Here is a 71,174-nt window from a genome sequence, read left to right on the forward strand (position 1 = left end):
ATTTATTCTGTTCTTACCCCAGGCCTTTCCTTGCAATAACGCTAAAACTGCAAAAGTAATGGAAACAGCATTTGTTAGCTTCTGGAAAGACCTTTACTTAAGTTTAAGAAGCAGTTTGTTTGAACAGGCTATGTCTAACCACTCACCTCATTTGACACCTGACTGGGCTTGGAATGTGAGAGCAAAAACAGAGAACAGCTTGTGCCCACCAACTACACTTGGCTGCTTCGGAGCATCCTGCCACTGCAGAGGTCAAACCCGCGTGCTTGGACCTTTGGGGACCAGTGGAGACAGCAGAGGTCTAGAGGACCTCTGGAAGAGGCACCATGATTGGCATCCCTGGCCAGGATAATTCCTGTTGGAGGAATGAAGAGCAAACACTCTTTACCTTTAATTTCACTGGCAAAGGAAAGTGACAGGCACCTTGTAGAAGCTGCTCCTTCACCTGAGGCACCCGAAAATTGCCTCCCAGGCTGGCAGCCATGGCTGGGTTGGAGGAGGGACCTCCACATCCCTGGTGTCCCTCCTGGCAAAGACAGTGCGGGCTGTTTGCTGCAAGGAGCTGAGGACAGCAAAGCATCCCATCATCTTGTCCCCACCCCAGCTCACCCGAGGTGGCCGTGCCATCGGAACCCAGCCTGCTGTCTGGAAAACCCCTGGCTGTGCCATGGGACTAAGTGATATATTGTTTCCCAGCTTAATGGACAGATTTGTTATGTATACAATGAATTACCAGCTCTTTCACTGCAATAACTGTTCATATGTTGTTTCTCTGCCTCTTTCACTGTTTTTTATGATTCATGATGTTTGGTTACCCAGTTGACATTTCCAAAATGAAGTTTTTAAGCCCCAGCCTTTCCCCCGTCCCTCTCCCCTTTTTGTTTGTCTGGTTTATAGGCTTGAGAGAAGTGTTTCCAATAATGATAATATCTTCATGCTTTGTTGACAAAAGGTCAACCTAGGAATAAGCCAGACTGGTTTTAGGAAAAATATTTGCTTATTTAGTAAGGGGATGTGTGCTGGAGATCAAATTTATGAGGGTGAAATTGAGTCTGGTTATTTAAAGGATTCTGAAATAAGAGCTTCCCACCCACTCACAAGGGGAAGACCAAGAGCTATAAATTGCTTTAGGCTGAAGGGAATGCAGAAATAAACTAAGTTTCTGTGCAAAAGGTAATAGGATCCAAAGCAAGAACCAAAACCAGAGTTTAAGAGACAACAGCCTGTTCACTCCCTCATGCACAGTGCTCATTTCACATTATCATTCCTTACAGAAGAAAGGTCAGAATTTTCCCCAGTATCTGACCCTGCAGTTCCACAACAACCATCCTCATCTGTTGGCCAAACACTTACTCAGACTGACAAAATAAAGATCCAGCAGCTTAGCTGGTCACAGAAATCTGTTTAGTAGTATGCTTTCCTTGTTTGACTTTAAATTATAGTTGTAAGTCAGATTTTGCAAACCCATTCATGAGAATGGCCCATGCCAGGAACCCTACTCAATTCAGGAGGAACAATCTCTTCATTGAAATTTGCATGAGCAACGCCACCGAACAAGCATGTCTGGAGGGTCATGTCCAAAGGGTCTTGTCTTTTTTCACTGAAAAGACTAGCCAACAGTGCAACAGATGAAGTCACCCTTTTCCATACAGAATATGGGGTGGACCACGTACATACTTATACTTAAGAATGTATATGTGCATGTGCATGTATGCATATCCAACCTAGGTCAGATTGTTCAGGCCCTTGTCTGGTTGAATGCTGAGCCCCTTCATATATGAAGAATTTTTTCTAATATTGTAATTGGATTCTTTTCTTCCTGCAGCTTGTGACTGTTGCCTCTGTCCTACTACTGTGCAATTCTGAGGACAGTCTTACACATACACGTGTGTATATATACATACACACAAATATATGCATATAAGCATAGACAGATACATGGTTTCTTATCCTTCTTCCTCTATTCATCCAAGAGATAACAAACCAGTTGGAGTCTTGGTCTGGACCAGTGCAGCTATTCCTGTTTCTAGTAAATTCTGAGCAGCTATGGAGAGGATCTGGCATTTTCTTTCCTCTCCTGCTGTTGCACAGCTCCAGCGCTTTTGTATTATTTAGACACATGCATCCCTCATGGCTTGGGGCATGACATTTCTTTCCTCTTTAAACAGGATTATTACAAAATACAAATTGGAGCAAGAACTGTAGTTAAAAAAACCCCTCTTCTAATGAAGTTCCATTGACACTGGATGCTTGTTAAAAAACAGAACAGAACACTAAGCAAGTCTTTGCAGCTACAAGAGACAAAGACAAGTCATTATTGAAGGAATTTAACTGGCTTGGGTTAACCCTACAGACGCGTTTCAGTGAATCCCAGATAGAGGGGAGGCACAATACAACAATGAAATCTGATTTGCTGTAGAATTTATATAATTTTTAAACAAGATAACAACCCTGTTTGTAGATCTTCTGCATCTCTCTCTGCATATGGCCACCACTGATCAGCCCTACAGGACTGGAAAAGAGCTATCATAAAACACTGCTGGATACAGGATTTTCTTGAGTACAGATGCATATATCTTGGGCTCACAGCCATAAGGATGAAGGTCAATTATCTCTCAGCATAGATGCAAAAATGAGGACGCTACTTGATCGTGAAGCAACCCTTTTGCTGGGGAAGCCGCTCCAGATTTCATAGTTGTTTTGTCCTCGAACAGACCATAGCTGGTGTGATCTAGCCTGTGAAAGGATGATTAGAGAGAAATATACGGCCAGGGTTCACAGGCATGGAATCTATTTCTGACAGAGTATAAAGAGATTAAACTGTCTGTACCTGTGGACCACCCAGCCAATTCTCTCCCTAATGGATGTTAGAGATTTCTTTTATTCATGCTTTTCTCATTTTCTAAGATGAAAGCAATCACACAGTCAGAGCTGTAACCTCTAACCATTACTCTGTACTGGAACAAGTACATTTGTCTTTGGGGAACAGCCAGGGTCTAATGTGAGACAGGATTTTAATTACCCAGGTGCCAAAACAGCTAACCAGGGTAATTTTTTTTTTTTTTTAATAATAAAATTGTATTTCCTGCCCATTTGCTACCTCTCAGCCGCCCTTCTAAGTATCCAGAAAGATTTTCTGTAGTAATTTCAAGGATAACTTGAATTCTGCTTTTTCCTACACAAGCGAGATGCTGTCATCCTCCCCCCTCTCCCTCCCACCCCCAACACCACCTCCATCTTCTGGAAGAGGAGACATTTGATGCCACCTTTCAAGCCTGGCTAACAAAGCTCTTCACAAATGTCCTAGCCCTACTGCCACCGTCTTTCAGAGAGATAAAGGTTTCACTTGAATACAGCTACATTTCAGTGAAACTGGACACATTTTACTGCTGGGTGCACAGGGCAGCAAGATGTAAATGCCATAGGAAAGTCAGAGGTTGGGACTGAATCAGTATGCAGTCTCAGTAGTTGGTTCTGCTTGGGCTTGAGCCTAAACTGTTTGATACTTGTCTATGTGTTTTGAGCAGCAGAAGAGAACCTGCAGAGCATCAGTGCTTCACAGCATGTCTCCGTGTCTGACTGCTTTGCAGATGACAGTTCTCAGCAGCAGATGACAGTTCTCAGGCAAATCTGCTAATTTGGAGAGAGAAAATGGTTTCATCTGTTTTGCAGTGAGACACCTGAGAAGCCAAGAGAGCTGTTTCAGGAGGAAGCACAGAGAAGATCTGTGTACTTACAGCTGGGCTTTCAACACCAGAAAATAAATCATCTTTCCACCACAGACCCCATTATAATTAGCATGTAAGAGCAATTAGGATGTTACTGCCTTGCTGTTAGAGAGCAGTCTGGATTGCTGTTTCTTGAAGAGGTGTAATGGGTGGTTATTTACAGTTGGGTAATAAGGAGATGAATGAGTAAGTGACAAGATTTCGCATCAATATTCCTCTGGCTTTTTGCAGAGAAACATGAGCTGGCTGCTTGGCCATTTCCCCCCATATAAATTTATAAGAGCAAATCTCAGACTTTCGCTGACTCCGCTCTGCTTAGGGAAGACAAGAAGGGAGAGATTCGGCGACCTGGCTGCCCAGTGTTGTGCTGCTCCATGCTGCCGGCCCAGAGCCCAGCATCCTGCTCAGCCCCGCTCAACAGGCAAGCGCAGGCCTGCCCAGGACAGCTGTGGGTCTGGGAGCCAGTCCTGCTGCTCCTGGCATGGCTGAGCACACAGCCCACAGAGCCAGGCAGGGGTCAGACTTAAACCAGGCAACACTGGGTTTAGCTAGAGACTCTGCCCACTTTGCTCTGCACTGGATGAACCCCCAAAAAATGCTCCCAAAGAAAAGGGGCAGTGGGGAGACAAGCACCCAACAAAAAAAATATTTGATTCAGGTTCCACTCAAAACTTCGAAATACAGATTCAGATTCAGCTTTTGCTTAGAGGAGGGAGCAAATAATGGTTCAGGCTGATTTCTTGTTAAGTTCAACTCTCAGAAAAAATCTTGTGCAACTCAGGAGTGGGCCAAAAGCATGAAGAGGAGGTTTTGGGGTGTGGGTGAGGTGGAGGTGGGCTTGAGGATGAGGATGAACAAAGGCAGAGGTTCGGCACATTGTGGTTCAGCCCCGCGGGGAACAATGAACCTTGGACTGGACTCAACGTAGAGCAGAAGCAACAGCAGAACAGACCCAACCAAGTCTGGTGGGAGAAAAGATACAAGATCAAACTAAATCAGGAAAAGCTACTGTGAAGGGATGGCTTCAAAAGGTGTCTGTTAGTCCCTGGCTTCAGCATGAGAAGAAAATAATCGATTGCCAAACAGAAGAAAGTGTAAGAAGACGGATAAATCTTTGCCTTTTTGAACTGCAATTTGGAGCAGACTCCACTCCACTGGTATTACATATGCCAGCTCTTAAAATTCTCTTACATATGAAGACTTCTGCAGCTCACATAAACATCAATTTTTGTCACAGCCCACGTGTTGCATTTAAACCAAAGTACCACACACATTGCATACTGACCATCTGGTCAAGAATTCAGCAAACGCATCTTTATATACAGGGGCATAAACATGATCCCTACAAAAAAGGGAGGCTTGAAGCCTTTGCCTGGAGTCTGGAGGGACCAGATGAATCTTCTGTGGGGCATTCAAGTGTTCTCATTGCTTGGGCCAGCACAGGTGGGTTTTGATCTGCTGTTCCACAAGCCTAATCTCAATTAGACTCCCCTTGAGTAACCACCTGCAGGTGGATTCATATCCTGTGCTATTCTTAGCCTGCATATCTCATTTCTAGGTGTTACAAGAAACTGGATTTGGAACAGGTACTCAGCATAAACAGCCAAGTCACTGGAAATGCCCTAAGACTGCAGTTTCAGCAGACTGCGTCCAGCAAAAGCATAAACTTGAGTTTCAAGTGGTTTCACAGGTCAAAGCAGAGAAACACAGCAATATATTCATGGTTGAAAGTGAGCATACACCTGCATATACATCCACACAGCTGCACAATCAACAAAACACTTCCACAATTTAAAAGCATAATTACGCAAATCAGGCTGACATATAGACCTTTAACGTTTTTCAGATCTTACTTCACATTCACTTCGAAAATGAAACGGAGAGCTCCTAAGACAGCACTTCATTTCCAGAATGTAAAAATTAAAACCCCCATATCGTGCCTACATCTATGCTGAGTGTTTATGTATAATTCCATGCCTCAGAACAGCAGAATGTGTTACTATACAGGTATCAAAATATCTATTGCTTTACACATAAAACTGCAGACTGAAAGATCTTGTAGCCAGCTGCTCAAATATTAGGTGCTCATGGGCCTTAGGGCATTGATGCCCCATAAATTTAGGGGTATTTATTAGATGAATATAGAACTGGAAGTTCTGTAGCAGTGGAAAGTATGTATGATAATGAGGTAAACACATGTTGCAAAGAAAATAGCAACTAATCATGCGCTCTGTGCAGGAAATGGCAGCTTTAAACAATAACATCCTGCACACTGAAGCAAGGCCTGTGAGCTGGCTATAGGATGGCCTACTTATTAATGACCTCTCTCTGCATCCTGTAGCTCTTTACAGTGCTGTAAACCCAATTTGACAAGTAGGCAACTGAACAGGTGTTGTGCTCCTTTGAATGCTTTGAAGGACCTTATGAATGCTCCTTTCCATTCCAGAAAGTGGAGTGTTACAGGCAGCTTCAGTTTTCTTTTGATAAGCAAGAGGAAGCTTTCTTCAGGGGACCATCCCCACAGATACAGCTGGGATGCCTTGTGGTCGGCGGAGACCTAAGGTAGGTACGGCGATGTCTGTGCATCATGAGCTCCATCTGGAGGTTGTTTGGTCTAATCTGTGGTTTTGAAAGAAGTGGAGAGAAAAATGCAACTCTGCGGGGTCAAAAATCACCAATCTCCAGAGGCATCTGGAAAAAAAATGACCTTGTGGACCAGAAGAGTTGGTTGATGCACAGGTGTCACACAGAGAATGGCGGGTGGTGGGTTGACTTCCATTTGCCCATAGTGGTGGGGGACGATACAGTTATGCCTGAGACGTAGCCTGTGCTGCATGTTTTCTTCTCCACTGGTCAATGCAGAAAAGAAGAGGCAGAAAACCCAGCACATGGTATTTTCCTGTTAGACTGGTTATGGCGCAGGCAGCTGCCCTCCCAAATGCCCAGGGTGTGTATTTGAAAGTCTGTCTTTACCCCCAACCTCAAATGTAAGGGCGGTGGTAGAAGGGACATCAGCCCAACCTGTGGCTTCCACAGAGCGCACACAGCAGTGGGAATGGCTCATCCAGAGGTTCAAGGCTAGGCAGTAAGCACAGGTTTGTTAATTCTGATGAGGTATTGCTGCATGAAGCTCGCAAAGCGCTTGTTTGGAGTGTAGAACAAGTTTCTGATGACTTACGCCAGATGTTTGATCCTGGTGATCTTGCTCAGCTCTGTGTCAAAGCTGTCTGCATGCACAGCTTCCACTAGAGTCTTCCACTGTTAATGTAAACACTGTGAATTAAAAAAAAAAAAAAAAGTTGCAGACTGTGTCAGTACTTGTATGAAGTCTGAGAGAGCTGAGATGTGATCAGACTTTCTGCCTGGCTACTCTTACAGTAAAAGCTGTTGGGAGTGGGGTATACAGGACCCTGCAGCCTATCCCTGTGCTAACATTACAGACAAAAAGTGGTGCTGTATGAATGAGCTAAATCCACCAGTGATGGTTTTCTCTGTTTTGCTGGAGGTCTCACAGTACTTACCACAGTGAGGGGCCTGACTGATGCAGAACTCTTGAGAAGAATGAGAAGTCCATGAAAAAACAGAGTGCTCTGGGCACAGGAAGGTTGTGCTGAGCCAGATCCCCTTGTTGAAGGCCCTGCTGTGTGTTAATGTACTGAGCGTCCTCCTACATGAGTAGAAAAAAAATGCTGTGGGATTCATCAGCCAAGTAACTGTTTTAGATATCCTCAGACCCCTTTACTTCTCCGACACAGGGAACATCATTATGGTGTTTGGGAGGTCATGAAAGGTATTTGGGGTGAGAAACCTTTGTAAACTTTGCCATACACACTACAATCACACCTATAGCTGTAAATATTATTTCTGGCTCTGCTTCCTCTGTGCCTGTGCACTTAACACCACCATGAGAAGAAGGTGTTCCAGCTGCAGATTGCTGCATGGGTTTGGGGAACCCAGATTGTTTGGCTCTGATTTTATGTGAAAAAGTGTGAGATCTATGTGGGAAAGCATCTCAAAGGTGGAGGCTGTAAGCGTGGTCTGTGCCATGACCAGACCTGTGACGCAAGCCAGCAGCAGAACAGGGCAGGGCTCTCTTCTCCACGATGGGATTCATGCAGAAAACTAGGCACTCAGCCCAAATTACATTTTTGCCATGGAGTTAGTGCCAGATGCCCAGTGGATGAAGGAGTGGAATGGAAAACTGAAGGAGAATGGGAGCTTAAAGGGGACATGTGGACTTTACTCAGCTGCTTAATGACACAAAGTTTGAGTGCTACACTTCCCTAACACCAAAGGCTATGATGGCTGCTCAGTTGTCAGCCAGCTTCTGAAAGAAAAAAATGGGTGTGTAATTAATCACCCAGGGTGCTAAGCTGACATGTAACTAGAGTTTCTATTTTCACAGACTCTGTTAAGTTTTTTACCCATGAAACTAAGCAGTCTACCCTGAGCATTCGATATCAAGGTCTGCAAAAGCTATTCCCTCATTTTTCAGTGCTGCTGCAAATCAAAGCTGTGTACACCCTCTTCCACAATGGGATTATTACAGGGTGCACAGCATGGTGCCTGAGGAAAAAAAAAAAAAACAAACAAGCAGTTCTTGGACACAGACCATCAGGAAATCTTTGATTTGCAATAAGAACTGCAAGATGTAAAAATTTTGAGGTAGGTCTGCAGATCATATAGAAGAAAGATGATGGCAACGGCCTGTCACACAGGGTATGAGAAAGTGATGAAAATGTTTATTGCTGTGTAGAACCCTTTCTGTATAATATTGTGGCCTCTACTTGCATGTGCACATACTGGTTTATGGCTACCACTGGAGGAAAAAGAGATATTTGACCAATGATGTCTATACTTGGCCAAAAAGGAAAATACTCAAACCTGTCATGTGTTACATAGACATCACTATCAAGTGGGAACTTACTTCTGGGATGGCTAAATGATCACTGATGGGATGCCAACAGCTCTCAAATGTAATGGGTGATTTTTCCATGGTTTTATTGAATGCTACCCTGAAAAGGACTGGAACTATCCCATGAGGACTACCTTTGGGTGTTCATATTACACAATGCAACAAAAGACAGATCACCAAAAGAGAGCAGATTTTAATATCAGATCTATATGGGAGCACAAGTGACCTGCTATGAAAAGAAACACATGGGAGCTCATGGTCTTAGGCACGACCCAACTGCCCAGGCCCTGATCCCCAGAGATGTGCTTTTGGCAGCAGGAGACATACCATTTGTCTCTACTACAAAGCAGCCTCCAACAAAAAGATACATCGCTATGATTTTGCTAGTCTCTATCCTTTCATCAGCAAAGCTAAAAAATCCAAAGAGTCTTTTTTTGTTTGTTTGTGGTTTTTTTTTTTGTTTTGTTTTTTGATAGTTTTGACACACTGACCACCTACTTTGGGATGCTCAAAGTAAACGTGTGTGCGCCTCATGGGCTCTTTTCCCCTGTGCTTCCCACAAGCATAAAAGGCAAACGATTGTTTCCCTTGTGCTACCCTTTGTAAAAAGGTGCCAGGCCCTCTGCATCCACCACAAAGAACAGAAGTCCCTTGTAGACACCTGGTACACTCTGGAACTTTATAAGTTAAAGAGCTGGCATGCCTCAAACTGCATTAAGATGGCGTTTTGCTCTTACAGGCTTCATTACAACCTTTTCCAGGATATCCTTCCGTCATTTCTTCCATTACCCACTGATTCAAGATAAGCTGTGCCAGCTTCTTCAGTTCTTTGGTATTTCTGCACCTTTATAACAGTACACACTCACCATTTCCAATCCCCTCAATACAAAGTATTCCAGCAACTGCACGAGGGAGAAGTAAAAACGGTTTTCCTTTGAAAACAGAAGTTTTTCTTCCATAGGGAAGAAAAAAGCAACAAACACTCAAGTTTCAGGTTGTGTTTACCATGACAGTATTTTCAAACAGCAGCCACAGAAGCAAACCAATAATCTTTCTCATTTTAATTGCATAAAACCAAAATGAATACATTTTAACAAGCCTGTAAGTATACAGAGGTGTATTTTTTAAAAACTTCTTTTTTCTGTATATTCTTATTTACTAAAGGAAAAATGAGCCTACAGTTTTAAGCCAAATAAAAAGGACAAGGTTAAAAGTGGAAGAAGAAACAGAAGAATGTGTCGGCTTTTACTTTTAAAAAAAGTATCTGGAAGACAAACAGAGAACACACAGGGAGAGCCGACAGCCAGAGTGGCTACTGATGCCCTTGAATTTGGAACAGCGTCCAAAAAAACAACTCTTTCATTCCTCACTTAACATGTGGTCAAAGAGTCCAAAACAGAGCAGTCCTTCAACCTCAGGTGTACCCTGAGGCACTTGAAACTTAGTAGCCATATTTTTCATTGAGATGAGTCTTGCCATCACCGCTTTGACCTAAGGGACAAAGAGGAAGAGTTGCATTATTTTTTCCCCTCTCATACAAGATGAATTTGTATTCAAGTATGAAATAATCTCTAGGTAGAACCAGTCAGACAAGCACAAAGAGGATGAGTCAGACTGGATACAACAATTCAATTAGGCTTTTGATTTATAGTTTTTAATTCCTCTTAATCTTACTAATAGTGTTAAGATTACATCATATATTCCCCCCCCCCCCTTTTTTTTTTCCTGGTGTCCTCATTATGCAAGCTTAGACAGAAGAGGAGTCTGATTATTAAGGGGCAGGAACAGAAAAATGAGCTCCCTCTTATGGGCACAGCTCACTTGGCTATCCCAGATCAGACCCCTGAGTTACTGAATCAGGAACTTTGTTCCAGTGGATTCATATGCCAGAGAAGTGCAGTCTTTTCACTGCAGGATGATTCACAAGATCGTAGTTTTCTTCAGCAAAATTTATTATAATTTTTCTTATTCCATTTGGAGGGTATCCAAATTATAAGCCTGCAACAACCTCATAAAAAGTATAGTAATGAATCTACCAAATGAAAGCTAAGCTTTGAACTTATAATGAAAACCTCAATGCATGAAAATGAATTTTCCATTTTAGACGAACTGAAAATTCATTACTCTGTTTAAGAATAACCTCACTTAGCTAAGAACACTCTGGAACTGAAGTAAAAAAATTTGTTCAACGTTAACATATACTGCATGTGTGCATCAATTATTCAGTGACTTCACCAAAGTGTTGCCAACACTTCTCTCCAAAACACATGACCCAAAGTTTGTATTCCAATGATTTTTTCAAAAATCTGCAAAGATTTTCAGATTTCACAGGTTTCTATGAAAGAATACTAAGATCACTGGAGCATTTATCCCTAGTGAAGGTTTGAGCTTGTCTTTCAACTAGATCATCCTCTCACTATATATGGAGTTACAGCTTTCACATGATACAAAACTGAAAAACTTCAGGTGTACCTGTCCATCGAGATGAAGCTACTACAGATATAGTTTGTGTTTCACTGCAAGACTTGCATTGCAATACAACAAATATGGGGCATAACACACCATAAAACATCAGGTTTTGGGTAAAGTATTCCTGAAATACTTTTTTTCTCAAGAAGTTACAAGGACACCCTGACTACTTATTAGGTAGATTCTTGAGTTTTAAGACTAAAAACCAGTAAGGAAATGGTGATACCTTCAGGAGGAATCCATATGCAGTAGTCTGGGTCATCATCTGGGTACTGTGAGGAGAAAAAAGGTGGTCGGATCTGCAAAAGAAGAAAAGACTTTTAAGGTGCAACCCCCCTCCAACAATGTGTCACAGCCATTAAATGTCTCATTAATTCAGAAACAAATACTAAAAGGTGAGGGTGTTTTCCACAAGAATCAGAGATGAAAACAGTAATACAGAGGAAAGAAGAAATATCCAACCCTCCAATAGATGCACTTTATTGCCGGCAGAGTCACAGAACAATAGCAGTGCTGGTTAGATGGGACCTCTGGATGTCATCCAGTCCAACCTCCCCATCAAAACAGGACCATTACCAACTGTCTGCTACTGGACAGTTTAATCTTGTCATCCTAATGTTTGGTGGTGTCATCTGACAGAATTTATTTATGCAGAGAAAAGCTTTAGAGCAGGATTTGCAAGGGCTTTACCGATCTCAACACACAAATCCCACTGAAAACTTTGGGTTTAAAGTGACTTTCAAACTGGAATATATAACAGTTCAGGTAACTTAGCTTTCCAGAAGAAAAGAAAATGCAATTTTTTTCATGTCTCACTGGCATCGCTGAAATGTTTAAAACAAACTGAAACAGGTCACTTGCAATTCAGCTGTTGACACAGCAACGCCTTTTTGTTCCAAGGTTTTTAAGTTTTGCCACATCAGCATCATTTTCTCAAGAACTTTTGTTTCCAACAACTGCAGGTAGCTATCAAAAAGTTCATACAACTGTAGAGTGCAAGACTTAAGAGCTCAAAAATGTAGCCAAGTTACTCAGCACTGATTTCCACTACTCTGTAGTATCATGACACAGTCTTAAGTTATGCAGCTGAAGTAATTTTTCATTCCCTCAAAAAAAACTTTCCTTCCCCAAATTAACCTCTAAACCCATTCTTTTGGAAGCCTACTGTTTTCCAAAACAGGAGACTGCAGAGTTAAACAGTTTTTAAATATGGCTTGTGAACAGTACCTTTAAAATTATTTTTCCAGTTTCACATGATTCAAAGTTATTCCTCAAATATTGTAAGAGGAAAAAAACCAAACCAAAATAAAGCTGACTTCTGGTTGGTATTTTCCATGCAAGATCTGAGCCCACAGCATGTGGAAAAAGTGATTTGTGATGGGAGCAAGAATACAGCTAAGTCATCTGGCATTTGGAGAATGCTCAGTGTTAAGAGTGAACTCTGTGCTGATGAGAGGTGCTGACTTGACTGCCTCAGCATGAGAAGCTGCCTTGTTCTCCCATATTTGTGTGGTAAATGCTACAACTTGGGCTTTAACAGTATAAATTTACTCTTGCTTTCTTTATCAACATGCTTCATGGGCCAGCAACAAAGGACAATTCTAAAAGCTGTGCCTACTCAATCCTTGGGTCTTTTGCCAGGACTAACAAGGCAGTGGTTAGCACACACAGGCTGCAGGGTGTTAACTTTAAGTAAATGGTGCAGGGCTAAAACTGAATGGCCACCACCAAGACATTGTCATAATGGTCAGAACTCATGGCCCACAATGCTCAATAATCTTCTTTGATGGCCGTCAGCAGAAGGATGGGATTCAGCTCACCATAATCTTTAGGCTAAAAGCATGCTGTCACTGAAGTTCCTTCCCAGCTCCAGGATGGCAACAATTGCCTGTGTCCCAAAATGTGCAAGGCCCATATACTTTAATACAAATCTTATGCACAGGAAGAACATTGTCTGGTACCTGTACTAAAATTTAGTAAAAATTGGCTTGCAAAAGACAATAATCTCTGAGTGTTCTCTCCTTCCACACCTACAGAAAAGGATGAGGTTTGGTAATGGCAATACAGACTTGCTGTAATTTCAGCCCAGCCTGTTCTGTGTCAGCCAATACATCCTTCCCAAGCTACTCTCCAAGGAAAGCTCTGCAATGCCATTCCCAAAGCTCAGAGAGCATCTATGTTCTACAGCAGTCATGATACAGGAGAAGAAGCAATTAGCAGGGGCTAACTGCCAACTGAAAAAGTGAGAAAAATAAATTTGATTGAATTGAGAGCCTCTATCATGCTTGAAATGCTGTGCTCTACCTTCTCATTGGAGACTCAAAAAATCTGTGCAATTCTACCTTTGGGTCTTAGCAGAAAAGTACTACTATCACTAAGTGACAATGAAATTGCTGCTATTTCACTAACAAAAACCTACTAAATGATTCATTGAAAGGCTTACACTACAGGAGTTATGGTATCATAACTGACCTTGTTTGAGCTATTGATTTTCTTAACTTTCTCAGATGTCTCTTCAGGTTCCTTACGTGCTGCCTCAGATGCTGCCAAGAAAGAAGATTTGTATTATGACACATCATGAATGACCAATTCTATCAGAAATAAGCTTATAGAAAGTTCACATAAAAATGGATAAGTCTAAAAGGAAACTCAAGACAGCTCACTGCAACAAAATTCATACTGTTGAACATATTTTTGGCTTTCATAGATTAACTTATGTTTAATGCATTGTCAGGCAACTGCCTGAATGCAGTTTAATAAGATCCTATATTTGGGATTCTGTAACACGCTTTTAGTTAATGGCAGGTGTTTATATTCTAAAAAGATATTCTGTGTGATCACTGCAGCGAGCAATTTGGAATGAAACAGTAGGAAATGTATGGGACAAAGTAGTTTCACAGTAACACAGATGAGAGTAAGACAAAGACAGAAGTATGCCCGTTTTTTCTGCCACTTAATCTGTGAAATACTGAGAGTCTTGTAGATTAAGTCTACAGACAAGATTATGAGGATAGGACAACATATTCTTAAGAGTCTGAGTTATGAAAAAACAGAAAGTTTATACAGATAGTCAGTACATCAAACACAGTCTTCATTTTGAGGATCTGATTTTTTTTTGTGTACATGTAGAGGGGTCATCTGAGTCATTAACAGACTTATCTGATGCTATGTAGTATTTGTCACTTTATAAAGGAAAGTTCTGTCTTTCTGTAGTGTTAAGAGCTACTGCAAGAAAACAGGGGGCGGGGGGAAGCATTATGTTTATGCTCCTAAATTAAAATATGTTCTCTCCTTGTGCTATATTTTTTTTAAACAAAGGATTTCAAAGCACTTAATAATATGAAAAGCAAGGAGAACAGAAACACAGCTGAAGTGACCTGTCTCCACCATACACTTACCACTTCAAGTAAAACACAATCCTTCATTTGAATTCTAGATTCTTATTGTAGGCTCTAGATTAGGCTTAGTCTCCTACTGACTGAAGACATCAATAGCTCTTTAGACAGTATCTAAACCCACATGCCACTGTATAATAGAGTCTAAATTGTAATGCTCACCTTGAGATTTCTCTTGTGAGAGCCCCATCTGAGATTTATTCCTTAGTATTTTAGGCTCAGGCAGAAATTGAACACCTGAAAAAAAAAGAGCTAAGTTAGCGGTCCATAGTAACTATGATGAGTACAGCGCTAGAGCACCCCTGAAACGAAGTACAAAAGGGAACTTCCAGCTGCATTTGTCTCAGGAAGAACTCTTCTCTTAAAAGTCTTCCAAACTATTTCACCCACCAAGTCCACCCCAATACAATATTAAATAAAAAACTTGTGACCAGTTAAAACATACTTTTGAAGAGCAACCTGTCCAGCATGAAGACAAGAAGTTAGAATCAGGTTTCTGTCATCAAACACACTATTTACTGAGAAACATTATTACTGAGCTTTCAAATGCATCAAGTTGATACAGGAAAGGATAGACTGGAGATAAACCATACAGATACAAGGAAGACATGCCTCCATTAACACCTCTAAAATTATTTTTCCTCCTTACAAACTGATCTGAAGTTTTACAGAGACATTTATTTTCTTATAGGATCTTTCTTGAGCCCAGGACATTTCCACCAAAAGCATGAAAAACTGACAGCCAAGCAGAGTTTCAACCAGAACCATGTGAAACTCATCTCTTGGCACACAGACTCTGGACTCATGGCAAAAATCTACAAAAAAGAAATTTGCTGGAAAACCTGTGACTCAAACCCTTGGAGACTCACATAGCTCTGAAAAATTCATCAGTAACAGACTCTGCTTCATTACTGGAAAAATCAAAACGAGTGGTTTACCATCCTGAAGGGACTCTTGATTCTTGTTGTTGCAAGGAGAACCAGCAGCAGCATTAGTTTCTTCTCCTGTTTCTTCCTCTGTTGTCCTTTTCATTTCCAGGTTTAATGCTCTGCTGTTTGTTGTATCTACCTCTTGCTCCTCCTCCATTTCTTCCTCTTCTTCTTCTTCCTCCTCCTCTGGTCCATCATCCTTCGTTTTTAACAAGCTTTCGGGGATGTCTGGACGCTTAACAGGCAACTTCTGAGGGAGAAAGACTTGTGCATCAGTGCTAAGATAATATAGAGGAAACATTACACATATTACTGTCATAGAAACATCTGGTAAAAGAACACTCTCAGGATGAAGAATATTTTGGTTTTAAAGAAAAGTTATTAGTAGAAATGGAAGATGAAAAAATACATCCAGTTCATAGACAAGGAGTGCAGTCTTTTCATAAGAGAGATAGTGGAAACTGAATCAATCTTGCATATGATCTTAGATAAAAGATCAAGAAGAACAGAATAAAGTACAGGAGCAGCTGCTGAGGTATAGCAGTAGTTCATCCTGATGTTCCCAGGTTTTCTCCACTTGGTCCCCTGCCTTTGACCACAGCCATGCTCCAGGACACTGACTGTGCGAGGGCACAGAACAGCAACTCCTAGCAGCAAACAGTGTCCAACAGCCACTACTTGCTGCCCTGTGCTTGCATCTCCATGCTCTGTAGTTGCCACCTACAGTCTCCACAGCCTGAGAAGGTGTCTGAGAAAAAGCCCCCGACTCATAATACTTACTGGTCCAACTTACCCCTAGGCTTCCAGTTTTCAGCTTGAATTTGCTCCCTCCTTTCATTGCACCAAAGAGAGGCAGGGTAATCTTTTTTGTCTTGCTCTCTGCTTCCAGATTGTAACTCCTAATAAAAAATAGATACACATGAAAACAGTGTATGAAGTATCAAACAAGTCTTATATCTACAAATGCAAAAAATCTGCAAATTGGAAGTAGGCATTTAAAAAATTCCTATTATTTCTCTCTCACTTGGAGCACCCAAGGAAGAAGCTGCAAGAGATGACTCCTCTGTCCTATCTACATGCTGGAGAATTCATACACATCCAATAAAGGAAGAAAAAAAAAAAAAAAAAGAGAAAAAAAAATCACTATCAGATAGACTCCCTCAAATTCAATTGCACACACATACTTAAATATGTATATATAAAAACACACCCAGAAGCCAAAACACAATTTAAGTAAATTAATTAAGTAATTAAACCTCTAAACGAGCTTCCACTAGCAAATTACAAACCCAGCACACTCCCACTTGAATTGCAGCAGCCTTGCTAGGCAGTAGATGAACAGCCACTATACTTGACTTCCAGGTACGTTTCACGGAGTGAAAGTGGTTCTCACGTTGCACATAATAACTAATTATTTATCAGTTCCTTTTGGATGCAGGTTGGGAAAAAAAATAAAATAACAAAGCCGACAACAAGCTTCCAATCCACCTCCCCTCATCCCCCCTGTGTGGGCTTATCTTGCTCCCTTGTTGTGGTGCACCTGCCTCAACTGCAGATGCAGCAAGGGCCAAAAGGCACAGCCGTTCTTTGAAGAGACGAGCCAGGTAGTTTGGAAAGCCGTCCTGCTTTTGGGTTTGGAAAGCTGACTACTTACTGGGTTTGCACAACAGCCCATGGGCAATAACAACAGTAAAAGTAATCATTGTACACTTCTGCCAAGACTTACGGGGGCTTCAGCTCAGGCAGTTCTGCAGGCTTGACAAGCTTTATTAATGCTTTCAGTCTCTGTTGCTCTTTCCTCAGTTCAAATGACCGCAAATGCAGCTTCTTGCGTGCCACGCTGTCTAAAGTGCATCCTGATTTTATTTCAGTCATGAATTCGTCCAAGGAATCTTGAGCTGCTGGCTGGGACTGGACTAGGCAAGTTAAAGGGAAGATACACATCGTTATGTGTGGGGAGAGGAGAGCTGTACTCATCGAATCCTACCTTTAGAGAAAAAGGCATATAGGAAAAACTACCCGCTCTGCAAATTTCTGTTAAATGGTGAAGTAATGGAGGTTGTTAGCCCTGGAAAGATAAAAATATTTCTTCTAACAAAAGCCCAACAGTAAACCTTAATCCACTTACATAACAAAACCTCTCCTAAAATTGAACCTGTCTTTATGAGTAAGTGTCTCTATTCAACACTGTTCATCTCACTTCAAGATCTGCTGTCCCTAAAAAAGCAGCTTATGGGTTTTTTTTGTAGGCACAGGCTAAAATAAACACAGCTACAAAGAATCCCACACCACTGCATGTGGAATCCCATTTTGGCTTTCCTGGAATATTTATGCAATAACATTTGCAAAGCTCAAAATGAATCAGCACATAATGCTGCCTCCTACCGCTTGGTGATTGAGTGCATACAAGAATAGTTTCATACATTAGGCCAATCACACAAAATTTACCCTTGTTTTGACCTGATTTTCTAACAAGAAAACACTGTTCTGTACTTGAAAAAGAGTAATGACAGTTTTTCTACTCCACCCAATTTCAAATATGAACAATTGTATGCATATTTGAATAATTAAAACAAAACGCAGGAGGAGAAACTAAAGTTCTAATGACTAAGAAAAATAAATACAGATTTCTAACATATGGCTTTAAATAAATAAAAAATAAATTTAAAAGAATCCAGGAAAACTCATTTCTTGGGCTTGAACAATGCTTCAGAAGTTTTTATATTGTGTTCAAAACCAACTTGAAGGCAAACAAAGAAAAATCTTGTTGCTAGAATTTTAACAAGCCTTTTGACAGGCAGCCTTCTGCCTTTTAGTATTATATGAAAAGTGTCATAACTAGTATTTATTTGCTGCATTATAAGCATTTATGTATTATTATATATGCACAAGAATAATTGTGTGACCAATGAGTTATTTTCGGTTTAGCTTGAGTTAATTGAATAGCACTTGAAATTTTAAATGTGTACAAATAAAATAAGTTATTGTTAAGTGTACATATTCAAGCAGCTTTATATGACTTAAATATTTAGAGAAAGTCTAATAAGACTCGTGTTTACAAATGGACTCAACTGAAAAGGATATTTCTTATCTAGAACAAAACAATTTACAATTTGCAAATGTATGAAAGCCACAACAGTAAATGTTCAAAGATATACAGAATTAAAAGGCTCCAAAAGATAAGAAACAGTTGCAGCATCCACCTCTACACAAATATAAATGATGACAAAACATGTCATAAAAGAAATTCAGATAGAAATACTTTTCCTCTTAGCTACTCATATGAGCCGAGAGAAAAATCATCAACAAAAAGGTATTGTTAATAGTCTGAACCTCGTAGCAGGCAGGAGCTGAGCAGAGTGATGGTTAAATTTAAAGACCAAATTTCAAATATAAGGTTTAGTGTGTAAACAGATAATAAAGAACAATTAAAGGTACAGTTCTACAGCTCACTTCTTTAGCTGCAGAGCAGCATAAGAGTGCTTCAGTCAGTGAGGGATCTTCAGAGAGTCAGATTACCCTTCTTGCAAACAGAATTCCACCAACAGCACCTAAAATCAGGTAGCTCAGCTTACAGCATTACTGTTAGCATTCAATATTTGTTGCAGCTGTTTTCTACACTATTGAAGTAAAATTTGACATTACTAGGAGGTCAATCAATCATGGCTACTATACTTCATATTCCAGGGAAAAAAGCTACAGGGCTATTTACTGCACCATCAACTTATTGATAATTTTCTTCTGAAAAGGCAACCAAAGATGAGACTAAAGAGCTCTGTGTACTTGATTTTCATTGAGCTGCATCAGCGAATAAGAGATACAAAGTCAGTCTATCAGTAGTTAGTTCTGAAGAACTCCAGAGAACAATTTATGAACTTCCACAGCAATTGTTTAGACAACCACTTAGTTTCTCCAAGGGCTTGGTGAGAAGTGTAGCAATTAGCTTGCCACTCACTCATTGGTCTCTCCAGACTCTTGCCCTTAGGCTACAAATAGTCGTTTAGAGCAAGCAGAAGTGGGTTAAGGTTTCAGAACTGTATGTAATGCAGCAGCTTTGCCAGACAGCTCATGGAAGTGGTAAGAATCAACCATGATCAATACACATGCTCCTGGCTTGCACTTGTAATTAATATTTGTGATTAACCTGAAGCATCCAAAGAAATCTGAGAAAACACAAGTATCTAGAACAAAGACACGCAAAGTAACTGATGATGCAATATTCCCATCCAATACTGAATTACACTGTATTGCAATAAGTGCTGAGACTGCAATTTTTCCAAGGCTCTAAACTGGTTGTGTAACCAGCTACAATTTACCAATCCATAATAACACGTATCAGAATCATATGCTATTAGTAGAAGTCTATAAATGAACTGATTCTTCCTTCTCCCAGCCTCTACTATAATATTGTCTTGTTGAGAAACAGTATCAGCAGAAACAAACGCATCATAACATAGGAAAGCTTGGAATTGCATATCTCAGACAAGACAAAGCATTGGCTTCTCCTGCCAATCATTAAGTACTTATCAGTACAGTCATGCTGAAAACAATTCCTTCAAACACACTAAATGGACCCATCAGTTAGAATGCTCAGTGGAACAGTGAGTTTCACTGAACAGTGATCTGGTATAATCAATAACCAACAAAACTGTTGATACAAACAAATTTCTGTGTGGGGCTGAAGTACTAGAAATAAACAAACCTGTATAAAGCACAAAAGACAGCCCAGCTCTCAGATTGCTGCTGGGCTTCCTGGAGATGAATTCTTCTGACAAACTGACATTGCAACTTTTATTAACACAACTCCGTTTGTATGATGAATCAGCCTAAATACATTTCCTTCATGCCTTCCTTTTATTCCACAAGACATCAGTAGCAACAGAAAACTAAAAGCAGCTATTAGTATCTAAATCTATCTCCTTACCAGATACAAACCCCACTTTGGAAGACGAAGATATATTCCTAGAAACCAAGTGCAACCCTCATAAGCTAGCAAATTCACTGAACATACAGTCTAAGTGTCAACTGCTTTGATTCCACCTCTCTTTTTTCTCACCTTTCATTTTTAATGGTGCATTTGCAATGAGAGAAGTAAAATAAAAGATTTTCTCTCTTGTGTCAGTTATTTGTTCTTCTCTTACAAATAATTTTGGAGAGAGTGGAAAAAAAGCGTTCCTCAAATTAGGCCTATTTCTCTAAGATGGGCAGATGAAAGTAATAACGCTCAGCCCTCTTAAGCTTCAGGAACTTGTACACTCACTTCCTTACCTTAACTTAGATGTTGTTTGCTTTGGAAAAAGCTGCATTCAGTAGCAAGTGACTACAGACATTGAGTACAGAACTTATTGGATGAAAAGCGTAAATATCATCTCCAGATAACTCTGTAACTTGCAGACCTTCCCACCCCTTTGTGAAAAGTAGACGCTACCAAAAAAAAAAAAAAGCACTTAAGACAGATATCCATGATACATTTTCATCTCTCTAGTGTTCTTCATAGAAAGCACTACAATCAAATTAACTTCATGCCTTACCTTTCCCTGAAGACTTCAGCTTCTCTGTTATCTCAGAAAGCTCATTTTCAGCTTCATTTAGCTTTTTGACCTATGAAAGAACAACATGCTTAGAAGATCTTTTTATCTTCTTAAAACTTCCTTTTAAGAGTTACTCAAATATCCTACCAAATTAACTAAATTTTTCTACTTCTGATCTTTAACCAGGAGTTTCTAGGCTGAAAAAAATATTGTCTAGATTGTTCCTAAACAACTTGATAGTCCTTTTCTTTCTGAAACACAAAAATATGTATAATGCTTCTGCAGCAATGCCAAACCACCACTGTGATCCTCCAATCCTCCCTATCCCTGACCCCCCACACTCTTTTGTCTGTAGGACTTTCAACCGTCATACCCCTCTCAGTGCAGGCGGCTTACTTTTTGAAGAAGAACAAGATCCTTCTTTGGGATGTGCCCTGTACACTTGAGAGCTTGCAGTTATTTTCTGATGCTTTTAAAGTATTTTAAAAGTATCCTGTTCTGGTATTGAATTCATCCATTGCCATGATCCACCAAGTAGAAGCCAATGCCACATAGGTAAAAGCAAGGTAGTAAGTACACTTGCAGCATAATAAAGCAAGCAATATTTTCAGGTATTTATAGATGTTCACAAAGAAAAACCCCACACTATTCAGAGTTGTAAAGCTATCTTCCCTCCCCTATTTTATGACAAATTAGCTCTTGTACACAGTGACAGAACCTCAAGGACTGAAGTCTGCTCTCCAGAAAAGGGACAACACAAGGAGCTGCAGACTGCTTTTTTGCAGATTGATTGGTCTTAAGGCATGACACCTCCTGGTAACAGGGTGGCTCATTCTCTTTGGCCAGTCATCCTTGTTGCTTACGGGAACAGATGTGTGCCAGTTGCCAGGCACAATGAGGGTTTCCGTGATGTGGATACTAAGTACTAAACTGAAATAACACATTACTTTGTTGCTGTTGTTAAAAAGTCTAAATTTTCATCTATATCCCAGGTTATTTTTTTTCTTCCTATAAAACATTTGAAAGGTACAATCACCAAATTTAGTCTGATTTTATTCAAACTTGGCCAACTGGTAGCTAAAGGGCTGAAATGATAATAACTATCAGACTAGCAAAGAAAGATCAAGAAATACGTTTTACTTTCTTTCTTAGTAATACTACATACATGACAGAATAAACTTGGCATGTCATAATAATTCTTCTTACCAGGGAGTCATAGGTCTCTGGCTTTTCTTCTATTTTACCAGCTTTTTTCATTCTGTTCAGTCGTTTCTTTTCTACAGCACCAGTTCGATCAAGGAAGGTGTCATCATCACTGTCATAAAAATCCTCATCTTCCCAGTTCTTTGATTTCCTTTTTCGGGATACTGGGAAAGGTAAGAGAGAAGGCAAGAAACAAAATTATTCACATACCACTGAGCAATCAAACAAATTCAAGATAGCACTCTCAAATTCTTAATTTAGAGCTTTTAGAATGATCAGAGCATTTGAGTAGTTATTCACCTGCTTCTTGCCTCAGGACTCCCCGAGCGTCGAGCAGCCTGCAAGCTTCCAGTGCGCACTGTATCATTGCTTCCTTCTTCTTTCCTGAGTGGAGAACCTCTGCCACCAGCTGCTTCCCTGATGCATCATCCACAGGCAATCTGTTCAATTCGAAGGATCGGAAAACAGCTCAGATACAAACAGCTTTTCATGGATGTTCCTTAGATATTATATTTATCATGCTGCCATTGTTCTTACATTTCACTCTAGTCTTTTTTTGTGGGTCAAATATTTTCACTTTTCATACAGTACCAATGAAAACACAAGCATTGATTTCCTAAAATATGCAAGTAAATTTTATTTCCACACAAAAAATTCTTCCTATATTCATTCCACTGGGAATACAAGAAGCTAAAAGGTCAAATGTCAACCCCCCAAATCATTTTAAGCACCAGTATCTTGCATCCATGCAAAACCAGTAACAAATATTTTCCACCACATTGAAGCAAAGGTTTCTTAAGCAGTGCAATCATTGCAATATTTTAACTACACATTTGAGACCTACCCTGTTGCCTTAATTTTCACCTCACATTCTCCTGTCTTATAAAAGAACAATGTCAGTGGCCTCTTCATATTAACCCATCAAAAACTGTCTTATATCATAAAAGAACTCAATTTGGTACAGTGTAGAATATTTTTTTTTCTCTCTCCCATTAGGGATGGAAAGACACTGTTTCCTAGTTTTTTCTCCCGTATTTCAATTCTATGTATTTCTCAAAACAAAGGGAACTGAAAGAACCTAGACTTTCGCAATTGTTTTCTTTAAGGAAAACCAAATGCTGCCAGACCCGAAAGGAGTCCAGACACCGAACTAGGCACTGATCCTTGAACCTTCTGTCTCAGTATCAGGGCTTAGGTCTAATTCCAGTCGGCCTCCTTGCCAAGTGTGACAAGACAAGTAATTCCTTCAGATTTTATTCATGAATTCAATTATGCCAGCTTCTATGTACAAAAGGTGTATGGAGATATACATACTTGATCCTGCATAGCCAGCTATTGTGCCCACGATCATCGTACTCGTATTCTAACTCTTCTCCTAGAGAGGAAAAGAAAGAAAGGCGATGTAGTAACCAAAACTGAAATAAGCAGGAATAATATTTACAGCAGAGAAAAAAGCCATGGTTATACAAAAGAGGTAAAATGCCCTTGTTACATATCAAAGTGCTGAATTTGTTGCCTTTTTTTTTTTTTTTTTTTTTTTAAAGCCATGGGATCTTCAGTTGGTATTATGCTCATCTGGCTGTTTTTCAGAATCAAGTTTTTTTCAGATAAAAAACCAACAAAAACAAACCAACAAACTCTAAGTGGCCTGGTCAGCAATACATAGTTAGAAGAAAAAATAATCTTGCCGCTGTATGTATTAAAGTAAATGACACTGAAGTAATGACAGTTTGCAATCTGGATTCACAGATATTGTTTAACTTCAAGATTAATTTTCACTTTAGCAAATAAGTGAGTCATCTGTAACTTCACTGGCAACCATTGAAAGTTTAGACCAACTCATTGTTATTTTTTGTCGTTTTATACTTTCCAATTCTATCTCACAGTCACATTAATCTGATGGGTTTGGATTTTTCAGCATAGCTTCAAAACAGGAGTGTGGTTTGAGTATCACTCCAGAGGAATACAAGGTACTCTCTGCAACTCCCAGTGCAGAAATTAGTAACTGTTGGAGAAGAGGAGCTTCCTTAACAGTAACTAAGTCTCAGATATACAATGATGAGCTACATTTTAATTAAAAAAGAAACAAAAAACCAAACCACTACCAACCCGCACCAAAACCTGACCAAACAATAAACATTACCCATAATATCATAGAAAAGCTTAGCTCCCACACCTGAATTCCCAAAGGAAAACATGAGCACAAGCATCACATTTTGGAAAGAAAAAAATAAATGTAATTAAATAAGAGTACCTTCTCTTTCAAAAAAGCCCTGTAAGGCCTTCCTTGGATCTTTCATATAGAAGGCATCTTGTACATCCTGAAAATCAATAGCAATGGGGTTTTCTTCAACCTCATCCTCCTCAGCATCCTCTCCTAGAAGAAGACATGCAAAGTGCAAAAAACCAGTGAAATGTTAAAAAGAGAACATCAGTATATTTCAGCTTTCTTAGTTTGAAATAAATATCAGCTACATCACCCTAAAATTATTTCCCTTAGTTTGAATATTATTTCTGCATCCAATTATAACAAATCAAAACAAACTGCTTCTTTTTTGCTATTGGTTATTCCATTATAGGATACAGTTTTGCAGATGAATATCACTGCAGTTTCAGGACCTTAAGAGTTTATGTGTTTATACACTTCCATTCCAAAGAACAACTTATTTATACTGAAAAAGTCATTAATTGCAATTTAACTAGCTTTAAGATGCATACTTCCTGCTAAAATTTAAAGACAGCTGTACAGCAGAGAAGCCTCAAGGAATTAAATTTCACCTCTCATGCAAAAGCATGGACACACATGAACAGGAACAAAACGCACAGCATCAACCTAAACTCTCAGTTTAATGTCCTTTTATAGGCACAGGCAAACTACTTTATCCCAGATTTTAAAAGAAGCTCTAGCATAGTTCTCACCAGATATAAGCTTGTCTTGTCACAGTTCTCCTCTTTTTAAAAGGAAGAGGAACTTCCACTGGATTGGGACACTTGCCATCCAGATGGAATTTCAACTCAAGTGTTCACTGAAACTGGCGTAAAGACCTTCCAAGGTGGATAAGCTGATTTATGCATCATCACATACCCATTCCCCAGGAGCAGCTCATGTCACTGTTCTGACTCTTCTCACTTCTTCCCTCCTCCTTTTCCTCTTCCTCATCAGAGTCCTCTCCCAACATTGTCTTTTCTAATTTTGCTTGCTGCTGCTTACGCAGTGCCTTCAGTTGTGTCACAGTTAGCTCCGACTCCGACTCCTGGTCCTCTTCAGGTCCCTACATCACAAATGGTAACTTTACAGAAATGTTTTTTTAAAGGAAAAAAAAAAGAAGTATTTTCAACAGATGCAGATTATATACAATAACATAAATCATTATAGTGCTGTTCAAAATTTGCAATTATTAGACCATTTGCTATGGTTCGCATCCCCAAATATATTGGTTTTTACATCTTTTCTGAAGGGGGGGAAATAAGAAACAAACCTTATTGTGTACTTGTAGGGAGGCTAGTCTCAGATATAACTGTATTTTAGAGGCAGAATTCAAACCTTTTTTTAGCAGTGCCACGTGGGAAATTTGGTGAAACAAGCAACTAAAATCTCAAAAGTGTATGTAGGCCACTTCAAGTGCTTTCTAAGTTCCCACTATCATAGAATCATTTTGGTTGGAAGAGACCCTCCAGATCATTGAGTTCAACCATAATCGAACTCTAGCACTGAAAACCTCATCTAAACGTCTTTTAAATGCCTCCAGGGACGGTGACTCCACCACTTCCCTGGGCAGCCTGTTCCAACACCTGACAACCCTTTCTTTGAGGAATTTTTTACTAATATCCAACTGAACCTTCCCTGGTGCAACTTGAGGCCATTTCCTCTTGTCCTATCACTTGCTACTTGGGAGAACAGACCAAGACCCTCACTATCAAGAACTCCTCTTGATCACAAAGAAATATTAGCGCTTTCCTGATGCATCATACTCTTGGAGAAACACTCCTGATACACTGTACCCACGGAGAGAAATGCTTTTTGCGCTTACTGCAGGTTGGCAGAAGCTGCTGTGCCTGTTCTCAGGCTCAGCCCCCACCCCAGCAGAGCCACCCTGCATCCAGTACCCCCGATGAGGGAAGCGCCCAGCCCCAAACTTCACCGCAGAGCCCACCATGGACACCTCCAACTGACAGCTTCTCCCCAGCAAAACAACCACAACAGCACTTGGCAGCTTTCAAACCATGCAAACCCCCTCACAAGCCAGAAGCTTTCACACACACGCCCCCCCCAGACGCCAAGGAGATCTAGAAGAGCTTGATCCGGGGAAGCTTTCCCCACACCAGCCACACCCACACGCTGCGGGGAGCGCGGCGGGGGCCCCCGGGCCCCGACCCACCTGCAGGAGGAAGAGGCGGGAACTGCCACCGAAGCGCAGCCCGTGGCCCACCCGCACCCGGCAGTAGGTGCGGGGCGGCACCCGCGCCTTGTTGAGGAAGGTGCCGTGGGTGCTGCCCAGGTCGTACACGTAGAAGCCGGCGGCGTCGTCGGGGGCGCCGGTGTCCGGGCTGCGGGCAGCGCCGCGGTACTGCAGCACGGCGTGGTGCCGCGACACCGAGGGGTGCTCCAGGGACAGGGCGCAGCCGGGCAGCCGCCCCACCAGGAACCAGCTGCCGCCCTCCAGCCGCACCGAGCCCAGAGCCACGCCGCCCTTCAGCACCTCCAGCCCGTAGCCGGCGCCGGCCGGCGGGCGGCTGCCCCACGGCGGCTCTTCGTAGCACGGCGCCACCGGCGCGGCGGCCGGGCGGGTGAAGGGCGGCGGGCTGGGCCCCGGCTCTCCGCCCTCCGCGGAGCGGGTCGCGGTAGGCAGTGGGTGGCTCGGCCGCTTGAAACCGGTGGTCTCGGCGCCCGCCTCCGTCTCCATGGCGTCCGCCATCTTCCCGGGTCCGTCCCTAAATAGAGTCCTCCGGGGACGAGCGCCGTCGCAGCTGCAGTACCGGGAGCAGGGCGCAGCCCCAGCTGTCGCGTATCTTCGGGGAAGAGCGTCACTGCCTCAGCCGCCGCCAGGGATAGCGTGAGGGGCGAAGTAGGGAGGAAGGTGACGGCGGTGTAGGCGGCAGAGGCGGTGGTCGCTTCCGCCCCTGCCAGCGCTAAGGCGCGCTGGTGGCGGGGGAGCCTCTTCTGCAGGCGGACCTGGGCCGACTTCCGGTTCGGCGGCGCGGAGCGGCGGGGGTCGTGCGGGGTACGGCGGGGGTTGGGGTTGGGGTTGGGGGCACTGCGCCGGGCTGGCGGGTTGGGCGCCGTCGTGGCCGGCCGGGGTCAGGGGCGGCCGGGGGCCCGGAGCTGGGCCTGGGGAGGGCGGGCGGCGGGGTTTGAGGGAGCGGCAGGCGAACTGACTGCGGTCCCCGGGGTTGCTCCACGCAAGTCGGGGAGTGCCGTGGGTGCCGCGCGTGCCGCGCAGCGAGGGGACGGTGGGGCCCAGGTACAACCACACGAGTCCCAGTTACAAACATAAATAATTTCCCCCTGACGGGTGCGTTTCTTTCTTCTTCTTCCCCCTCAGGAGAAGCAGCAATGTAACCTGTGAAGGGCCGGCGCTGTGTCCTCATGCTGCCGTGGGAGCCGCGCTGCTGGGTGAGGCGCTGAGCTGGAGCTCCCTCCACATTCATAGTTCGCTTCATTCGGAGCATCCCAGCTCCAGTTCCTGCCGCTGCCCAAGGCCCAGCGCTTTTCCCTGTGACAGATACTACAGTATTTCGTGGCCCCCTTCTGGACAATACGTGACCTGTGTAAAAATGCTGCGATATTGGGGTGAAATTCCGGTTTCATCCAACCAGGCCAACCGCAGCTCCTTTGACTTGCTCCAGCGTGAGTTTCGCACGGTGGAAGTCCAAGATCCACCGCTGCATCAGCCATCCGCAAACAAGCCCCGGCCCACCACCATGCTGGACATCCCCTCCGAGCCCTGCAGCCTCACCATTCACACCATTCAGCTCATCCAGCACAACAGACGCCTGCGCAGCCTTATAGCCATGGCCCAGGCTCAAAACCAGCAGCAAGCAGAGGGCATAAAAACCGAAGACAATGAACCTCTGCCACCTTGTCCGGCCTCTCCACCTCTCCCTGATGACCTGCTTCCTCTGGATAGCAAAACCCCCAAAATGCCATTTCAACTGAGGCACAGTGACCCAGAGAGTGATTTCTACAGGTGTGTTGCTGTTTCTTTGGGTTAGTTCTTGGCTGAAGGAAAGCTGAGTGTTTTTAAATATATATGTAGTTACATCAATTCCCTTAGGCTGAAGGGCCAATTGTATGTAAAGTATAAAATAGGCTTCAAAAGGAAAAATTTAAATTTCTTCCTTGTGGATGGCATGCACATTGTTTAAAATAAATGTGCTTTTGTTGCCTGTCTATGAAATGTGAATGTGTAGTGCTGACTTCTGTCTTGTTAGTGCTATGCTACGTGTTTGTGAATGATTTTGCTGTCTTCCATGGTATTTTGACAAGTTTGGTTACAGGATGTGAAGTCTCTTCTGTTTAGGTCGCTTACAGCTAAACTTGCATTATTGTAACGGAAAATCCAGAAGATGCATGACTAGGTTTTTGGCTATTTAGTTGTAGGTTCTGAAAATATGATTTGACAACATATTTGTAAGATTTTAGTGGCCAAGGACCTGCGACTAGTAACTATCACATTTTGCCCTCTTTTTTGTGTTATTCAGGTCAAAGGTGATCATGAGTACAGGCAAAGGGAGTTCTTGTCTCTGATACTGGCTCCACCAGCCAAGGGCTGGAGAATATGTCAAGGAAGGCTGCATTGCTTTTACCTGTGCAGCCAATCTTTGGTTAACTAGTATTGTCATCACCTCCCTGTCTACCCCTCTGATAAGTACTAAATTCATGAGGAGGTGTTGCGTTTTGTGCAGGATCTCGTGATACTCTGTAGGTTATGGGCATTTAAAATTAGGGGTTAATCCTCACTACTATAACTTTCTGTTCTTAGATTAAAGGCTGTGCACCAGTGAACATGATGTGGGAGAGGGTAATACATTTTAGTTTTTAAAATAGGGAAAATGTGCATCAATAAAATGTAATGTAGCAGTTAAATGCCACAGAGATCTTTAATGGCCTGGGGCTGTATGAAATGCATTTTACTGAAAGATGTTGCTTTTGGTAACATAGTCTCTGAACAATAGAGCACTTCTTTAGTCCTGTCTGTGGAGGAATACCATCATCTTTTGAGGAAGAAATAAAGTAGTTAGCCAAGAGGGGTAATAGGAGATCCAGTCCTGTGAGGATTAAGTCTGAGCCCTGTGACTCCTGCTCTTTCTATCCCTGTGGTTTGTAGAACTGAGGAGCTTCAGCTTTAAGCTCAGTTTTCTGTGGCTCTGTCCCTGTTTTGCGGGCTGCTTTGTCTTTTTGTTGTCCCTTGGGAGTTTCTGGGTTGCGAGTAAGGAAATGTTATTTAGCAGTCAACCACATGGGGGAGTTTAAGGACTAGATTGCAAAAACTGCATAGACAATTTTGGAATTAAATGCTTTGTGACTGATAGTGGAATTATAATGAGCTGCAGTGTAGACTAGAATTTGTGTGTTTACTAAACTAAACACATTTATGCTTTTCCAGGAGGAAAGCTTTGAATTTGTTGTGGTATGTTTGTAACTGTTTAAAGAAACTTTCATATAAGAATAGCAGCTGGTATTATAGTAGTAAAAATAAAGTTACATGATTTGCTGATGCCTGTTCTTCGTGTGTAAAAACAATTTAAGGAAGGCCATTCTTTCCCTTGATGAAACATGGTAGTTCTTGATTTTATGCTGCCTTCTGAAGTACCATTGTCAGAGTTACAGTGTTTGACTGAATCCATATTTTAATTCCATTTTCTTTGGCAGTAACCTGGGTCTGAGAAGCAGTGTATAGGTATATTTAGGCACAGGAAAAAAGGAAGATGAGAGGGGCCAGCCTGAATCAGACCACAAGTTTCTTTATTATAGTCATGTCCTCTTCTGTTTCCTTGTTATTCGTTTTCATTCTTGGACTGCACACCCTTGTCTTTTATTTTGTTATTCCCTGGATTCATTTTGGTTTCCCCCTGCTCTGCCCTGTACCTGTAACCCCTGCCTCCTTGTCCCTTTTGAGATGAGGAAGAGTCAGAACCTAATTTACTGCTAGTTTTCTGTTGTTTTGGTCTTTTCAACCCCCTAAAATCTGTACCCCCAGCAGTTTTAGTCATGAAGCTATCCCCCTTCTCCATTTTTCTGGACTGTTTATAAATGTGTTGAAACAAAACATGGTTCTGGTACAAGACCTTGAGGGAGGACCCAGGCTCCACAGTGGAGATCTCTTATGTAATTCCTTATTGATTGATTCGGAGGTACCTTAATATGTTTGTGAAGCTGATTTTCCATTTACAAAAGCTGTCTGGACTCTTTCTGAGTGTATCATGTTTACCTATGTGTCCTCTAATTCTCTTCTTATCATGTCTTTGAATCTCCCTGTTGCACCAGAATATACAAGGCTTCCCAGCCTGCAGTTCTTCACATCTGTTCTGAAGCTATTGGAAGAAAATGTTTTCATGTTTTTTTGTCTTCTGGTCCTTATGGACCAAGCCAGTTTAACGCAAGAGGTGACTCACCACAGCTATTCAACTATTTCATCCTTGAATTCCTGTAGTATTCCTGGATGAATTACCATCTGGTTCTGGTGATTTGCAGCTGTTGATGTTTCAGTTCTTGGAATACACAATAAAAGATTATAATTTGTTTTTGGTGTGTATAGAAACAGAAGGTAAGCTTCAAGCATAATCGATGAAGAATGAGTAAGGAATTGCAGACTCAAAACTACCATTTGAATAGGAGGCTCTTACCATAATATAGCTGCTAGCTTTTCCTTCTCTGTTCAGCTTCCCCTGATTAGCATGAATCAGTCTTCAAACGAAACCAAACCTGTTCATTATGTGCCTCTTCAGATTCTTTTTCTTGTGTGTGCATGGTTGGTTTCTTGATAGATTTCTCCTCTGTTCTCTCATTTGCGTTTCTGACCACACGGGACGTGTGCTTTGCATTGAAAGATAATCTGTGAATGAAATGGGGAGCTTGCAATGGGAAGACAGTTCATGGCAGAAGAGTTTGTAGTTAAAAAATGTCTGTACAGAAGTTGGGAAGCTCGTGTTGGTGGGATAGCAGTTTTAATGTTAGGAAGGATTTGGAGCAGTGGAAATCAGAGCAGGCAGAATATAATTCCCCTGCTTGACTAAGCACTTTGGCTTAGCCCCTAAACTGTCTGGTCTTCTGGCTTGGGCCACTAGGACACAATTCATTTTCCAAACAGTATTTATTACCTCTTGCCATTACCTATGGAGCAGCCTCTTGTTATACCTGTTCAACCCTCTGTAGACATAGCAGAGACAGTTGAAAAGAGGCTTGCTCAGGATGAGGCGGAAAGAGGCCCTTTTGCAAAAGGAAACTGCTTTCTGGTTTGAGTTTGTTGTGTTCTTTGATGCACTGACTAGTATAATCTCATTTTTCCAATGTTCTACTTTGTTTTACTGTTTTGGGGAAAATGGCTGTGAAGCAACCTTGTTGCACCTCATTTGGTAGAAATTCAACTCCACAATGTAATGTTTCATACAATTGATGTGTTCATAGGGAAAACACCCCCTCCCTCCATCTGCTGCTAGCTTATGCTCACCTAGGAGGGAGCAGAGCACTTCAATCTGTTACCGCAGTTGAGCGAGCCTTGGCTATCAGTCCTTGTACTGACTTGGCCTAAACACTTTCCCCTGAATACAGTTGGATGGGAAATGAATCATGAGATCTCCTTCCCTCTAAGAAAAACAGCCTTACAGGAGAGGAGCTTGTGGTGCCTTTGGGGAATGTCTTGTTGACACACAAGATGGGCCTCTTGTGGGTTCTGAAACACTATTAATCCTGAAAATAAGCCTAATTGGTATAAGTGGATGCTTTTTTTCTGTTGTGAAGTTCTGCATGTTAAAGGTTTGCTGGCAGCAATGGGAAAAGGCTGGGCTTTGGCTCTGATGAATTCATGGCTTGGCAGGTAGGTTTCTGTCTGGCACATCATTTAGTGTTGGTGACCCATATATAAAAAAGTAGATCCTGTTGGAAATACAAAATTGAAGAGCAACAAGTTGGCCAGTATTTGTGATAAATTTCATACTATATATTCTGTAGAGATGATCACCTCCAAATCACAGGCCTAACTGCCAGTTTTGTTAGTCTCTAGTGACAGAATTTTAGGGATTAAACCACTCGTTTACTCACAGCTATATGACCCTGCTGATATGTTAAATGGAAGCTTCGTTTTGGATGGTAGCTGGATGGGGAGACTTTTAGGAAAGCAGTAAGTGCTGCAGAGAGTGGCATTCTGTGTTATGATTGTATCTGGAAGGGTGCTTTTTTGGTACTAGGTATCTGGATGAGGCTGAGGACCAAAGCTCTAATGATCATCAGGGAAAGGAAGTTGGCTGCTCCATTTGGCAAGGCTTGACATTAGATAGCTGCTTTCAGCTTAAATGATTCCATATGGCTGTTTCTGTTTATGTGCATTCTTATCAGTCAGTACCTGAAGGCTAAAGGAGGTGAAAAAAAAAAGATGTTTTGTCATTTGTTGTTTTCCTTTAACATCTACAAAAATATTTCATTTTTTGCTTTCTAATTGGGCTTTTAATCATCTTCCTCTATTGTTTATTGTGGGAAACAGGAAAACAAGAGAAGAAAATGTAAGAGAAACAAAACATAATTGCCTGACCCTACCAAGAGCAAGAGGTGGGGATTTGGATTTGAGTACAGTACCTGAAATTTCTTTTCTCTCTGTCTTCAGTTGATCAGATTTCAAGTTGATTATATCCTTTTCAGCATAGTGACCTACCTGCATTTTAATGCTGGCAATTAGTTTCTTTCTGTCTAGGAGTTTAAGAGAGATATAACATTCTCTGCTGCTTCTGAGCAGTGATATGCATTGCTAAATGGTGGTTGTGCTCTGCTTTACAAGTGACTGAGTATCCTGCTTGGGCTTGCCAAGTTCTGTGTCTAGTTTAAGTTTGTACATAGTGTTTTGGTTGAATGACAGAGTGTCAGTAATGGCTCTTTATTTGTCTCCGTGTTAATAGTAGTGTGGTGTTTGGCAGTTTTGGTAGCATAAGATGCTCTCAACTGATGGCTGCTGGAGAGCTGGGTATGCCTTTTATATATGTTGAAAAAGAAGAGATGCTTTTTATAGGCATAAATTTTGATGCTTGTTTTCTGGTTGGTTTTGTTTGATGGTTGTTTTCTTCTGTTGTAACCTCCTGGTCTCCGTGTTGTATGAGACATATGGCTGTATGAGACATTGTGAAGTTCAGAAATCTGTTGGTGGAAAGTGGAGGGGAGAGTGAGGGAGATGTGAAACCAGTGTGGGTGACACTTCGTTTATAAGGGAACTGATGATCTTCTAATTCATCTTGTCAGAGCGCCTGCTGTCTTCTTTACAAAGTAGTTACATAATTGAGTAGGAATTGGGATGTGAGTCATTTTCCAGCAATGAATAACTGGGATGAATCCATGACCTGAGAGCCACATGCTGTTCTTAATATCCATTTAGAAATATCATCATCTGCAGCTCTCAATATAGTGTGATCCCTCCCTTTATTTGAATAATCAAAGTGCTGATCTGCTGTTCTTGAAAATTATTTTGGTCCTGATAGCTCTACGTTGAACCTTCCATGTTTCCTGCCCTGAAATATTTCATTTTTTTACTGCTGTGTGGCAGTGGTTTTCTATGGGTCAGTCCTGAGGATCAGGAGGAGCTGAGTCTCTGTGACCTGGCGTCTCAGCGAGACTGAAGCGTACTTAATGCACTTATTGGAGTAATAAGAGTAGTGAGAATTTTATCAAGGCATCAGTGCGGTCTGTGTACTGTTTAATCAGGTCTTGTTCCTGGAATGAGTGTGTGGTGATACGCAAGTAATGTAGGGTGAGAGCGAGGCAAATCTTGGGCTGGGCTGCGGAAGAGGACTTGATCAGAAACAAATGAAGTGTGAAATTGTTAGCTTCATTCTGCCATTGGTGCTGAATGAAGTGTAAAAAAGCATATAAATACCATACTTAGCAGAAAGGAAATCTGATTTTTTTGACATCAGCATTTGAAGACCGTGTTACTGATATGGGCAAATACATCACAGGCATCTAATTGTGAGTTGAGAAATCTGTTTACCTTTCAGAGGCCTTGCTTTATCTTCTCTTTTTCCTGTGTGGAATTTCTATTTATTAACTCATCTTGATGAAAAATTCAATTGCCTGACTACAAATGGATGATGTTTGACATGTCAGTTGTTCTGCCATGTCCTTCATCCTCCATGGTCTCTGCTTCCTGCTTAGCAACTTCTTCCTTGAGAAGAGAAATCTCAAACCCAAGGCTGAGAGATGCTGCTCAACGACAGAACCCCTCCAGGCCTGGTGTTCACTTCTTAGGTAGCATATGGGTATATTTCCATCAGTGACTGCTGGAAATGAGGGCAAGGAAGTGGTCATTTTGGCTACAGTGTACCTTTATGAAATGTATGTGTATCCCGTTTCTTGCTTTTTATGTGTGTCTTTTGCATTATCATTTCAGATCTTGCCTATCGCAGAAGCCTTTGTATCTTACTATTAGGTCTGTGACATCAGAGATAAGGAAGAGAAATGCGATTATCTGAGAGGAGAAATTATTTGCATTCATGTTATTTAAAATGCCTTTTTTTGTTTGTGTTAAGGACCCATTTATTTCACATCTCCAGGAAAAAAAGGCTCTTGGGTGGGAAGAGAGTTGCTTAAGGGTTCAGAAGAATTGCATCTCATATTCGTGCATCACCCAAAGAATCTTCTGGCATTAGAAGGGAAAATGAGAATCAGCAGTGCTGATTTGGAGAGGGGGGAAGAAGGGAAAGCAGATAAACCCTTATTCTAATTAGTGTTCATATGTAATAGAGAAGCTGTGGAGAACCCCAAACAATCTGCTTTCCCTTTGTACGTCACCTTATTTTTGACAATATCCCTTCGACTGACACATTCATTTTAGTTTTCGAAGGTGTGCTATTTTTGTCTTTTCTGCTTTTTAGAGGAAAAGGGGAGCCAGTGACTGAGCTGAGTTGGTCCTCTTGCCGGCAGCTTCTCTACCAGTCAATGGCCACCATCCTGGCTCACACAGGCTTTGAGTGTGCCAATGAGAGTGTCCTGGAGACCCTGACAGACATCGCCCACGAGTACTGCTTGAAGTTCACCAAACTGCTGCGCTTTGCTGTGGATCGAGAAGCTCGGCTTGGGTACACCCCTTTCCCTGATGTCATGGAGCAGGTCTTCCATGAGGTGGGCATTGGCAGTGTGCTCTCGCTGCAGAAGTTCTGGCAACACCGCATTAAGGATTATCACAGCTACATGCTTCAGGTGAGAGGAGCAGTAGGGACCGGATGGCACCAATAAATGTGCCCCCATTACAATTGCGTATTCCAGTAGCAAGTCCTGGGTCTTGCTGAAGTGAAATCCAAACAGGAAACCTCTTGACTGTGGAGGGGAGTCATCAAGGAAAAGATAAACATGTTTTTTTTGACTGGAAGACAGAGCCCCTTATTTGTGTCCCTGCTGAGGCTAAGAATGCTCTACTGATGGTTTGTCTGGGTTTAAGAGGAGGCACCCAGCTCCTGAATGGCCCAGACAAAACTAACAAGTAGAGGTGGAATCTCTACTGACTGATTAGCTGAATTTTCTGCTTTAATGGGATATTTGGCTGCTTACCATTTCAGAAAACAAGTAAGCAGGTAAACAGAAATTATTTGACTGTGCAATGGTTTTGTGTTTGCTTAAGAAAGGGGTGACTTGCTTAAGTTTTAAGAGCATCGGGTAGTATTGTGCTGATCTGAGTTGTCACACAGGTGGTGCCTTCCACTCTAAAAGTGACTGTGCTTCTGTGGAGAAAGAAGAGGAATTGTTAAATTCCTTGGAATAAGAGGTGCCATATCAATGTAGATTGTAAGAATAAGGGGTTGGCTTCTCTTGGACCAGTTATTCTGTGAAATTTAACATATGCATTTTATTTGAACGATATAAGACTGCCTGTTGTGGACTTAGAGAAATGCAAAGATTTGAAGCGGGAATTTTACTCCTACTCATCAAAAAACAAGACTTGAAACAAGTAGGTAACCTGTGACCAGAGGCAAAGCCTGCCATCCCTTCCTCCTTGTCACATTATCTGGGTGGTAGTTGACCGCTCTTGGAGCAGCTACCTTGTGCTCACTTTCCCAGGGTTGGCACCTAATGGCTTACAGAGGCAGGACAGATCAGAGACACCTGTAAGCACACATGGTATGTAAATTGTGATGGACATGAGGTTTGTGCATAAAAATGACATCATCAAGATCTGTCTTCATTTAGAAACATTTTTGTTCAAAAAAACAATTAATTTTTGTTCAAATATTTTTGCTGGCATGTCTCGTTTTGGAATTTGGGTTTTCTGCATCATTCTGCTGATGCAGTTTACTCTTATCCTCCACCTGGTCATTGTCTTATTTGTTCTGTTCTTCATGCAGGACTGAGGTCTACAGTAGCCTCTGTGTTTGGAAGTATATCTAGGAAGGGGGAATACCCTTTGCTGTTCTTTTTCCTTCTTGCTTCTACTGTTAATACCCTTGAGCTTTTCCTGAGCACAGTTGACTGACTGTTGTGATTCAGTGCTGTAAACAAGCATTGGTTAGAAGCAGATGAAATCTGAATTTTTAAATTTGATTGGTTACAGTGTTAAGTTTCTAGAAGTACAGGGTAGTTCTATATCTCATTCCTGTATTGGTTTTACTTCTCTGACTGGAGAAAACTTCTGTGCTTTTTGCTGTAAATGTGACTGAGGGTACCTAGGCTTTGCCCAGCAGTGATGAATGTCTGAGCTGCTTGTTTTTTAATGCTGGAATAAATTTGTTACTGGCAGATGGGGGATCATCTTATAGGTAAAACCAAAAAGTAAGACTGAGACACTGCATTTGTTTCATGCCCTATTTAAATTTCTGGGCCTTATCATCACTGTCTTTGAAGTAAAGGTGCTCATATTTATCAAGCAGATGTGCTAATGGATTAAACCTGTTACTAAACCTCTTGTTACAGGACAAGAGTTGTTCTTAAAGGGGAAAAAAAAATCTTGTGTAGCTGATAACCCATTTACTTGTTCATTCAGGTCAGATGTTAATAATATTCTGGGAGCAGAGTGCACTGCAATGTAATCACCTTCAGAGTCTCTGAAGTCACTCTGACCTTTTTGGCCACTTTTTCATCCTCACTGATCTTTGACAGGTTAGCAAGCAGCTTTCTGAAGAGTATGAGAAGATTGTCAACCCGGAAAAGGCAGCTGAAGACACAAAGCCTGTGAAGATTAAGGAGGAACCTGTTAGTGATATTACTTTTCCCATAAGTGAGGAACTGGAAGGCGATTTGGCTTCTGGAGACCAGTCTTTGCCCGTTGGAGTCCTTGGAGCTCAAAGTGAGCGCTTCTCTGCCAATTTGGAAGTAGAAGCTTCCCCGCAGACTTCAGGTAGGGGTTTCTTGCTGCTGCTGGAAACAGTGTATCAGCTGTTCCATGTGATCTTGTTTCCATTTTTAATAGCAGATCCCAATGTGAGGAAGAAGGAGAAAGGATTTTTAGGCTTTAATGAAAAGATTTGGATGAGAGACAAACCTTTTCTTGCTTTCTAAATACAAAACTAAAGAGTCAAAGGTGTAAATTATGAGGATTTGTTAAATAGTTACTCTGTTCATCGACCCTGTAGAACACAAAATGCTTTATATGGTGTTTATTTTTAGGGGATCATTAGAGTTCTTGTGTTTATTATTGGTGTGAAATAGATTGTTTTTCTACAGTGATGGCCCAAGGACTTTACTCCTGTTTTGTGAACTAGGGTATTTGCTGCAGGTGTGAGCACTGTTTTTTTTTTCCCCCTGTCTGATGTAACAAAGACAAAAAGAACTTTTGGTTTTCTATATATGTATTTATTTTTGTTTAAAAGATACTAGAGTTTTATCTTTATTTCTATTAAGGAGGCTACCAGATATTTTTTCCTTCCTTTTTTTTTTTTTTTTTTTGTTTAACTGGGTAGTTTTGGATTCTTGTCCAGAGATTCACATCACTGAAAAGTTGAAGGCCATGTTCCTTGTCTGTGAAATAAATTCAAGACCATATATAGTTTAGGCATGAAATGAATTGTGGAAATACTAATGATACTTGGTGCAGCCGTCCATATTCAGAAGTCACCCTGGTAGTGGTAATCATTGTTTTATGAAAGCTTATCAGTGACTCGTGTGAAATGGGCTTGTGGGAGTCTCTCCTATTCTAGCATCTTTACCGCCAAGCCTGCTGTGGTTAGCTGAGGTGGTGGAAAGTGAAATGGTGAGTGAAGTAGTGGGGTTACGGAGACTGCACTCTTTTTCACAAAGTGTTATCCCATTATGTTGGCATTGAAGCACACTGGTGGCCCGCGTGGGAGAATCTGCTTCTGCTGTGCCTTTTCTATACCTATGTGCGGGTTTTGTTCTGTGCACCATTTAGTAGTGCTATATTTCCAGGAAAATGAAGAAGTCATTCTTCTATGAAATAAAGCCAGTTTTGATTTTTGTATAGAACCTTTTGAACTCTGTAAATCCCTGCAATAAGAACTGTTTCACTTAAAAATCTGGTTAGAAAACAATGAAACCTGTCCTCCTACTAAACCTAAACTAAGTAGCATATATGCTGAGGTTAGAGTATATCTCTGAGTTTTTTTTTTTTAGCATGTTTTGCTGTATTTTAAAAAAGCACAAATCCATCTAATGTTTTTCTGTAAGCTCGTATTGTTTTCCATAGCACCTCTGAAATGTGAAGTGCTCATATTTTTGTGGGAGAGGTAACAGCAGGTTACTTTGGCCCATCTGGGGTTGCAAGTGATTCATCTAGAAAGCTTTGTATTAGCATGTCCCACTTGAGATCCAGAGGTTAGCACGGTAGCTGTATATTAAATGCCTCTTGTCTCTCTGATACCGAATTGATGTTTTCTAATTAAGAATACAAGTGCTCTGTTCGTCCCTGAAAATCCCTCTTCACTTCATAAGGGCCTTTGGAAATCTCGTCACTGTGAGACGGCCCAGTCTAAAGCCAGGCAGGCTGGAGAGCGTAATATCATAAGGAGTGCTGCAATTAGGACACCTCCATCTCAAAAATACAAATGTGAGGCATGTGGAGAGGGCAGCAAGGCTTCAGTGTCCGAGGGCAAAACTCTCATTACAGCCTTTCGTGTTCTGCTGGTGTTTCTGCCTATGCCTGATGTCGCAGTTGTGGACTAGCTGCTTCATTGCAGTTGGGGAAATGGAGGTGAAACTGGGGACCTTGTTCTTCCACCCAGCAGGATAACATGAGCATTAGCTCATTTGTAAAGCACTTTGAAGTTAAGGTACTTTGAAGAGGAAAGTTCCTGTGTCATGCTTAACTACTTATTAGTGACACCCTCAATGACAGGTGATAGAGCTGAAAGGAATAAGGCTGAGCAATGAAGAGCAATTGATGAAAGACATAGTAAGTTTAGTGACTGATTATTGTGTAGACTGGAGTTGTAGGAACTGATAGCATTTTAATGATGCATCCATTGTTGTTGAAAAGAACACATTTACTTATAATTAGCATAAAAAGGACTTTTCATTAGGGCAACTGGACACCAGCATATGCTTTCATCCTGGCTTGGTGTCTAACTGCTGAGCTAATGTAGGCTGTGTTACCACAAAGACCTCCCAAACCCTGGTTTGGGCTAAGCTGCTCTGCCCGATTCCTTCATAAGGGAGAATTCCCTGTACAAACCTGTGGTGGAGAACTTGTTCTCTGTGTAATTGCTAGTAATACGGGACTATTGTTAGTAGTATATTGATAATAGGGAATAGTACCAGATTTGGCTCAGTACAAGAGGGTTGGTTGTGCGTTCAAACTGTAGCCAAGCTCCTTGAGACACAAAGTTTGGAAAACCTATTAAAACTTTTCCTAGGTGTGTGGTGGTTTGGTTTTGTTTTGTTTTGTTTTTTTCATGTGAATTTAACCCCACACAAGAGGGACTAGATTTAAAAGTCAGAAGATTTCAGGCTTTCTTCAGTTCTGGGCTGTTACGCTCCTCTCAACAAGGGGCCCAATTAGTGTATTTTTAATAGGATTTTTGTCTCTCTTAAAACTGGAAATAAGCAGAAAGAACACAATCTATAATTACTGCTCTTGGGGAGAAAAACATTTGCTGTTATCAAGAAATACGGTTTTGTAACCTTGTAAAGAAAATCCTCAATATGCTCAGATTGCACACTAGTCCTTTTTTTTTTTTTTAAAAAAAAAAAAAAAAAAGGGTGCTGTTTCCCAGCAGGATGTCTGTGAGGTTGGGCCAAGAGGGTTTCTTTCCATTCTGCTGAAGGCTGTGATGAGACCTGTAGATGCTGAGTCCAAGGAGGCAGGCTGTTGGATGGCTGACTGCAGCTCTGATGTCCCTGTATTTCAGTGCTGGAAGTGGTATTTGAGACTGTTCATCTGCCCAGTCCTCTGCCCTCTCACTTCACCTCTCCTGCAGAACTATGAGAAGTCCAGTATGTCTGACAGCTTAATGGAGGGTGTTGGTGTTGCAAGGACCTCATCATCATGAATGACTTCTGGACTGCCTCTAAGCCCTGCTTATGCAGGGTCTTGTCCAGGTTGTGCTCATTGCTGCTGAGGCACTCTTTCCTTCTGGAGAGTGATGTGGACTCTTTAAGTTGTTGTTTCTCATGGAGAAAACCACCTGGAGGATTGTCGTGAAAGGATAGCATCGTATGTTTTAGAGTGACAATTACTGGGCTATTTAAAAAAGAAAAAGCCAACTTTTTTTTTTTTTAATTGTCTCACATTGGTTGGTGTGTTTTTGTTTCTGCTGCCCAGCCTAGTTCACCTGTGGCTTTGCTTTTGCTCCTTCTTTACCAATGCTACTGTCTCTTGCATCTGCATGCCATTTATAATTTGTCTTTTTACTGAGTTATTACTGTGTACTTTTTCTTTCTCTAGGGGCTGAGGTGAATGCTTCCCCACTCTGGAACTTGGCACAGGTAAAAATGGAGCCGCAGGAAAATGAGGAGGCCAATGTACATGGCCACGGGGTCCTTGGCAGTGATGTCTTTGAGGAACCGATGTCAGGTATGAGCGAAGCTGGGATGCCACAGAGCCCCAATGGCTCTGAAAGCAGCTATGGTTCTCATTCTCCTGACAGTCTGATGGGATCCTCGCCTGTCTTTAACCAGCGTTGCAAAAAGAAGCTGAAGAAGATGTGAAAATAGACAATCTTCTTATTTAATGCTGATGGTATGTAATAGACTGGAAATGAACTAAGAGAGCACTATGATGGCTATGATTTACAAACAGGGCTGGCCCTGGTGTATGAGGGACTTTGCATAAAATTATTATGAGACATTTGGTGTGTTGTTCCCTTCCCTGCCCCTCTTTGCTGGCTTCCATACTCCATCCTGACTCATGAGATTGAAGTTCACCCCATATGTTTGATGGTGTCTTGGCTTGCTTTGGCAGATTAATGAGGAAGTTACCAGTGGAAGGTATTTGTGAGGAGATTTGCTAAGTCCTAGAATCATTGAATAATTTGGGTTGAAGGAACGTCTTGAGGTTTCTAGTCTCTAGTCCAGCCCCCTGCTTGAAGCACAGCCAATTACAATCAGGTTGCCTAGGGTCATGTCCAGTTGAGTTTTGAATATCTCCAAGGATGGTGATGCCAAACCTCTTTTTCCCTCTTTGACTACCCTCATAGTAACAAAAAACATGTTCTTGCATCCAGTTGGAATTTCCTGTGTTCCAACTTGTGTTCATTGCCTCTGTTCTGTCATTGTTCATCTCTAAGAAGAGTCTACCTTTGTCTAACCTGCCCATTAAGTGGTTGTATACAATGAGATCTCTCTTTAGCCTTTTCACTTCTGAAGTCTGAAGAAACCAAGGTACCCGAGCCTCCTCTTGTACATCCTGTGCTCCAGCCCCTTAACTGGCTTTGCGGCCTTCTTGCAAGGGGGAGCACGAAATCCTCCAGATGTGGTCTCACAAGTGCTGAATAGAGAAAAATAATAACTTCCATCAATGTGCTGGCTACAGTTGTGCTAACTGTTGCAGGCAACAAGACAGTCTTAAGTCAGGATATTTCACTGTTTGAGGAGCTGTCGCTGGTGATGGTAATGATGTCGGCCTCGCAAAGATGCTCTATCAGCCAGCTCCTTCAGTGCCTTCGGATGCATCCTGTCTGGTTCCATGGACTTAGGTATGCTCAATTGGCTCAAGTTCTTGCTAACTTGATCTTCCTCTGCTGTAGGTAACGCTCTGCCAGGAGACTCACTCTGCCTCAAGGCAGACATTACCAGTGAAAACAGGGAGAAAAGGTGTAGAGCACATCAGCCTCAAAGTACAAAGTGCATCCTTTGTCACCAGGTTGCCTGCATTGTTGAACAGTAAATCCGTGTTTTGTTTTCTTTAATCCGTGTTTTCTTTTGCTTCCAGTGTACTTAAAAAGACCCTTCACATTTCTTATCAGTTTCAACTCCAGCTGAGCTTTGGCTTTCCGAACTGTCCCTGCATGCTTAGACTGTGTGTCTGTATCCCTTTGGGCCAGTCCATCCTCACTTTCACCTCTGCATTGTTTTTTTCTGTGTGTTTAAGCTCAGTCCAGGAGTTCCGTGATCGTCTGTGGTGGCCTTCTGTCATGCCTGCTTTACTTTCTGCTTGTCAGAAAGGACTGTTCTTCTACTTTGAGAAAGCTGTCTTTGAAGATAAGGCAGCACTCTTGTGCCCCTTTGGGAGGCCAGAGCAATCCATTGTGAGATCCTGCCGAGATGATCCTTGGATAAACCAAAATATGTTGTCCTAAAGGTCCAGAACTTTGTCTTGTACATGTTTCTCAAGATTTTAAATGCCACAATTCCATGTCTGCTGCAGCCAAGATCTTCACATTCTCTACTAATTCTTCCTTGTTAGTAACAAGTCCAGCAGAGCTTCTCTAATTGATTATCTAGTCAGAGAAGCTGATGTGGTTTTCTAGAGAGAAGGAAGCAGCTTTTATTGTACTGTTGGTGTAAGCCCGTGCTGGCAATGTGAACTTTTCCTTTACTTTCATTGGATTCAGTGCAGCAACTTTAGGCTGTCTGAGGTTTCCTATTCAAAGTTGTTATCGTGACAACGTAGTCTGAAACAGAATCTATTTTGCTGCTTGCTTTTATGGCTCAAGCTGACTGATAGCACTCTTTTTTTTTGTTCTGCACAATCCTCAGTTGATCAACTCAGTCTTTAACTTGATTCAGTGAGTATCTCTCTCAAAAAAGCTAGAATGAACATGAATCAAGAGTGAACAGCCACTTAAACTGGCTTTATACCTGTAAGCTGTTGGGATGTTTGAAGGAGATTTACCAAACCTCCCATTTGTCCTTACAATTGCAAGTTTATCTTTTGAAAGAATGAGCTTCAGGCATAGTATTTTTGTTTCAGTATAACATGTCTAGCCTTAATTCTTTGTTCCTAACTGTATTTCTCTTCCACTTTATAGAAGTGGAAGCCAAATATAAAATTCCTCAATGTCTAGTAAGAATGTGTGACCATAGGCTTTTATGGACATTGGACCTAAAAGTGTCCATTACAGTTTTAAAAGTTTCTCCTTGGGAGGTAAATTCTAGGTATTTGAAGCCTAGTTAGTAGTTGAACAGTGGACCTGTGTATAAGGAGATCTTTATTTTGATTCTCTCTGAGTTACCATTAGGCATGCTGCAATGTCTCTGTTTTCTCAGCTGTAAAAAAGAGAATAGTTGTGTTTGTCTCTCAAAAGTGTGTTTGAATTTTAGTTACTATTCAAAAAAGGCACTGTGATCCTTCAGAAAGTTTTGTGAGAATTGTGAACTTTTCTTCCATTTGCGTAGGACTGTTGCTGGCTGGAGAATCCTTAGAATGGCCACTGAAGTGTTACTGACCTATATGATACTGGTCTTAAGCTATGCTGTTTATCACGAGGAAATACAGCACAGTTGTGCTGTTCAACTGCCCAGGTACTAGGAAGGCATTTGGGGTGGTATCTTCTCAATCAGCTTTAGATATCTGCAGCTGAATTTATTCCTCTGTGCCCCATTTGCAGCTGAAGAGGAATAGTCATTCTTAGGTCACCATTCTTCTGGCCTTGAAGTAGAAGTATAAAGCAGGCCAGATGAATGGCATTTTAAAAAATGTCTATTTTTCCTTTTTGTGCCCGTAAAGTGAGTTCAACTTGGCTACCTCAGCCGAAGGCTCCCACACCATCAATGTCTGAGTTAAGTGACCTGAGTTTAGCTGTTCCTATCTGGGAATCAGAGGAGGCTTCTTCCTGCTGGGCCGGTGCTTTTCCTCTCCTACACGTTTTGTAGATCTTACCGTTGAAATGGTAGTACTGGGCTAAAAGCAGACTGCCTGTCTTAACCAAAACTAGCAGATCCAGTGTTCTCCACAACACACAGAATGTGCTGGGCTGGGGCCTCAAGACTCATCTTGATTTGGCTGTTGTGTCTTTGGTACTGTGCGAGAACACCTGTCATTGGGCTTTTCTCCATAGATGCTTTGCCAAACTGTCATAATAAAGTATTATTGAGGCTGGGGCAACTGTGTAAAGTCCCTGGCACTCTTTTCAGGAGCTAGAAGACAGAGTGGCTGCTGCCAGCATTGCTTGCTCATTGCAAGATTTCAAGTGAGCTAAAAATGAAAACGTGCTGTTCTCCAGGGCTTTGGTTAAATTTCCTAAGCATCAGTCTTAAGTGCTTTCTTTATATTGCTCATGTACAGATGTTCTGTCTTACTTTTCATTGTGTTTTTTTTATTTCACATCCTTTTTCCACACGCATTTCACCCTGTAACACACTCTGCAACAAGCCGAGCCTGACTGCTTCGAGTATATTTAAATACAGTGGAAATTCACCCTCCATTGATTCAGCTGTGTTGTTGCAGTGTAAGAGGGAGGTGTTACTGATTCTCTTTGGGATGCATGTTTATGCAGAGATGAGAAGTGTTTCAGCACCGCTTGTACATTTTAAAATGACGACGGAGTAAAATCTGTACGTCGTGTTCCCCTCATTATGGTAAGTGTTGCTTCTGACATTTATGTGCTTGATGTTTCCTTTTATGCATGTGGAGGCTTCACCTTCTGGGTGAGCCCTTCCCACCTGAACATTTACCGTCCTTAGATTTACAGTGATGTTCATCATGCATGAAAAAGTGAAGTTTCAAATCTAGCTCACAAAGTCAGATACAGACAATATGCTTTTTTGATGAATCAAGTAAAATTTTGCTAGGTGTTGTTGCAACCAGTGAGGAGTTCATTGACTGTGTAATCATCAAGTTTCAAGCCACAGTTAGATTATGCAGTGGGTTGGGATGAAGCTCAGTTCTTGCAGTTGTAGTTTTTTGCTGGTTGCTGGTAAAGTGCTCTGCCAACTCACCTCCTTCAGTAACATGCGGCTTTATTGGTTCTTTCTGCTTTCTCTCTTTTCCCAAAGGTAGGTGGTTGGCAAATTGGAATATTATTGATCACATCCATGTCCAGTAGCACTGATGTCTTTAGTGATTTATTTTGCCATGATTGAAATTGCTGGAAACTTTGATACCAGTTTGGAGAGCAAGATCTGTGAATTACTTAGCTTTTGAAGTGTTTTGCATGGAAATCATGCAAGATTATAGTTGAGAGAGTGCTGTGTATCATATTCCTTTTCCCCTCTAGCAATACCTTTTTATTCCTTTTGAAGAGTTTTGCCTGATATCCAACAAAGTTCACTATGTAAATGGCAGTGTAACAACTTGAGTATATAGTTGTATGTCAGACTGTGCTACCTAGGGATTTAATTCCAAGACCATCCATACTAATTTGAATACATAATGCTGTGCAGAAAAGGAGATGTTTCTTGCATAGAAATGTACCATTTAAAAAGAAAAAAGGAAAATAAGATTAAGTAGGGTAAGTGAGGCCAATCTGATTATGTACTCAATTCTGAGTCTAATGCACATGTTATGTGTGAAGGATGCTTTACTTAAAATCTTTTTGTACATGCATGTGAATGAAATATGTAACTTTGCTTGTGTTTATATGGAACAAAATTGCTTGGAAATGTTTCAGAGTTGTGGGTTTGATGCTTTTTTTTTTTTTTTTTCCTTGTTCTCCTGGAGAGAGTTTGTTCATACTTTCTAAGAAAATTAAAAAAAAATCAAAAATAAAAATCCTAAAGGTGTTGTGTGGATTCTTTTCTTTGTTCTGAAGAATGGTGCTGTGAACACAAAGGCCAATCTTGGGTTTCTGTCCACCTTTACATGGGATCTGGAGTTGACCTTTTGCAGGCCTGAATAAGGTACTGAGGTCACAACTAGGGTGACAAGAAATATTATTCCAGGATGTGGCCAGAGAAAATGTAAGGCTTATTTTTCACAGGTGCCAGTGTGCCTCAGAAGTGATACTAGTACCGCAGTGCTAGTATTGGTATTCATCTAGCATAAACAGGTTGCTATTTCTGAAGCGACTACTTATATTTACTTCTACTACTTAAATTACCAGACTATGTAGGAGCCTTGCTCCAGGCCTTGAGCTTTGCTCTTTCATGTGCTGGTTCCTTGTTCTACATATTGCTTTTTTCTCGGGGACTGCTTTAGACTGCAGTGAATGATACACAGTGTATTTTCCCCTGTGCTCTGCCTGTCATAGTAGAGCTGGGTGAGGATGTTCAGTGGGGGACCCTGCTTCCTTGCACTGGCTCATGGGCTCTTCTCTGCCCTGACTTTTGTCCCTTTTTGCTGTGGATGCGGCTGGGTCACTGATCCATGGGGCTGGGTTGGCTGTGGCCACATGCTGCTGACGGGGGGATGCTGCAGCTCAGGGAGGACTGCTTGCAGCTGCAACAACGACCTCCCCCCCAAAAAAAAACCCCAAACCATGTAATTTTTGCTTTGTAGTTTATGTTGGAGATTAGAATTGCCTCTTTGTTGCCGTGGAAACGCTCGTGTGAAAGAAGCCGACCTCATTAAGAATTATGATGAAATCTCCTTTGGGGAGCACCCTTGCAGTGGAGGCAGTGGGGCTGGGAGATCTGTGACAGGGAGATGGTGGTGGGGTGGGTCTTTCCAGAAACAGCCCCTGCTCCTAGAGCAGCCCTTCCCCTTGGGAATTGGTTCAGGAGACGTGGCTGTGTCACTTCTGTGCCCTTGCTCTGGGTTGGGGGGCATCAGTGCAGTCGGCAATGGGGCCCTGTCAGTGAGCTGGGTGAAAGGCTTGGGTGTTGTGAGAGGTCTTCTTTGGTCCTGGTGCCTGTCAAAGCCCTGGCATACTCTCTACAATTCTCCCTCAGATGTGGGCTGCTGCCTCTGAGCCCAAATTCTCCCTTTGTGCCCCATGCCAGTGTCCTGCTGCCTCCTCTGCTCACCTTGTGCCACCTTTGGACCTTCAGCTATGCTTGTCCCCAGCCCTCCTTTGACCCACATCGCTCATTCTCCTCCCCAGCTCCTGATGGTGTTTCTGTGCCCAGCTTCTCATGGCACACTGTTGCTGCCCATCTTGAATTGCAAAGCAGTCTTAGGAAAAAACCTTTTTCTCCAAGTGAAAAAAAAAATCTGATAAGATTACTTATTTTAGTTTTAGCCAAAGCTAAAAGTTGGAACTTGGTTATGCTTTGAAGGAAAGATGCTCTCTAAAAAGGCCAGGTTTGGTTGTGATGAGATTTTGGGGAGGTGATCCTTTATCCTTTTGCTGAGAGCGTTATGCAGTCCCCTGGGTTTATCTGTCCCCTTGCCCATGGAGTCCATCTGACTGGGAGGCAAGGGAGAGGTGGGGTATTGGACTGTAGGGAAACTACGGATTTTCAGGTCATGTGTGGAGATCTGGGCTGCTATCGGTGTAGAGTGAGTGCTAATGAATTTATGTTCCTCAGAAACTGTGGAGGTTGGTGAGAAATGAACCTCTTGTCTCTGGTGTAAACGCCAATGGCTCTTCTCAGCTGCTCAGTCTTGTTACTGCTGTACAAAGTGGTGGCCCAGCATGGAAGGTGTGCTGGATGCCAGCTCCAGCATAAAGCTCTTCCATCCCTGTTGCCTCCAGGCTGAAGGAGGGGGAGAAGCAGGACTTACACAGGAGGAGATGAAGTGCCTAGGCTGGGCACAGAGCATGCTCTAGGGTGCGTGTTACCCTGCTTTGTCAGATCTGGCATTTGTTAAAAGGCAACCCTGTGAAAGATTTTGTGAATTATAGGTTACTCTTTCTGAGTATCAATTTCAGAATATTCCGAGAAAGGCTGGAGACTTGATAGTGTTTGCCAATACTAGCACAAACAAACATGAAAAGCAGGCCTTTTTTTTTTTTTTTTCCTCTTTTCATTACGTTTTCCAAGCATGGAGCAGCCACAATGTTGGTTTGGTGTTCCTGATCTTGCTGGAGGAAATTTAGTGTGCTTGGTAAACGTGACATGGCGGCTGCTGCTGCTCCTTTGAAGACAGTGATGCTGAATGTTTAATAAAAACATTATATTTCATCTGCAATGCCTATAAGTGAATGGGCTTAAATAAACGTAACCAGACGGGTTTATCACTCTCCATCTTCCTCCATTGTAATTCTCTTGACTCTTGTAATACCATAATTTTCAAGTAGATATAAATTCTTCTATTGTATAGCAGTCCTGTATTTCTCTAATAAAGAAGTGAGGAAGCCAATTGCTGGTAACTCTTAATGCCTACAGAAAATGACATTAAACAATTCTAATCTAAAAAGCTTTAGTATCTAAACCCATATTCTGAGACTTCCTCATGCCTTCTAAGGAAACAAAGGCACATCTCCACTTCCCATCTTTTTTGATGGTCACATTGAAAGAAAAGTATTTGCATTTATATTGTGATATCTGATTTAAATTTGTCTGATATGGCTGAGATGTCACAGCCCTACTGACTACAGGTGTCCTGTAATACAGTGTATTTTCAAACAGACAGATAGGATAAAATATAGTTGTTTTTCTACTGAATGGATTTTTCTGTGGGAGTGATCAAACCTGTTACATCTCAGTATATCCAAATCTTATACCATGACTTCAAAGAAAAAAAAGAAATTAAATGGATAAAAAGGCGCTCTCCTTCATGTGCTCAGATCCTCTTGCCTAAAGCTCAGAAACCTTCCTGCGCTCATTTCCAGTCTTTAAAAAATGATCTTTGCATGACAGCTCTACAGGTCTCAGCACTGATTTCATTTTCTCTCTGTGTCTTGCAATTCTGTTTGCAGGCTCGGTTTTGATAAGCTGCCTTCTGCTTGGGTTGGGTGTGAAATATACTTCCATAATGAATGAATGTACTTCCTCTTATAGAGCATCTAATAAGATACCTGTCCTATAAGGCATGTAACTAGAATGGCCTGGTCCTACCAAGTACTCCTGAAGCAAGTGTGGATTAAAGATGCCTGGTCTTGCAATTATGGACCAGAAAGAAGATTGCTTGTTGTCCTGGCACAGACCCTTATGCATCGACTCTATTTGCTCCATTTCATAAATTCTTCATGAACCTGGCATCTTCCAGAATTTCAAACAGTTTCAGAGCCTACAGCCACAGACACCGATGCTGTTTGTGGGAGTTTCTGGGGTGCTTTAATGAGGCACAGAGGTAATTTTGCAGAGTCAGACTGCAAGTAGATGTGTACCTGTGAGTGCCAGTGTGGGACTGTGAAAGAACTGAAGCTGCTTTTTGGAAAGGCAGATGGAAGAGACAGCGACAGGCTGCGTAGCAGATCTGTGAGCAGCCTCACCCGGAGGCAAAGCGTGAGCTCTTAGAGCATCTGCTAAAAATTCGTACAGGGGTGAAGGATCTGAAAGTGAAAGGAAAGGCAAAGAAAAGGGAAAGATGAGTCAAATTTTTCTAGGAACTGCAGAAGTTCAAAATTACAAGTCTTGATTCCTCTCTCTTTCCCCCTGCCCTTGTGCATTCATGAGATTTCAGCGATTCAAAGTGATCTTAGGAAAGGCTGAAGAAACAGAGAGGGCAACCTGTGTAGGTACGTATTTGGGATATACTGATATAGTTAGTATTTGTATATGCATTTAGCTGTGTAGAGAAGTATATTAGAGTTAGATATGTGGCTATGCAGTTACCGTCATATCATTTACCATTCCCAAAGGACTGTGAGCAGTTCCCATGCTACTTCTGTCAGCATCTTGGCTTCGTGGGGTATGTGACCAGAGGAGTTTTGGGTGCTTGAGATAACCATGTAATGCTCCTAGTCTTTCATCTAGCAATGCAGATAAAGACACCTCTAAATTTAAGTATATGAACAAGGTGTGGATGTGCTTTGAATTAAGTATATACCTCAATGCTTTGCTGAATAAGAGCAGTACAGCAGCTTAATGAGCAAATTTTTTTTTTTTAAAAAAGCTCATCAGGCTAAATTTAGGTCAGGATCTGCAGTTCATCTCTCTGGACACCTGATGCCTCTGGCTAACTGGCATGACTGTGCTGCTCCAGGAATGATTTTTTTATTCCACTGATCTGACAAAACGCATCATCTTCTTATACACAAGTGTCCATACCACTAAATCACCTCTGCCATCGTTAGTGCTAATTGGCTCTCTTTCTGTACTCTTGAGGGAACATGGAAAGTCTGAATGGAAGCTGAAGGCCCATCTCCCCACAGAACAGCACTGGGACAGCCTGTGAATATATAACAACTTCTGCTTTCACATTATGCTCCCTGATCTCAGTCCAGAGAGGCTTTCAACAGCCAGGGCTGTTACTCTCACTATTTCCTGCCAGGACTGAGTTTGCCCACACAGAAGTTAAAGCCACTAGTAATCGTTTGCTTTCAATCACTTTCTTCTGCTCGTGGGTGCCCACGTGTGCAGTCTGGTGTTCTGGGCAGGCTCCAGCCCCCAGTAAACAAGAGACACAAAACTGGGATGTGAGCAGAGTGGGAAAGCAGATGGGTGTTGACAGGAGGTCAGTCGCTTTTACAAAATACCACCCTTCATTTAAGCTGTGTCATGCTTTCTGATGTATCATATCTTATGATGGATAAGACAAAGCTAGTAATTTTTTGGCAGACTGAGCAAAGCTCATGCAAGAGTAGGTCTTTTTATAAAAATTTATGTCAGGACCCTTCTGAGAAATACCTAATTGCCCTGGAATTTCTCTGTTTTACATGTAGATGTTCAGTGTGTAATCCTGAAACAGACCTTCATTTTTGAGCAATAATTCTTTGAAGACTAAGTAAAATGCTTCCTTTATTTTGCAAATATTTTTTTCTATACTTTTCCAAAAGGAGAGATGAGCTTCTCACCTGAATAAGGACAAGACAGAGAGAGGAGAGGCAGAGCCGACATCTGTAGTTCATGCATCTGAATTGGGTTCTATTATTTATTTTATATAACCAGAAAATCTTGAAATCAGTTTCTGGGAAAGGAGAAATGGAGCGGGCTGTGGAGAATGAAAGTGTCATGATTTCATTCCAAGGAAAATGAGGGTGGAAAATGAGAGTCCTGCCAACAGAAGAATGGTATTCTATCCTGTCCCTTCTGATGCTGTCCCACTGACTATGATGGAGTCCTTGAGGGAAACAGAAGTAACCAGAGGGCACAGAAATAATTTCACATGTTTTTGAAACCTGTTCTCAGTGAAAGATATTTACATTCTTTCTTTATCTTGTCTCTTCTAGGCCCTAAGGGTCTTCCTGTCCTTTCCCTTGCAATGTGTGTGGGTGAATTGTGGCATCCTTTCTGCTCTCCTTCATCTTCTTTAAGATCTCCACTTGGTTTCCCGGTGAGATGCACATAGATTTGCTGTCTGGCAAAATGCAGCATCACTATTCCATGTTCCACTCTCAATCTTATGTGTCAATCTCCTTCCAGCTTTGCAGGCTTTATTTGCATAAATGAGTGGACTGCTACCAAAAGAATCTGGATTGACAGCTCTGAAGACTTTAATCCTCTTTTCATCCACAGAGCAATAATAATGCAGCAGCAATGTGACTGGGATGACTGCTGTGCTGGCTAACATCAGGGACTGAACCTGGGAACTTCCAGAGCTTAAAATTGTGACCCCCTTTATAACCTGAGCTGAAGGTAGGAGGTCTATGAGAGACCTGTAAGCTCGAGAGACTTGACATGCAGAGGGAGAACTAGATCACAGACTGGCTGCTCAGTTATCTGAGTTCCCTCTGAAAATGAACTCTTTGCAAGTATCTGGGCTTTACAGCATTGCAAATCCTGTGCAAGTCACTACCTAAGTGACGACAGTCATCTTACAGAGCATGCCAGAAACTGTGATTCAGTTCTGAACTAGAGGAAAAATAATCCCTAGGTCAAGTTAGTCTTTAATTCTCTGCAGATGCTACTGGGAAATTCACTGGGCTTATTCTACAGTAATGTTTCTGTCACGGTTACAAGGTTAATTGTGCTTGTAGCTGTCCCAAATCTCAAGCCTCTGCCCATCTCCATGCCCTGGATGAACTGGCTAGTCCTTTTTCTCCCATAGCTTGGCTGGAACCTCCTGTGCAGCTACAGAGCTGTCCTGCAGCAGATCTAGCTCATAGCTCCATAGAAATATAGTGCTGGAAGAGGTGTAGAAGGTCTTTCGTCCAGGAGCTCTGGTATGCAAATCATTCCTGACTGACATTTGTCCAAATTTCTTCTTGGAGCTCTTGAGTGATGGAAGACTCCACAGATGGGAGACTCCCAGGCAACCTGTGTGACCAAGCTGCTTTCCTTACTTTTTAAAAAGTGTTTTCTAATGAGCAGCCTGTACACTTCTTGGTACAGGTTAAGGTACCATAGGGTCTGTTGCTCATTTTCTGTAGAACTCCTATTTGACCTACACACTTCCATCCTGTTTTTGTGCTGCTGGTTATTCAACACTGTAAAACCTTATGCGTAACCCTTATCTAACCTGTTCCTTCCCCAGACCTTTTCTGCAGCCTGTTGAGGTCAGTCTGAATCTTGACCCTGTCCTCCATTGTACATGCAGCCCCTTGCAGCTTAGTGCTAGCAAACTTAATAAGCATAATGTCTCTTCCATATTCCAATCTGTAGTGAAAAAAAATGATAGAAGCAGGCTGAGGATAAGACATGCAGAGCAGTTTTGGAAGAACGAGGGCAGATAACTGAAGGCAGGTTGTATGATTCTTAAAGCTAATACTTGTTTGTTTTTTTTTCCACCCACAGAAAGTGCCAGGATGTCTTTATGTGGGAAATTCCTGTTTGAATTAAATATATATTTTTATTAACAATATTTTCACTAGCTGTCATATCACGTGGGTCTCAATCACTAGGTTATGTTTCACTATTCTTAAGTTGTTGTTATTATTATTCTTAAGTTGCACAGGACATCATGGCTCAACTCATAGCCTGGGTCAGCCCTTGGGTCACTTCCATCCAGGTGGTTTATCTCCCCCTGAAATGTGCTGCATCTTTCTGCAGGAGGCTTTGCACTGGCTCCGGATTGGCTGTGCTAGCCAGGCATGGCAGTGCCTTCACCAGCCAGAATAGGGACAGCACATGGCAGTTGCTCTCTGAAGGACAGAGACAGTGGCAGAAAGCACAAAGTCTTCCCAGGAAGGTAGGAAACATGCCACAGTGTAAATCTTGGCAGGGTTCAGCCCCAAGGTATCAGGTCTGGTCTGGATGGGAGACTCACTTTTAGGAGCTCTGGCATAGAAGTTTCACAGCCATAGCTGGTACCTGCTTATTCAGAGAATAAATAAAGCTGGATTTAAGAATCAGTAAACTCCCAAGTTGTTGTTTGCTTCTTTGCCTGTTTGTTTGTTTGTTTTTTCCTGCGTGCTGATGCCATTCACTAAGGCCTTAAGAAAGGTATCTGAAATAACTACTTGTAGAGAACTATAGGTATGCAGCTTCCTCCTTTGTCCATCTCTTCCCACTCCCAGCTTGATGGGTGGGGGTGTGAAATATGCAGCTGGGGACCCTCTGGGAGCTACCACAAAGCAGGGTTCAGACCTCCGGTTTCTCCTCTGCCTGGGTCATTAATTCACGCTAACTATAAGCAAATGTCTTATGAGTCTTGAGCCGCAGTAGTAAAATAGGATTAAAGATCCATTCAGCCCTCACTGAGTTACTTGAGAGGCTGGGGGACCTTCAGTAGCCCAGCTGCTTTTACAGTTTTCTGAGAAGTTCAGGACCATCCTACAAGATTGACAGCTCGACAAAACACAGACCTTGTCCCTAGCCTGTGGCCAAGGGTTTTGGCAGTCCTAAAAGTAACACTGGCCACCAGGCTCTTCTTTAGCTGGTAGGAAGAAAAAAATGTCGTCAATGCACATCTCAGCCAAGATATGTGCGAGTTGTCGTGCTTATCATTACTATTGTTCATTTTCTGCAAAGCAGGTGTTAGCTCAGAAAAAGACATAAAAGCTGCATTCTGGATTGTTTGTTCCTCGTTAAAATGATCTGGGCCCCTGTGGGCATGTGTTGTCTTAATATTCTGGTGCTGAGAAGTGCCGCATTTTCATAATGAAAGCTGTTGCAGGAAAGCAATTCCGACCTCAGATAAAAGGAGAAGATTACACTTGCCACTTGAGTTATGGTATTAGAAAAACTGATTTTATTTGTTTTCATTTCATTTTCCCTGTCAGCTGCTTCTGAACCTCTGTGCAATGTTCTTCAGAGATGTTAATTGTATTTTTTGTGTCTGGATCCCCCTAAGAAATGACAAACGTTTTCACTCACAAATTAGATGTCTCTTTTCATTTAAACACCAACAAGGAAAGCTAATTTAAGAATGGCGGAGCTGTTTTTTCACAATGGCCCTGATGTGTGATAGAAGCTGGCAGATAGACTTAAGGACATAGAGCAACAAACTCTGTGTTGGGAATGCTAATTTAATTTTTCCCTCAGCTAGTTCACAAGTGAGACCAAAGGGTCACATCTATGCAGTAGGACACAGTAATAAAATAGCTTCGTTCAGTTTTCAGGGGTACAGTCACATAATTTATGTCCAGTATTGGAGCAGACACAGGAACCTTCAGACAAAGTTCCTGGAGACACCTGTAGATGCTTTGCCTGAGGAAACACTGGAAGGCTTTTTCTAAGTCTTGAATGAACGAAAATAATGGTAAGTAACATGCAAAGGGGTGCAGAGAATCTTGAATACATGTGTCCTGGTTTTGTTAAAAACAAGTTTCTCTTTCAGTGAATTTTGCCTGTCAGCTAAAGCCTTCATATTAACTGCATTTTCCTGGAGAACCAGACCCATGTTTTGGTAAACCTAGCAATGGAATGCAAACTTATTGATAAGCATGGATGGACATCTCGCGAGAGGGGTGACGAGAAACAAGTGACTAAGAGACTGACCAACTGTGTATAACATTCCATTCACATGAATACTTCATATAAAAGTGGGGGATCACGAGGATCTCGTGCCTTTTTCCCTTTTTCTTCCCTTCTGCTTATGGCCGACCTTAGGAGAGGATCTTGCTGGTCGTCCCTGAGAACTGAGGCCTAGTGAGAGACTGAATCCAGCTCCGCTTGGTTGCAGAGTCTAATCCAGGACTTTGGTGGCTGGCTCTGCAGTTGCTGAGACTTTCCAGATTGGTTTTGTATATTTTGTATTATTTTCTCTATTCTTATTAGTAGCATTAGTAAAACATCTTTAATTTTTCCAACTCTCTTCTCTCTGTCCTTCTTTCCCTCCCGATCGCCTGTCCTGAGTGGGAAGGGGGGAGAGGGAGGGGCAAAAAGGGGGAAGTGGGGGGGAGAGGAGGTTAACAATACATCTGCCAGGGTTTTATTGTCACCCCGCAATCTTAACCCTCTACAACATGTATCTGTGCAAAGTGAGATGTAGGTGACAACCAATGGTAGGACAAGGGGTAATGGGTTCAAACCGGAACAGAAGAGGTTCCACTTGAATTTGAGAAGAAACTTCTTCTCAGTGAGGGTAACAGAACACTGGAACAGGCTGCTCAGAGGGGTTGTGGAGTCTCGTACTCTGGAGACATTCAAAACCCGCCTGGATACATTCCTGTGTAACCTCATCTGGATGTTCCTGCTCCAGCAGGGGGATTGGACTAGATGATCTTTTGAGTTCCCTTCCAATCCCTAACATTCTGTGATTCTGTGATTCTGTGATTCCGTATATCTCAGGATGTACCTCCTCGGACACTGAAAGCACACAGCGTCTCCCAGCACAGCCTTATGGACTGTAAGCTGTTTTCTGGCAATTTTACTTGTACTAGGCAGCATCTTCCTCCATAAGTGTTCCTACTGCAATCAGTGGACTAAGTTCCTACCTGAGTGAGAAAGTCAGGCAACAGCTGGTCCTCAAGAGCTGTGAGTTAAAAGTCTAGCAAGCAAGCTGATTTCCATAAAAATGGGAACGAGTCAGAGAGAGTAGGACCATATTTGAGTGCAAATGCAAGCAATTAGCTCAAAGCCATTACTGTAATGGCTAGAAAGACTTTATTTTTTTTTTTTTAATTATCATTACTGAATTGCATTAGCAACATCTTTTTAAAAAATGTAAATATACACAGTACAATCCCATCTATCTGCCAGAGCATGAAGTAACCCCATTTCAGTGGTACGTGCAGAGGAGTCTGTGGTGGCTCTTAACCACAAACACAGAACAGTGCAGAGGAATATGAATGAAGGCATTCCCAGGGAGCACTTGAGAAAGGTAGCTGTGATTAGGTGCCAACACAAATATTTACTCAGACCGAAAGCTGGACTTTCAGAGCAATTTCTAGGAATACCTGCATGACAGCTGGATTATTTAAAAATATAGCTTTTTGCTTCATTAGACACGTAAGACAGAGACTTATAGGCTGACTCTGTGTTTGAGTAGATGTTCATGGTTCTCACTGAAGGCAGGAGAAATAAATAGGCAGAAGTGGGGTGGAACAGGTTATTTAATCCTCTGTGCAGTAGTTTCCCCTCCAGGTGAGTGGTGAATTCACCATGTTTGGTGCTCATGGAAGTGCTCCTGTGCATATGCATGTGTATAATTTATACCTTCCTTCAGGGGCCTCAGCGGGCCTGAACCTGGCCCACAGATGAAATGGAAGACATCGTCTGCTGGAGAAAGATTTTTCATATTTTATACTTGTTGCTTTGGATTCAGTGAGGTGAGAAATGTAACCCCCTTTTTTATTACTGTGTGACTGCTGTATTTCTCATAACTGCTTATCAAGGATTGTCTGACAGAGACAGAAAGTCCTTGGTTGTGCATTTCTGTTATTTATATGCAAAGCCACTCTCTGTAATCCTTTCAAAGAGATGATTGACACCCTCAGACCTGCCAGATCAGCCTGGTGCTCATTTCTCTGCCCAAGGTGCTTTCATCCCTCAAAATGGTGTGGGGTGCTTCCAGCTGGGGCACTCCCTGTGTCTTACATGCGCTTGATTCAGTGGCACTTTGAATTGTGTGCCACATTTTAGGTGTGAAAACAGCCTCACTAGGTTGTCATTCAGTTCACGGATGTGACTGTTTCCACTGAACTTGCATCATGGACCAGCAGAAGATCTTTGGGCAGCTGCAGTGTGTCACCACATGCAAAGCCAGTCCACGCTGATGCTGTTGTTCTTTGAGCACTGCCTGGACCTACTGGCTGTAAGTGCAGAGAGCATCCTGTGGCCTGCCACAAGCCTATCAGCCGATAGCCCCTAAGAGGTCTTGAAGTCACGACACTGTGATGCTTCAGTGATGGAAACCTGAGGATGCAGTCCTGGAAGGATCCGACAGCAGGAATGGAAAAAAGAGTGTCCCTCATTGCCTGAGGGAGCTCTGTCAGGATGTTCTCACTCAATTCAGTCTCATGTTTGGACTCAGGAAAACAGGGACTGGTTTCTGGGATGCGTCCCAGGGAGCTGGTGGCTGGAGCCCTGACTGGGTGGCTGGATGTCTTTGGTTGTCCTCTTTCTGATTTACCTTTGTGAGAGGTGTCTTCCACTCTGGGCATGTTTTCTGTGTGGGAGTGGGAGGATTAGCAGGAGGGAACTGTTACCTCCCTGTGCTTCCCCAACAGAAAGTTTCCAAATGGACACAGAACACCCTCTTGAGCCTCTGGCTGATGATGGCTGCCCTGTGCTGTTCAAACGAGATAAGGAGTCAGTGCCAGATGAAGGAACTGCATCTGCTCATTGCACACACCACAGCCTCTCAGAAAAGAAACTGGTGACACCACTTTGGGAGGAGAGCCCTGCATAGTGCGTCTGGAAGGATTTCACAAGTCAATATGTGGACTGCTGCCAGAGCAGGGAACACTAGGGTGAAATGAGCAGAGAAGGATGCAGTTCATTTCAGCTCAGGATGGACATCAGTTACTGACGAAGTCCATTAGCAGAGCTGTTTGCTATACTGACTTAATCGTGCTTTCAGAAAGAAAAGGGAAAAAATAATCAATATGCCTAGTTCATTTTAAAACGATAAATAACCACAGGTGTCTCTCCTGCCTCATTTATAGTATCGCTGTTGGCTGGAACAGCGAAAGGTGCTGTGCTGGGATGTTTGACCAGCAGAAACGAGCACTACAGCTCTCTCCAAACTCTTTTCCTGCCTCCAGGCCTTGGAGAGAGATCTCGCTTCTCAAAGGTGATGCGTGGAGAGGCTGCAATACCATTCTTTCACCTGAGTTTTCACATCCATCATTACTCCTTGCTGCAAGCTGCTTTTTCTTCTCCAGCCATTTTAGCATAGCAGGTCCCAGTACTCACTGCCTCAGTCCACAGCCATGGAAATGATTTCCTGTATTTGTTATGTCTAAAAGAAGGCTCTGAACTAGAAACTCTAATGCTTGGTTCAAGGCCCGTGAAGGCAATAGGTAAAACCATCCAGTGAGCACAGTTCTTGCCTCAAAGTTTGGATTGTTTTTCACTTTCCAGTGCACGGAGACTACATGTGCCCCGATATACTGTGGTCAGACGGAGAGGATGAGTGGGAACAACACCAAGCTTAGACCCCCAGATCAGAGACTACTTAGCATGTGTGAACCACACGTATAGTCCAGAAGAGATCAAAGTGTGTTTCCTCTGTATACCCTCATGTAGCACAAGCCATAGTATAGGAAACATGATCACGTGTGTAAAACATGGGATATTTCTTTTTGTTGTGCTTGGAGAGTGTAATTTTGTCACCATCGGCTTTCACTGTGTTTTCTCATGAGTCTTCTGTAGTTCTTGAAAATTCCTGAGATTGGCTGGGAAATCATCTGATTAATAATAAAAGACTAAAGCTGTTTGTTTGTTTTTGTGTGTTTGTATTTTTGTTAAGACCTGTTAGGTTTCTAAGTGTCATTTATCTCATTGCAAACAGAAGGAGAAGAAACATCCATGAAAATAACGAAAGCTGAAAATATAGGGGGTAGGCCTTTAAGACATACTGTAAATATTGCAGAAATTATGATGACCTGACAACAGTTTGTGGGAAAAATCTGTCCACTTAAATTACAGCCTCTCAGAGATTAGGACCATAATTTAGTCTTGTGTCTGGGGAAATATGCTGTAAGTGTTTAACAAATTATGAAAATAATAATAACAATAACAGATGAAACCTGAAAAAAAAGATGAATCACTGCATTAGAGAACCCAGTAAAATTTTTTTTGTTTAGTATCAAGGATCCTTTGCTGACAACTGCATCTAGTACAGCAACATATGCTGAAAAATGCTCAGAGATAGGGCTTGGTTACATAGATATACAAACTAGGTGATGGGAATCTGGGCTGCGGTGTGATAGTCTCATAAATCAGTGTTAAACCTCACTCTGCACAGCTTGCAGAGCCCTGAAGTAAGTACCATCTTTGTGAGGATAGAGCATGGCTTGGCTACATATTGCCGGTGTGTTCTTTCTGGGATGGAAGGATGGGGCAAGGTGTGGGGGGAGAAGTTAGGAGAGACTCACATTACAAAGGGGATCCCGCGATGCCCAGGGTTGTCAGCTGTGTAAAAGAATGCCTCCTAATCACCAGATCTGCATGGGTAACTGGATAGAAAAATGTTTTCCCAATGTTTCACATGGGAAAATGAACAGGGTCCATTCAGACTTCCCAGCAGCCGGAGGTGAGGCTCTGCAGGCCTGCCTCCTCCGACAGGCTCCGGGTGCTGCCCAGAGCTTGTCTCCCAGGGTGTACAAGCAGACATCACCCTGCATGCTCATGTTAGGGTCCTTTTGTCCTCAGAGCAAGATTTAATCACCACGGGAGCCCACTGCCCACAGCAGGTTGCACGCATAATGCAGATCATTCCCCTGCTCAGGGCTTGAGCTCTCTGTGTGCTGATCCCAGAGAGAGTGACATACAGTGCAGATGCTGAGCAGAAAGGTAGTGTCTTGGCTTTGCCAGAAAATTCCAGCTGCCTGAAGGCAGAAAAAGCCAAAGGTGTGTGAAAACATTAGCTGTATGGCAGCATTTCTCTTTCCACTTGTAGCATCCTTTTAGACATTTGTTTCTCCTGTGTTGTTTACTGTACATCGGAGATTGATTTTTATATGTATTATACAAAGATTCTTTATGCTATCTTGAAAATGTAAAGAAGACATAAAATAATAATAAATTGCACATTTTACCATGTGAAGTCTTCTTTATATTGCTAAAGCGAGGAAAACTGGCCTGAGTGTAGAATGAGCCTTAAACCTAAATTGCAAATTGTTGTTCTTTTATTAACCTCTGTCATATTTTCTCAGAGGATGAGATCTTGAGATCGGGCTCCATCCTTCTTCAGTGTTCTGAAACTGCTCATCATGTGTGTCAGCCTGCTATAGACACGTGATAAGTACAGCATGACAGGTTGCCGCTTGGGCTTCAGACTGACTTGAAGAGACAGTGGACACAGTGCGCAGCTCAAGGCTCCTTATCTTTTAAGCAGACAGAACTTTTAATGAGAAATTATCAATACAAAAGGTACTGCAGGAGATTTCTAAGCTGGCTAGTGATGTAGGGAGATTTCCTCACTTCTCCTGTCTCGTTTCTTGATGAAAGTCTCATATTTGTTTTCCCATTAGAAAATTCTCCATTGTTACATAATGCTTTCCTCACTTACTTAATTCAGTCCTTATGCTACATTTCAGCTATATATAAAAAAGATCTTCAAGTATTTCCACAGCTCTTCTACCACAGCTAGACAGAAAGCTCTTTTGCCTCAGTTATTGATGGTGATTGCATACAACCAGGCATTTAAACCCAAATTTAATATTTTTTTTTATTTTTTAAATTTTCTTTTGCAGAAGTGGAAACCCTTCTTATATCTTTGTTTCCATTTCATCTTTTCCTTCTTTCTACCCAGGAAAACTTCTTTGCTGTCCCTCCGCTTGGGCCAACTCCCCTATTATCCACTCCAGGCTTCACTCTTGCTCCATTTTTCCACTCACAGCCTCAGAGACTTCAAGCATAAGGTGGTGGAACCAGTAGAAGGAGGAATGTCAAATATCCATCGCTATTATTAATGGTTATTGCAATTTCTTAGGATGATGAAATACAGCTGTTGGCAGAGCAAGAGCATCCAGGAGACCCTGTCTGTGACCAAGGTCACTTTGGCCAAGCTTTGCAGAGACAGAAGACAAAACGGCAGTTATTGCTCCCAGATGCAAAAAGTCTCAGTTTATACTATGTGGTACAACACAGATAGGGGTGGCATGATGAAGCAGATATGTTCAGCATGGTTTCATCATGGCAGGAAAGAGCAATTCCCCTATGGAAGGACATTTCTCCTTCTGAGCTCCAAACTGGAGGAGAATCAGCCTGTAATGGGCTGGAAGAGAAAATTAGCTGGATATAAAGTCATCTGGATTTAGAACTGCATCACACTTGATGAGGGCATCTATCTCTATCTACCATTGCTATGCTCACCCTGTTCCCAGTTACTCGGGGCTTTTAATGCAACCTCTTTCTTGGCTCTTAGCTGTACCTGAAGGAAGAGAGTGAAGGGGAAAAAGATTCTAGGTCATTTCCATAGCTATATTTCCTTTCCCATAATCTGAATGACAATCTGACACCAAAGTTTCTATTATCAGCTGTTCTTGAGAGGGCATGAGGGAAGAAAAATTTGTTGAGGTTTCCAATTAGAAATGTAATGATCTCTGCAGAACAGAAAGCATTATCTGTCTGTAATGCAGACAGGTTGAAACAGAAGATGTATAATAGAAGAAGAATAATAGAAACGAGAGCGTGACACACACATACAGAGATACTTCTGACATCTATCCCCCAAAGATCCTCCCTCATTATTTGCTGAAAAACTCAATTTACTTGAAAAAAACTAAAAGGAAAAGAAAAACAAAAACCAAAACCAACAAAAACCCCAAAACCTAAACAAATAACTGTGTGGCTTTTTTTTTTTTTTTTTCTTTCCTTCCACCATCTCCAAGGTTTTTGGAAAGCTGATCCCTTTCACAGAGCTGGACATCCTTGTGGGTATCTTACTACATATAACTCCTAACAACAGGTAGAAGCTGGTATTTTTTCATTTTATCAGGATGTTGATATTACTGTTTTTGTCAGCTCTTAGACCTGACTCCCATCTCTGTTAGACTGGTGAAGCCAGGCCCTTGCTTTGCATCTTCCCTGGGGCTGCCAAGGATGGAACATGTTCACTTTGAGCAGTCAGGTCATCTATCATCTTTCCCATTTGTCTGATTGCAGGAAACATTTGCCCATGCCTTGAGGGAATATGATCAGTGTGGTAAAATTGGTGCAATGCAGAAGGTTGGAGGTTCCTTGTTTGGTCACCTGTGACATTTTTGGCTCCTGTTTTAAAAACAAACAAAACCAGCAACCTTTTCCTCTCTACTAATTTAGCCTTATCCTATTTGTTTTCCTGCTTCCTGAGCGCTTTTGTAACCAAGCCATACAGGCTGTTTGTCTTATCAGATGCAGTTGTAGGTGATAAGCTCTTGACTTACAAGAGCAATTAGTGCAACCAGCAGAGACACCAGGCACAGTGTGGTTTTGCCAGAGTGGTTTATGGAGTAATGTTATCTACTTAGACACTGGTCTTTCCTGAGTTTGCTTTAACACTTCTTCTAGTATTTTTGGTTTGTTTGTTTTTTTTGTTTTGCTTTGTTTCTAAAATCCCTGATCCTGGTATCTCTCCATGGAGGGGCTGTCCTCACCTGTGCTGAGAGTGTCCGTATTGTGTGTGTGCCCAGGGACAAGGGCAACAGTGGTCTTTCTGTTAGCCCCATAAGGCATTTCCTGCTCCACTTCTTGGATGAGAAACCTGAGATGAATGGAATATAGTGCCAGGTGTCCCACATCTGAGTGTCAGAGAACAACGGGCACTTCACAGAGCTCATTGTCCGGAGCTGCCGGCTAGGTCTCTGTGCACTGGCAGTCTGGGTACAGCCTCGGTACTTTACAAACAGTGGGTGATGTCTTGAGAGCCATCTCCAAGAAGTAAACCACAGATGCACAGATATGTCCAGCCCCAAGGAAAGGAAGTTTGGGTGACCGTCAGCTACTTCAATATTTTATCTTCTTTGGACTTCTTGGGGTAAATAAAGGCTCTGGCACAAAGTAAATCAATTCCCTTTCCTCTACCTGACTTGGTCCTGCTCAGTTTTAATTCCTGCTTCTGTAAAATCTCTCAATGGCACTGTATAGTGTCAGGATTCACATCCCAATATGGGTTCACCTCCAGTAGCAGCTTGTCCCGCAGTGGCTGGAAATGCAAAGGAAGGACACTGCTTAGTTTACTTCTACTTCAAGTTTATTCTTGCTTTGAAGATTTTTCCTGCTTTTTTCCTCAAGTGTGGGGAATTGCAGAGGTTTTCATCCTTTTTCATCATCTCACAGGGACCTGCTCTTTGCCTATTGACTCTGTCCTTGCATGCTGGCGGTGTGGCTGAATCAAGCCAATCATGCTGTTCTAACAGTTTAAAAAGTTGTTTTCTGGACTTTGCTGCTTATTTTAGTCTGGGAACTGCTCTGAACCAGGTTGACGAAAACAAAGATAATCTGTATTTCTTTCAGGAAGACTTGCTGGGATAATTACAGCTCTGTGTGTATAATGACCAGCCCCTTTCATTGCACATGGAGCTTTCAAACATGTAGAGTGGCAGCTTCTTCAGGCTCTAGTCAAAGGACTGGGATGCGATTTCCCCCCGCGTTTTAGTTAAGTGGAAAAGAACAGTCTTTTCTGCACATAGCGTGGCACGAAGCCTGTCTTGCAGGAACTATAAAAGCCAGGGATCTGGGATCTGTCTCTGCTTGAGTGTTTCAAATGGTAACTTGGAATATACCTAAACCTACACTAGAGACCTAACAGTGACCATCAGATTGTGTTCAGACAGGTTGTGGGTGCCAGAGCCCAGGAGTGGTGCACAGAGGCAGACACGTAGGTTTGGGAGCAAGGAAAGGACAGCTCAACAGGAGAGTCTGACCTGTTTTTTTCTGCTTAGACAAGGTTATGCACCACCTAAATTTGTTAAAATTCCTTTTACTGCAACCAAGGCAAATGCAACCTGAACACTCAGGCATTTCGGATGGCATTTCAGCTCCCGCACATAGCCTTGGTTAAAATGCATAAACTTCTGGGCTGGTAGGCTGCTGCTGGAAGTGAATTTATTTCAGATTTTGTCCTGTACTGCTGTGAGCTCAGTGCAGCCACGTTGTACACTGCTGGAAAACAGGGGAGGATTAATGGGAAGTGAAAGTGATTCAACCTTAGGGCCTGAGAAATTCTCCTCTAATGCCAGTTTTCCAGTGGAGTAGTACCTTGACTTTAGTGGAATTACCCCTGATTCATACCAGTGTACGTAAACGTCCTGGAAACAGGCCAAAACAGGGTGGGTTTTCTGTCTGACTTAGCTTGCTGTTCACGTTTTAATTTTTCAATATCAAGGGTGACTTGGATGCCAATCTTATTTTCTCTCAAATCCCAGAACACAGGTCTGTGGAAATACGGTTTGGATTTGGGCCCCATCACTGACATTCAGTCCTGTCTAACTTCACCATCCATCTTAAAGCAAGCATAAGCCTGGACAGCTGGTTCCACCAAGGAAAACAAATGAAATTTGAAGAATGTGTCAAGTTTAAGATCAGAGATGGAGACTGGAGTGATGAGAGCTTTACAAGCCCAGCTGACTTTGTTAATAGCTCAAGACATGAGACATCAATTCTTTTAACATGATTTCTGCCCTAGTAATGTTCCTTTAAGAAGAGCGAGGCACAGCGAGATACTGTAAGGTTTCATTCCCACTGATGGGGTCTTTGCTGTGAGCTTTGTTATTCTGATCAGCTTTGACATCATATAAAATAGCACTTATTCTCCAAGTAATCCGAGAAGCTCTTCAGAATTCATGAGGTTTAAGTCCAAATAATTACATTTATTGATCTCTGCTGTGTGAAGAAAATTTCCAATTTATTGCAGCCCTGCTTGGTGTTAGACCTCAGCCATGTGAGAAATTTCTCTTTTTCTGTCTCTATTTTTTGATGATTTTTTTGGGCATTATTGTTCACCTGATAATAAATGCTGTCAAAACTGCTGTCACTGAGCAGGTAAACTAGGATGGCTGGTGCTGTCAGCAAGCCCCAGGCCAGGTGGACCCTGTGTTGGTCCAAGGGGAGGAGAAAGGGGCTCAGGTCTGCAGTTCACATCTCTGATGCTCTGCTCCCCACCATGCCATGGCCTCATGGCAGGAGGCTGGGTGCTAATTGCTCTGCTCTCCTTTGGAGAATAAAATGGGGGTTGTGCTTCCTCCAGTACAGTGAGGTTAAAGCCAAAGCACTTGGGGATCCCCCAATGCACCCTCAAATAGGACGCTAGTGTTCCTGCTGATCATGCCAGAACTAAAGGAGAATCACCACTATGGCTTATTGGTGGCTAGAAGATCCATCCATGCTATGTCTCCATCTAGATCAGTTCCCAGAGGTACCAGATCTTAATCTTTGCTGGTCTAAAGCTTCTGTAAAGCACAAGTGGATCAAAGGTGTTTACAGGTTGTCCTCATTCTCACTTGCCCACTGCTACAGCACCCTGCAACCAAAGAGAGGGAGAGGAAGACTCCATACACGAAAAGCAGACATTGTTGCAGATCAAACCTGAGGTGCACAGACACAACTCCAGGTGTTCATATATGTACCCTGGAAGTCATGAAGTCAGGCATCAAGGAACTCATCTGGGCAGCACAGTGCTGTCAGGACCAAACTTTGGGTTTAGAGTTAACTACAAGAGACCAGCCCAGCATCTATCTGGGGCCTGGGATGGATGGCAGGGTCTGTCTGGAGAACTCAGCTTGTGGACATATACTCTGCTTCTGAAGGTAGATCAACAGGTCCCTGAGAGAGTAAAACACTTTCTGGGAACTTTGCCTTAAGCATGAAAATTGTCCAGGTGCTTTCAACAGGTGTATTTTACAGAGTATGCTACCTCAGAAGTTCAGAAGCCAAAGCTAATGCACATAAAAGCCATGGCAAAAGTCACAGGGATGTCTTAATATACATTTCATTATGTATTTGTTTTCTGTTGAGGGAAGCGAGGACTTCACAGGTTGCTGCTCATTGTCTCCCTTGCTGCTGGGCTCCGCACCAAGCCTGTGGGCAGAGCGGCTTGGCTTGGCAGGGACTCCCCATGCTGGGGACACTGGTCTAGTCTGGCAGTGGCCATGGGAAGACCGTCCCAGTGCCCTGGGGCCATGCAGCTCCCTGCCCTTCTGCTTCGGCAGGGTAGTGCGGGCTTCACTGGGGCTGGTGAGTGATCCAAGAGGGCAGGAAGGGGGTGTTTGTGCTGTGAGCTTCTTGCAAGACTGGAAGATGTTTGCAACAGTTTAATAAATGACGTCTTTTCCCAAATATGCCTTTAAATTTAGATCTCAGTTTAATAAGGCAGTCCTCCCATGTTCTTTCAGGGCACATGTATTATTTAAAAAAACATTTATAAAGGATTAATGTACTCTGGAGTCCCAGTGACACAAATCTCTGTCATTTCCAGTGCCAAAAGCCCAAACCAGTCCAGTTTATTCTAAGAAATACTTCTCACTGTTGTGTTCATCTCTAAATCTGACAGTGTGAAAAATGCTAGGCTCACAGTCTTTTGTTTATCTACATAAGTGTTTGTTTATCCAGTAAACAGGGACAACACAAGTGGTGTTAATGCCATCTCTTCCCGTGCTCAGTCTAATCTTTCTGTTTTGCACATGGTTAGTATATTTGCACAGAGGATCTCAAAGCTTCTGATAAATTTATGCTGACTTCTGCCTTCTCCGACTGTGCAGACTGGCTCCCTATACCTCCAGTGTCTTGGGAAATGATATGAAAATTGAGAAATGCGTCTGTCTTCAGGGAAGCGTTTGTGTATCTGCAGGTGTCAACAGCTAGAGGGCTCCTGCAGGTGGAGCCGTTATTATTTTTAGGTGGCAGATAGCTGTGCAAACAGCGAGCAACATCAATGTCTCCCTCTGTGACCCCACAGCGGTAGCTGTCCCCTCTGTCCTGACAGCTGCAAAATGTTGGGCAGTTTTCCTGTTCATTTAGCTGGAGCAGGCAGCTCAGTTTTCGCATCCTTAATCTGTGGAAGGGGTGACTGGAGATAAGGTTTTGTGGGGAGCAGCATCTCCTGTCAGGGGAGGAGCAGGAGGTTTGCATGGGGCCTTAAACATTGCTGCACACTTTTGGAGGCTGGACTTGTATCAAAACCACCATGTTTAGCTGTTCAGGGCCAGCAGGAACCTTGCTGGGTGGTGGAGAGCTGCTACCCTCTCTGGCCCCATCCAACCACCCCTAGTGCATCCCCATTTTGCTGCTGCAGTCATGCAGTTGGTGTTGGGGTGCATCAGGGCTCCCTCCCCTTGAGCTGACCTTGCTCTCTCTGACGAGTGGGGCTGCTTTGTTAGGCAGAGGGGGGACATGGAAGGAGCTCAGTAATTTTCCCAAACAGCTGAGTAGGGAGAGGGCAAGCTGAGCTATGTCTGTGAATCTCCACCCTCAGAGGGTGGTAGTGGTGGGATAGGCAATAGCCCAGCCTTGCTGAACCCAGGGGGACACCTTCCCAGGGGGTGTCTGTATCTGCATATGGGGAGGGTGACAGCCCTGGAGCTGCTGGCTGGACTCCATCTCAGCCACCTGCCTGACTCCATGTGCTGGTGGAAGTTGTAGAGCCAGAAGGCTGAAGAGGTTTCGCCTCACCATCAGCATTGCAGAAAGTAGTCGGTCATTACCAGTCAAGGTTTTGGTGGCACATAAGGTCTTTGCAAATAATTGTTGTGCACTACTCCTCTCCTGCCCTTTCCTTTCTCTGTTCCTTCCCCCTGGCTTGTGATTCAGTAAATCAAAGCTTAGTGCCAAATCTTGTTAAATTCCAACTTCCTTGTTACTCCCTCTCTGCCCTTTGGGAGACGGAAGTTTGGAAATGTGTATAATAATGAGGGTAGTGAGATGTGAATAAAAGACATGAGAAATGTAAACTAGGAGGATGATCAAAGATGATGGATTAGCTCTGATGAGGACCTATATTGCTAATAGGGTGGCCCAACCAATACAGAAAAACAGAAAAAAATCACTACTGTGGTACTGCCAATGAAGTCTCAGACTGCAACTGCACTGGGAGGAAGCAGAGAGGAAAGTGTCATGGAGAGGGTCCTGTGATATCTGCACTTGTCTTTGGTGGCAGAGGTCTCAGCTCTTGAGACAGCCGAAGGGCTAAAACATCCAGAGTTGGTGAAAAATATCCAGTTATGGTTTCACAGAAAATAGTATGAAGTATTTCCATTTCTTTCTTTCTTTTTTTTTTTTTTTTATTTTTTATATATATATATATATATATTAAAGAAAGGGGAAATAACATTAATTATTTTGATTTTTGCCTTTTATTGTTTAATGACCATCTTTGAAAACTGACAAGACAGCAAGTTTTTAGTTCTAACTTTTTGACTTTTCTCTCTCCTGTTCACCTGCTCTTTTCATTTTCATCATCCTGTTTTTTTCTTCAGTAGAGTGAAGGGAAAATAATAGAGGAATGAATCCAACTCTCCACTAAGCTCTAAAGCACATATGATGAAAGAATGTGTATTTTTTAAATTTATTTTTTAAACATCAAAACCCCTAAAAGGTAAAAAGGTCAATTTCAATTGGAAACCTTTTTCTAACAACTTCTTCTAAAAATACTTTTCCCATTTTCCAGGTGAAATAATACTTCACCATCTCCATGCCATACTTCCTTAGCTTTTGTCTTTCTTGCAGCTGTCTTCTACATTTTCATCTGCTTCGATCTTCACATCTGCTGCACAGCCCTGCATACGAGACACCAACCCAGCCCTCACTTGGGTGGGATAGTGTGGCAGATTTAACTTAAGTTGTATTTCACTGTGTCCTGAAATACACACTTCTAACATAACAGTTATTCCCTGTCTGGTGTCTCAGCACTTGCTTTCTTTTTTCCTAGTTTCATATTTTGTTGACGGCTTTATTGAATTGTGGTTTGTTGCTTTCAGATCATTTCTCCAATTTATTGAGATTATTTTGAATTCGGGTCCTGTTCTACAAATATACTTTTAAGTCGTAGTGATCCGCAGGTTTTTTAATCCACACTGTCTTCTGTTGCTCAAGTTACTGATGAAGAACTGGAACAGGTCCAGGACTGGGACAGATTCTTTTGGGTTCCAGATGAAGTCTCAGACTGCTAGTTAATCACTGACACTTTGTCTTTTTTTTTTTTTCCTACCTAGTTGCACTGATAGGCAATTTCCTGTAGGCCAGTGACTCCCACACTATCATCTGTGAATAGATGAGTCATAGCACATGATCTGCAGTTGACCCAAGAAAGCATTCTTCCTTATGAATGTTTTCCTATTTGGAGTATGATGCTAAGGCCATACAGTATTTGCAACCAAATTTATGTCCAGTTATGCTCAAGGGTCCAAAAAGCTGAAGTACTACTAAGCTAGACTGTACTTCCTGGGTTTGCTTATGGCCATGGGGGACAATATCGAGAGCTTTGCTGAAACATATATTTAAACTGCTTCCTTCTTACCCATAAAGCTAGTTACCTTTTCAAAGAGGAAAATTAATTTTCTTTGGAATGCACAACTGATTTAACATCTTCTCAGTTGAAATGAGCAACTGGAATGACTTTTTTTGCTTGATAAATTCATTACGTTGAGCTGTTTTTTATCAACTGGTTTTCTTTTGGGTTTTTATATATTGATCAGGTAAAGAACTGTGCTAGTCTTTTTTCCAGGGAGACTGACTAGTCTAATTTTTTCCATGTTCTCCTTTTCCCTTATTTTAAATAAAGATTTTATATTTGCCCTCCCTGTGTCTCCTTGGATCTCTCCCATGCCATGAGTTTCAGGGATGATTTCTGAACAGATCAGAGATTTCTACAGCTGGTGCCTTCAGTGCTTGAGGGTGGATTTCAGAAGGCCCTGATAATTTGACCCTATCTCATTTATCTCAAGATTTTTTTTTTTTCTTTCTGGCTTGCATGTCTGTCCCCTTGTTCAAATTAATTTTTGAAGTATGTTATGAAGCCTGAAGCAGAGATGGATTTGGCTACTTCATCCTTCTCTATATCAGCCATTGTTTCCTATTTTCCCATTAAATAATAGCCTGTATGTTCTCTTTTTCTGCTTCTGCTGATACTCTAGCACTTTTACTTGCAGCTTTATGCCCGTTACTAATCGTAATTAATTTTGTTCTTTAGCATTTCTGATTTCTATGCCACTCTTTTATGCTGGCCCTTAGCTTTGTGGTCTAGTTTTCACTTTTTCTGTAATTTCTTTTTGATTATCAGGTCCCTAAGGAGCTCTTGATACAGCTTATAATGGTTTCCTATTCTGCTTCCTATCTTTCTATCACAATAGGATAGGTTGCCATTGTACTTTAACATGGCCTTTTTTTTTTTCTCTCCTCTGTGTTTAAATTCCCTTCTCAGGAGACCTTATCTGCCATGTTGCTGAGTTTGTTGGAGTCTGAGAGGGAGAGTCTGCATTTTCCTTGTGCTCCTGCTAATATTGCCTCTTTCAAAGACCAGAGGGAGCCAGCAAGTCAGAATGACTGCACCCAAATGACTTCCCAGCTGAGATTTTTAACTAGTAGCTACCTG

At 42.2% G+C, this 71,174-nt stretch overlaps 2 protein-coding genes across 7 annotated transcripts; one reads left to right on the plus strand and one right to left on the minus strand.

Moving 5' to 3' along the window:
• Positions 1–9,689: 9,689 nt before the first annotated feature.
• Positions 9,690–27,179, minus strand: SLC4A1AP (solute carrier family 4 member 1 adaptor protein). The gene is made up of 14 exons (XM_082050091.1): positions 26,550–27,179; positions 25,256–25,442; positions 24,425–24,547; positions 23,485–23,545; positions 22,471–22,610; positions 22,174–22,334; positions 20,968–21,037; positions 17,163–17,352; positions 16,230–16,335; positions 15,446–15,686; positions 14,670–14,744; positions 13,585–13,655; positions 11,339–11,411; positions 9,690–10,134 (listed from the first exon to the last, which is right to left on the minus strand). Exons 1-14 carry the CDS (start codon positions 27,084–27,086, stop codon positions 10,085–10,087), a joined length of 2,085 nt encoding a protein of 694 aa, XP_081906217.1. The 5' UTR covers positions 27,087–27,179; the 3' UTR covers positions 9,690–10,084.
• Positions 27,180–27,201: 22 nt separating this feature from the next.
• On the plus strand, positions 27,202–46,405 carry SUPT7L (SPT7 like, STAGA complex subunit gamma). Of its 6 annotated transcripts, XM_082050094.1 has the most exons (7): positions 27,202–27,236; positions 27,714–28,358; positions 35,245–35,569; positions 37,460–37,697; positions 41,199–41,327; positions 41,432–41,492; positions 42,499–46,405. In XM_082050094.1, the coding sequence occupies exons 2-6, from the start codon at positions 27,946–27,948 to the stop codon at positions 41,482–41,484; spliced, it is 1,158 nt and encodes a 385-aa protein (XP_081906220.1). In that variant the 5' UTR covers positions 27,202–27,236; positions 27,714–27,945; the 3' UTR covers positions 41,485–41,492; positions 42,499–46,405. The 6 variants fall into 6 exon arrangements, with proteins under 6 accessions (XP_081906220.1, XP_081906219.1, XP_081906218.1 ...); XM_082050093.1 differs by having other exon boundaries at positions 41,199–41,492; XM_082050092.1 differs by having other exon boundaries at positions 41,199–46,405.
• Positions 46,406–71,174: the final 24,769 nt, after the last annotated feature.

Source organism: Streptopelia decaocto, assembly GCF_964273445.1.
Source record: "Streptopelia decaocto genome assembly, chromosome: 3".
Lineage (NCBI taxonomy): Eukaryota > Metazoa > Chordata > Aves > Columbiformes > Columbidae > Streptopelia > Streptopelia decaocto.

Excerpts from the sequence above, each read along its gene's own strand:
- SLC4A1AP (XM_082050091.1), bottom strand. The coding sequence starts at position 27,086 with ATGGCGGACGCCATGGAGACGGAGGCGGGCGCCGAGACCACCGGTTTC. Across the intron at positions 17,353-20,967 it reads GCTGAAGTCTTCAGGGAAAG|TCCAGTCCCAGCCAGCAGCT; the intron begins GTAAGGCATGAA and ends TAACTTGCCTAG. Across the intron at positions 10,135-11,338 it reads CATATGGATTCCTCCTGAAG|GTCAAAGCGGTGATGGCAAG; the intron begins GTATCACCATTT and ends TTTGTCCCTTAG.
- SUPT7L (XM_082050092.1), top strand. The coding sequence starts at position 27,946 with ATGCTGCGATATTGGGGTGAAATTCCGGTTTCATCCAACCAGGCCAAC. Across the intron at positions 28,359-35,244 it reads CCAGAGAGTGATTTCTACAG|AGGAAAAGGGGAGCCAGTGA; the intron begins GTGTGTTGCTGT and ends TCTGCTTTTTAG. Across the intron at positions 37,698-41,198 it reads AGCTTCCCCGCAGACTTCAG|GGGCTGAGGTGAATGCTTCC; the intron begins GTAGGGGTTTCT and ends TTCTTTCTCTAG.